We start from the raw sequence: 72,089 nt of genomic DNA on the forward strand, positions 1-72,089 counted from the left end.
CTCCTCTAGGAAGCTTTTCACAGTCCCCGCCTCCCAGCCACTTCCTCCCACCTTTGTACCACTACTGGTCCCAGCAGTGTTTTCCAACACAGACCAGGTGGCATCTCCTTGTCAGAAGTCTATCTCTCCTGCCAGAACATGAGCAACCTGAGAGCAGGGTCTGGTACATGATAGCTACTCAACGAATAACCGCTCAGTGAATCTCTGAATTAATAGTACAGATCCAAGCACCTGAAGAGCTCCAAGCCCCCATCCCAAGGGGTTGGAGCAAGCTCCCCAAGCTGGACCCCAGGACAAGGAGTGGTGACTATGACCCTCTTTCTCCCCACTCTCATGCCATCACAGCATTTTTGTTTCTTTCCTCTCCCTTCCCTGCTTTGTTTTCATGATGGGAATTTCAGTCAACAGCAGTATGTGAGAAGGCAGAGAAGAGAAAAAGAAAATTGCAGTCTTAAGGGTGACAGCCCTGAAATGTTGAGCTTGAAAACTGCCTGGGGATTCAATTTCATATTCTTGGAAAAGTAGATGCAAATACATATTCAAATTCAATGCAAATGCACTGGTGAGTCTCCTGGCTAATTACTGGTGCCTGGTGAGACTGGCAGTCCTTGGTGACAGGATCTGCCTCCTCTTCTCAGCTCCCTCCACAGTGCCTGTCCCAGAGCTGAGTTCCAGACAGGAAGAGATCCATAAAGATAGCTCCCAGAGGAGAGGTGTCCTCAGGGAAATCCTCTGGAGACACTGCCTAGTGTGAAGTCTTCTGGGGATGATCCCCACAAGAGGAGGGCTTCCTGCAGGAAGGAGATGGGCCCAGAGTGAGCTCCATGAGGGGAGCGAAGGAGCTGAGAAAGCAGAGAGAAGGACCCTGCCACACTGAGGGCGCAGTGGTCACTTCAGGGAGGGGACACTGCAGGCACGTTTCAGAGGCAAAAATTACAAAGGATGAGAAAGCCAGACTGGCTGTGGGTGATAGGGAAAGTCCGGATGAACTTAGGGCTCCTCCTTTCTAAGGGGCCTAGATACCTGTGAGGCTGGGAGAACTTTGCCTCAGCCCCAAGCACAGGGATAGAGGACATTACTCCAGGATTTCCTTCCTGGAGGCTGTGTCCCAGAGTCCCAGAACTTGTGTTTGGACAGAGAGCCCAAACTGACTACCAACAGCTTGGCAGACATATTGTTCTCTCCTGATGACTTGGCACAGCAGGGTCACTCATCTGGGCTCAAAAAAGAGTCTAGTTACTAGCAAAATGGATCAGTCAGAAGGCAAGTGCATGGTTCGCTTCAGTGGCCTGGCTTGTGTCAGTACCTGGGACAATTCCTTCCTTGACTTGTAAACGGTGAGGAAGTGACCCTGGGACAGCAGAGCCAGAGTGTGCCAGCTGGACCAGGGGCAGTTCCCTGATTAAGAGTACAGATAACAGGGAAAGGAGCACCACTCAGCTGGAATATCCCTCCACCCAACATCCTACCAATGCAGGGCAAACATGGCTATCACCTACTGAACACCAGCTATACACCAGGAGTTGTACACACATTACATTAACCATTGCCACAGCCCTACAAGTTAGGCATCATGATTATTCTTATTTCACAAACAAGGAAACCAAAGCTCAGAGCGGTAAAGAGACCTGCCTAAGGTCACACAACAAGGAAGAGGTCCTGCAGACCTGCCCAAATATCATAGTCTAGAGAATGTGGGGATCCTCCCTGTCCTCTCTCAGGGTGGTAAACAGCCCTGCCCCAAGTGAAGTCTTAGTGCCCTCTTTACAAATCCACGGGAAAGGAAGGCTTCCCATGTCAGTGGTGGGAGGAAGTTTTTACTGCAGCTGGGCACAGTGGCTGTGGTTTTAGGAGGCCATTGTGAAGACTTGTTAAGGCACAATATTCCTGACAGGATGCAGTGAAAGACCTGGCCATTTTCATGTTCATAGAGAGAATAAAAGGGAAGAATGACACCTAGTGAATTTAGTGCCTTATCAGAATACCTTACTGACAACTCCAGCTACCCGCAGAGCCCACCCCTCTCTACCGTGAGTGCGTCTTCCCTTCATACCCCCTTCCTTGAGGCTACAAGGAACTGTTCATCGTCTGCTGTGGCCCAACAAATCCAGCCCTTCTTCTGACATCAGATTCTCTGATGAAGAATCACCCTCCCCATGCTCATCCCACATGGCTTGAGGAGTCTGACCCCACTGTGGACCCCACAGTAGGCATGTGGTCAGGCTGGTCAATTCAGTCACCATGTTCCCCTGCCAAGATCACTGGTTCAAGATGGACTGACGGCCTGAGTGGGCCAAAGGAGCCAATGGACTTTGGCCCTCAGATTCTGGAACCATTAGAAAAGAAATCACATTTCCCCTGAGTGGTACTGAGGAATGCCACAGGGGTACACCAATCCAGAAGCGAAGAAGGCCTGAAGGAAAGCATAACAGGAGGGGGTCCTGGTGACACTCTTTGGGTACCTGGATCCAGCTGCTCCAAAGCCACATACTCTGGGCTTCTGGTTAATGTGAACCAATAAAATCTCCTTGCTCACCAGCTCAGGCTCTCAAGCCCAGGTCCTGGCAAGTACAGGCAAAGCATTTTGACAAATTCCCTCTCCAGGCATTTGGTCCTTCTGTCCACTCTAAAGTCAACTTTCGGGATATTTCCCTGTCATAAGAGAAAGAAGAGGAAGCCCCGAAGTACTCCGGGTAGCTACAGGAGACATTATAACAGAATAAAGAAGAAAAAGGTAAAGCCATTTTTTGAATGCCTACAATGGAATGGCATTCATTCCACCTTCTACACCTCTGATAACCAGATGTAGAAGATATGCTTGCTCTTCAGGGCACAGTTCAGATACACCAGAAATACATCTACACGTGGAACAACTCCTACAGAACACCTACTGAAGGCTGGCAGAAGACCTCAGACCTCCCAAAAGGCAAGAAACTCCCCACGTACCTGGGTAGGGCAAAAGAAAAAAAAAAGAAAAGAAAAAACAGAGACAAAAGAATACGGACGGCACCTGCACCAGTGGGAGGGAGCTGTGAGGGAGGAAAAGTTTCCACACACTAGGAAGCCCCTTCGCGGGCGGAGACTGCGGGAGGCGGAGGGGGGAGCTTCGAAGCCGCGGAGGAGTGCACAGCAACGGGTGCGGAGGGCAAGGCGGGGAGATTCCCGCACAGAGGATCGGTGCCGACCGGCACTCACCAGCCCGAGAGGCTTGTCTGCTCACCCGCCGGGGCGGGCGGGGCTGCGAGCCTCGCTCTGAGGCTCGGATTTCGGTATGGAGCGCAGGGAGAGGACTGGGGTTGGCGGCTTGAACATAGCCTGAAGGGGTTAGTGCACCACGGCTAGCCGGGAGGGAGTCCGGGGAAAAGTCTGCACCTGCCGATGAGGCAAGAGACTTTTTCTTCCCTCTTTGTTTCCTGGTGCGTGAGGAGAGGGGTTTAAGAACGCTGCTTAAAGGAACTCCAGAGACGGGCGCGAGCCGCGGCTAAAAGCGCGGACCCCAGAGACGGGCGGGAGACGCTAAGGCTGCTGCTGCCGGCCACCAAGGGGCCTGTGTGCGAGCACAGGTCACTCTCCACACCCCTCTTCCGCGAAGCCTGTGCAGCCCGCCACTGCCAGGTTCTCGGGAGCCAGGGACAACTTCCCCGGGAGAACGCAGGGCGGGCCTCAGGCTGGTGCAAAGTCACGTCGGACTTTGCCGCCGCAGGCCCGCCCCGCACTCCGTGCCCCTCCCTCCCCGCCGGCCTGAGTGAGCCAGAGCCCCCGAATCAGCGGCTCCTTTAACCCCGTCCTGTCTGAGCAAATAACAGACGCCCTCCAGCGACCTACACGCAGAGGCGGGGCCAAATCCAAAGCCGAGCCCCTGTGAGCTGTGAGAACAAAGAAGAGAAAGGGAAATCTCTCCCAGCAGCCCCAGAAGCAGCGGATTAAAGCTCCACAATCAACTTGATATACCCTGCATCTGTGGAATACCTGAATAGACAACCAATCATCCCAAATTAAGGAAGTGGACTTTAGGAGCAAGATCTATGATTTTTTCCCCTTTTCCTCTTTTTGTGAATGTGTATGTGTACGCTTCTGTGTGAGATCTTGTCTGTATAGTCTTGCTTCCACCATTTCTCCTAGGGTTCTATCCGTCCATGGTTTTTTTTTAAATTTTTTTTCTTAATAATCAATTTTAATTTTAATAATGTTATTATACTTTACCTTCGTTCTTTCTTTCTTTCTTTCCTTCCTTCCTTCCCTCCTTTAGACAACGAATCATCCGAAATTGAGGAGGTGGTCTCTGACAGCAAGATTTATGATTTTTCCCCCTTTACCTCTTTTAGTGAGGGTGTATGTGTATGCTTCTGTGTAAAATTTTGTATGTATAGCTTTGCTTCCAACATTTGTCCTAAGGTTCTAGCCGTCCTTTTTTTTTTCATAAATAAGAATTTTTTAATTCAATAACTTTATTATACTTTATTTTATTTTTACTGTATCTTCTTTCTTTCTGTCTTTTTTCCTTCTTTCCCTCCTTCCTTCCTCCCTCCCTCCCTCCCTCCTTTCTTTCCTTCTTTCCTCCTTTCCTTCTTTGCTTCTTTCTTTCTTTCTTCCTTCCTTCCTTCCTTCCTTCCCTCCTTTCCTTCTTTCTTTCCTCATACTTCTACTAATTCCCTCTACTTTTTCTCCCTTTTATTCTGAGCCGTGTGGATGAAAGGCTCTTGGTGCTCCAGCCAGGAGTCAGGGCTCTGCCTCTGAGGTAGGAGAGCCAACTTCAGGACACTGGTCAACAAGAGACCTCCCAGCTCCACATAATATCAAATGGCGAAAATCTCCCAGAGATCTCCATCTCAACACCAGCACCCAGCTTCACTCAACGACCAGCAAGATACAGTGCTGGACAACCTATGCCAAACAACTAGCAAAACAGGAACACAACCCCACCCATTAGCAGAGAGGCTGCCTAAAATCATAATAAGGCCACAGATACCCCAAAACACACCACCAGACGTGAACCTGCCCACTAGAGAGACAAGCTCCAGCCTCATCCACCACAACACAGGCACTAGTCCCCTCCACCAGGAAGCCTACACAACCCACTGAACCAACCTTAGCCACTGGAGACAGACATCAAAAACAGCGGGAACTACGAACCTGCAGTCTGCAAAAAGGAGACCCCAAACACAGTAAGATAAGCAAAATGAGAAGACAGAAAAACACACAGCAGATAAAGAGCAAGATAAAAATGCACCAGACCTAACAAATGAAGAGGAAATAGCCAGTCTACCTGAAAAAGAATTCAGAATAATGATAGTAAGGATGATCCAAAATCTTGGAAATAGAATGGACAAAATGCAAGGATCAGTTAACAAGGACCTAGAAGAACTAAAGATGAAACAAGCAACGATGAACAACACAATAAATGAAATTAAAAGTACTCTAGATGGGATCAATAGCAGAATAACTGAGGCAGAAGAATGGATAAGTGACCTGGAAGATAAAATAGTGGAAATAACTACTGCAGAGCAGAATAAAGAAAAAAGAATGAAAAGAACTGAGGACAGTCTCAGAGACCTCTGGGACAACATTAAACGCACCAACATTCGAATATAGGGGTGCCAGAAGAAGAAGAGAAAAAGAAAGGGACTAAGAAAATATTTGAAGAGATTATAGTTGAAAACTTCCCTAATATGGGAAAGGAAATAGTTAATCAAGTCCAGGAAGCACAGAGAGTCCCATACAGGATAAATACAAGGAGAAATACGCCAAGACACATATTAATCAAACTGTCAAAAATTAAATACAAAGAAAGCATATTAAAAGCAGCAAGGGAAAAACAACAAATAACACATAAAGGAATCCCCATAAGATTAACAGCTGATCTCTCAGCAGAAACCCTACAAGCCAGAAGGGAGTGGCAGGACATACTGAAAGTGATGAAGGAGAAAAACCTGCAGCCAAGACTACTCTACCCAGCAAGGATCTCATTCAGATTTGATGGAGAAATTAAAACCTTTACAGACAAGCAAAAGCTGAGAGAGTTCAGCACCACCAAACCAGCTTTACAACAAATGCTAAAGGATCTTCTCTAGGCAAGAAACACAAGAGAAGGAAAAGACCTATAATAACGAACCCAAAACAATTTAGAAAATGGGAATAGGAACATACATATCGATAATTACCTTAAATGTAAATGGACTAAATGCTCCCACCAAAAGACACAGATTAGCTGAATGGATACAAAAACAAGACCGTTATATATGCTGTCTACAAGAGACCCACTTCAGACCTAGAGACACATACAGACTGAAAGTAAGGAGATGGAAAAAGATATTCCATGCAAATGGAAACCAAAAGAAAGCTGAAGTAGCAATTCTCATATCAGAAAAATAGACTTTAAAATAAGGACTATTAGAAGAGACAAAGAAGGACACTACATAATGATCAAGGGATCGATCCAAGAAGAAGATATAACAATTGTAAATATTTATGCACCCACATAGGAGCACCTCAACACATAAGGCAAATACTAACAGCAATAAAAGGGGAAATCGACAGTAACACATTCGTAGTAGGGGACTTAAACACCCCACTTTCACCCATGGACAGATCATCCAAAATGAAAATAAATAAGGAAACACAAGCTTTAAATGATACATTAAACAAGATGGACTTAATTGATATTTATAGGACATTCCATCCAAAAACAAAAGAATACACATTTTTCTCAAGTGCTCATGGAACATTCTCCAGGATAGATCATATCTTGGGTCACAAATCAAGCCTGGGTAAATTTAAGAAAATTGAAATTGTATCAAGTATCTTTTCTGACCACAACGACATGAGACTAGATATCAATTACAAGAAAAGATCTGTAAAAAATACAAACACATGGAGGCTAAACAATACACTACTTAATAATGAAGTGATCACTGAAGAAATCAAAGAGGAAATCAAAAAACACCTAGAATCAAATGACAATGGAGACACAACGACCCAAAACCTATGGGATGCAGCAAAAGCAGTTCTAAGGGGGAAGTTTATAGCAATACAAGCCCACCTTAAGAAGCAGGAAACATCTCGAATAAACAACCTAACCTTGCACCTCAAGAAATTAGAGAAAGAAGAACAAAAAAACCCCAAAGCTAGCAAAAGGAAAGAAATCATAAAAATCAGATCAGAAATAAATGAAAAAGAAATGAAGGAAACAATAACAAAGATCAATAAAACTAAAAGCTGGTTCTTTGAGAAGATAAACAAAATAGATAAACCACTAGCCAGACTCATCAGGAAAAAAAGGGAGAAGATTCAAATCAATAGAATTAGAAATGAAAAAGGAGAGGTAACAACTGACACTGCAGAAATAAAAGAGATCATGAGAGATTACTACAAGAAACTCTATGCCAATAAAATGGACAATCTGGAAGAAATGGACAAATTCTTAGAAATGCACAACCTGCCAAGACTAAATCAGAAAGAAATAGAAAATATGAACAGACCAATCACAAGCACTGAAATTGAAACTGTGATTAAAAATCTTCCAAAAAAGAAAAGCCCAGGACCAGATGGCTTCACAGGCGAATTCTATCAAACATTTAGAGAAGAGCTCACACCTATCCTTCTCAAACTCTTCCAAAATATAGCAGAGGGAGGAACACTCCCAAACTCCTTCTACGAGGCCACCATCACCTTGATACCAAAACCAGACAAGGATGTCACAAAGAAAGAAAACTACAGGCCAATATTACTGATGACATAGATGCAAAAATCCTCAACAAAATACTAGCAAACAGAATCCCACAGCACCTTAAAAGGATCATACACCATGATCAAGTGCGGTTTATTCCAGGAATGCAAGGATTCTTCAATATATGCAAATCTATCAATGTGATAAACCATATTAAAAAATTGAGGGAGAAAAGCCACATGATCATCTCAATAGATGCAGAGAAAGCTTTTGACAAAATTCAACACCAATTTATGATAAAAACCCTGCAGAAAGTAGGCATAGAGGGAACTTTCCTCAACATAATAAAGGCCATATATGACAAGCCCACAGCAAACATCATCCTCAATGGTGAAAAACTGAAAGCATTTCCACTAAGATCAGGAACAAGACAAGGTTGCCCACTCTCACCACTCTTAGTCAACATAGTTTTGGAAGTTTTAGCCACAGCAATCAGAGGAGAAAAGGAAATAAAAAGAATCCAAACTGGTAAAGAAGAAGTAAAGCTGTCATTGTTTGCAGATGACATGATCCTATACATAGAGAATCCTAAAGATGCTACCAGAAAACTACTAGAGCTAATCAATGAATTTGGTAGAGTGGCAGGATACAAGATTAATGCACAGAAATCTCTGGCATTCCTATATACTAAGGATGAAAAATCTGAAAGTGAAATCAAGAAAACACTACCATTTACCATTGCAACAAAAAGAATAAAATATCTAGGAATAAACCTACCTAAGGAGACAAAAGACCTGTATGCAGAAAATTATAAGACACTGATGAAAGAAATTAAAGATGATACAAATAGATGGAGAGATATACCATGTTCTTGGATTGGAAAAATCAACATTGTGAAAATGACTCTACTATCCAAAACAATCTATAGATTCAATGCAATCCCTATCAAACTACCACTGGCATTTTTCACAGAACTAGTACAAAAATTTTGCAATTTGTATGGAAACACAAAAGACCCTGAATAGCCAAAGCAATATTGAGAACGAAAAAAGGAACTGGAGGAATCAGGCTCCCTGACTTCAGACTATACTACAAAGCTACAGTTATCAAGATGGTATGGTACTGGCACAAAACAGAAAGATAGATCAATGGAACAAGATAGAAAGCCCAGAGATAAACCCACGCACATATGGACACCTTATCTTTGATAAAGGTGGCAGGAATGTACAGTGGAGAAAGGACAACCTCTTCAATAAGTGGTGCTGGGAAAACTGGACAGGTACATGTAAAAGTATGAGATTAGATCACTCCCTAACACCATACGCAAAAATAAGCTCAACATGCATTAAAGACCTAAATGTAAGGCCAGAAACTATCAAACTCTTAGAGGAAAACATAGGCAGAACTCTCTATGACATAAATCACAGCAAGATCCTTTCTGACCCACCTCCTAGAGTAATGGAAATAAAAACAAAAATAAACAAATGGAACCTAATGAAACTTCAAAGCTTTTGCACAGCAAAGGAAACCATAAACAAGACCAAAAGACAACCCTCAGAATGGGAGAAAATATTTGCAAATGAAGCAACTGACAAAGGATTAATCTCCAAAATTTACAAGCAGCTCATGAAGCTCAATAACAAAAAAACAAACAACCGAATCCAAAAATGGGCAGAAGACCTAAATAGACATTTCTCCAAAGAAGATATACAGATTGCCAACAAACACATGAAAGAATGCTCAACATCATTTATCATTAGAGAAATGCAAATCAAAACTACAATGAGATATCATCTCACACCAGTCAGAATGGCCATCATCAAAAAATCTAGAAACAATAAATGCTGGAGAGGGTGTGGAGAAAAGGGAACACTCTTGCACTGTTGGTGGGAATGTGAATTGGTTCAGCCACTATGGAGAACAGTATGGAGGTTCCTTAAAAAACTGCAAATAGAACTACCATATGACCCAGCAATCCCACTACTGGGCATATACCCTGAGAAAACCATAATTCAAAAAGAGTCATGTACCAAAATATTCACTGCAGCTCTATTTACAATAGCCAGGAGATGGAAAGAACCTAAGTGTCCATCATTGGATGAATGGATAAAGAAGATGTGGCACATATATACAATGGAATATTACTCAGCCATAAAAAGAAACGAAATTGAGCTATTTGTAATGAGGTGGATAGACCTAGAGTCTGTCATACAAAGTGAAGTAAGTCAGAAAGAAAAAGACAAATACCGTATGCTAACACATATATATGGAATTTAAGGAAAAAAAATGTCATGAAGAACATAGGGGTAAGGCAGGAATAAAGACGCAGACCTCCTAGAGAACGGACTTGAGGTTATGGGGAGGGGGAAGGGTGAGCTGTGACAGGGCGAGAGAGAGTCATGGACATATACACACTAACAAACGTAGTAAGGTAGATAGCTAGTGGGAAGCAGCCGCATGGCACAGGGATATTGGCTCGGTGCTTTGTCACAGCCTGGAGGGGTGGGATAGGGAGGGTGGGAGGGAGGGAGACGCAAGAGGGAAGACATATGGGAACATATGTTTATGTATATGACTGATTCACTTTGTTATAAAGCAGAAACTAAAACACCATTGTAAAGCAATTTTACCCCAATAAAGATGTTAAAAACAAAATAAAATAAAATATAAGAAGAAATTATTGTAGCTATAAAAAAAAAATAAAGTAAAAAATAAAAAAAATAAAGTCAACTTTCTAGGCTACAGAGGCCCTGTTACTTCCACAGCACATCTCCTAACGTCTCTCCTCTTTGACTTGCTACAGCTCTGGGTGCCAGCAAGTCTGAGTCTCCGTCTGTGAATCCTGCTCCCCAGGCTGAGACCCAGCACCTGCCCACTCCACACTGACCACAGCACCCAGTCCAGTGGCAGTCACAGCAGGGGCCCAAAAGTGGCTTCAATGTGTGCTCCCAGCCTCTAGAAGTCCTCTCTCTCTCAGTTAAACTACCAGCATATGAATCTGAAGGTCAAGTAATATGGACTCAGTTTTCAGGACATGAGACTTCCTCCAGACCGACCTGATCTTACCTTCACACCACACGTGTCTTCAGAAGAGATGCTGGTGGTCAGACATATTTCATAAGAGCAACTGTTTTACCCTCTTTGCCAACAGAATGAGAGGGCATCTCTGAAGACCCATAGAGGAAGCCTTCATTCAAAGACCCCAAACATATGTATTAAAAATAACCTATCTTCATCTGTAATGAACAACGATTCCCCTGGGGCTTTGCCAGCTACTGGCCTTGCCATTCTTTCTGTAGGCAAAAGATAGTTGGGGTGGGGGTAGAGGAGGAAAGGGAGAATGAGACAAAATTAGAGAATGTATACACCTGAAGATCCATCCACATTACATTCAGAGTTGCCAATCCTTGGCAAATTATACCAGTTTCCACTACAATAGAATATAATTATATTCCATTATAATACAAATGTATTCCTTTTTGCATACATTTGATTTAATGAAAAATACTATTTAAATAACAGCACAGGGTGAAGTAAGTCAGAAAGAGAAAAAAAATACCATATGCTAATGCATATATATGGAATCTAAAAAAAAAAAAAAGTACTGATGAACCTAGTTGCAGGGCAGGAATAAATAGGTAGACATAGAGAATGGACTTGAGGACTTGGGGTGGGAGGAGGAAGCTGGGGTGAAGTGAGAATAGCATCGACATATATACGCTACCGAATATAAAATAGTTGGCTGGTGGGAAACAGCAGCATAGCACAGGGAGATAAGCTCGGTGCTTTGCTATGACCTAGAGGGGTGGGATGGGGAGGATGGGAGGGAGGCTCAAGAGGGAGGGGATATGGGGACATGTGTATGCATATGGCTGATTCACTTTGTTGTGCAACAGAAACTAACACAGTATTGTGAAGCAATTATACTCCAATAAAGGTCTATTAAAATAAATAAATAAATAAAAAGCAGCACAGGTCATAGAGCGATCATGATGAAGAGAGAAACCTGGACACTGAGATCCACAGATGATTGTTATTACCTTGCTGGGTGACCTTGGGTAAGTAATTTAACCTCTTTAAGCTTCAGTTTCTTCATCTGTAAAACAAGGATAAAGCATCTGCCCCACTTACCTCTGAACTAACGAAATAGCCTAGGCTCTGAGCAGCTAGAGGTGCTGTGAGATGATTTCTGAGCCTTGGCCATAGGCCACTACTATCAATCCTCTCATTGTAGTGCAACTTTTTTTTTTTTTAAGTTTACAGTATTGTTCTTTTCCCAATCTTATCCGCTTTTTTTTCTTCATTTTTTACATATTTAATGGAGTATAATTGCTTTACAAGGGTGTGTTAGTTTCTGCTTTATAACAAAGTAAATCAGTTATACATCTACATATGTTCCCATATCTCCTCCCTCTTCGGTCTCCCTCCCTCCCACCCTCCTTATCCCACCCCTCCAGGTGGTCACAAAGCACCGAGCTCATCTCCCTGTGCTTTGTGGCTGCTTCCCACTAGCTATCTACCTTACATTTGGTAGTGTATATATGTCCATGCCACTCTCTCACTTTGTCACAGCTTACCCTTCCCCCTCCCCATATCCTCAAGTCCATTCTCTAGTAGGTCTGTGTCTTTATTCCTATCTTACCCCTAGGTTCTTCATGACATTTTTTTTCTTAGATTCCATATATATGTGTTAGCATATGGTATTTGTCTTTCTCTTTCTGACTTACTTCACTCTGTATGACAGACTCTAGGTCCATCCACCTCACTACAAATAACTGAATTTCGTTTCTTTTTATGGCTGAGTAATATTCCATTGTATATATGTGTCACATTTTCTTTATCCATTCATCTGATGATGGACACTTAGGTTGTTTTCATATCCTGGCTATTGTAAATAGAGCTGCAATGAGCATTTTGGTACATGACTCTTTTTGAATTATGGTTTTCTCAGGGTATATGCCCAGTAGTGGGATTGCTGGGTCATATGGTAGTTCTATTTGTAGCTTTTTATGGAACCTCCATAATGTTCTCCATAGTGGCTGTACACTAATTCACATTCCCACCAGCAGTGCAAGAGTGTTCCCTTTTCTCTACACCCTCTCCAAAATTTATTGTTTCTAGATTTTTTGATGATGGCCATTCTGACTGGTGTGAGATGATATCTCATTGTAGTTTTGATTTGCATTTCTCTAATGATTAATGATGTTGAGCATTCTTTCATGTGTTTGTTGGCAATCTGTATGTGTTCTTTGGAGAAATGTCTATTTAGGTCTTCTGCCCATTTTTGGATTGGGTTGTTTGTTTTTTGGTTATTGAGCTGCATGAGCTGCTTTAATCCTCTGTCAGTTGCTTCATTTGCAAATATTTTCTCCCATTCTGAGGGTTGTCTTTTGGTCTTGTTTATGGTTTCCTTTGCTGTGCAAAAGCTTTGAAGTTTCATTAAGTCTCATTTGTTTATTTTTGGGTTTTTTTTCCATTTCTCTAGGAGGTGGGTCAAAAAGGATCTTGCTGTGATTTATGTCATAGAGAGTTCTGCCTATGTTTTCCTCTAAGAGTTTGATAGTTTCTGGCCTTACATTTAGGTCTTTAATAGGGAGTGATCTAATCTCATACTTTTACATGTACCTGTCCAGTTTTCCCAGCACCACTTATTGAAGAGGCTGTCCTTTCTCCACTGTACATTCCTGCCTCCTTTATCAAAGGTAAGGTGACCATATGTGCATGGGTTTATCTCTGGGCTTTCTATCCTGTTCCATTGATCACTATTTCTGTTTTCGTGCCAGTACCATACTGTCTTGATTACTGTAGATTTTTAGTATAGTCTGAAGTCAGGGAGCCTGATTCCTCCAGCTCTGTTTTTCGTTCTCAATATTGCTTTGGTTATTCGGGGTCTTTTGTGTTTCCATACAAATTGTGAAATTTTTTGTACTAGTTCTGTGAAAAATGCCAGTGGTAGTTTGATAGGGATTGCATTGAATCTGTACATTGCTTTGGGAAGTAGAGTCATTTTCACAAGTTGATTCTTCCAATCCAAGAACATGGTATATCTCTCCATCTATTTGTATCATCTTTAATTTCTTTCATCAGTGTCTTATAATTTTCTGCATACAGGTCTTTTATCTCCTTAGGTAGGTTTATTCCTAGATATTTTATTCTTTTTGTTGCAATGGTAAATGGTAGTGTTTTCTTAATTTCACCTTCAGATTTTTCATCATTAGTGTATAGGAATGCCAGAGATTTCTGTGCATTAATCTTGTATCCTGCCACTCTACCAAATTCATTGATTAGCTCTAGTAGTTTTCTGGTAGCATCTTTAGGATTCTCTATGTATAGGATCATGTCATCTGCAAACAATGACAGCTTTACTTCTTCTTTACCAGTTTGGATTCTTTTTATTTCCTTTTCTCCTCTGATTGCTGTGGCTAAAACTTCCAAAACTATGTTGACTAAGAGTGGTGAGAGTGGGCAACCTTGTCTTGTTCCTGATCTTAGTGGAAATGCTTTCAGTTTTTCACCATTGAGGATGATGTTTGCTGTGGGCTTGTCATATATGGCCTTTATTATGTTGAGGAAAGTTCCCTCTATGCCTACTTTCTGCAGAGTTTTTATCATAAATTGGTGTTGAATTTTGTCAAAAGCTTTCTCTGCATCTATTGAGATGATCATATGGTTTTTCTCCTTCAATTTGTTAATATGATGTATCACGTTGATGGATTTGCATATATTGAAGAATCCTTGCATTCCTGGAATAAACCGCACTTGATCATGGTGTATGATCCTTTTAAGGTGCTGTGGGATTCTGTTTGCTAGTATTTTGTTGAGGATTTTTGCATCTATGTTCATCAGTGATATTGGCCTGTAGTTTTCTTTCTTTGTGACATCCTTGTCTGGTTTTGGTATCAAGGTGATGGTGGCCTCGTAGAAGGAGTTTGGGAGTGTTCCTCCCTCTGCTATATTTTGGAAGAGTTTGAGAAGGATAGGTGTTAGCTCTTCTCTAAATGTTTGATAGAATTCGCCTGTGAAGCTATCTGGTCCTGGGCTTTTGTTTGTTGGAAGATTTTTAATCACAGTTTCAATTTCAATGCTTGTGATTGGTCTGTTCATATTTTCTATTTCTTCCTGATTCAGTCTTGGCAGGTTGTGTATTTCTAAGAATTTGTCCATTTCTTCCAGGTTGTCCATTTTATTGGCATAGAGTTGCTTGTAGTAATATCTCATGATCTTTTGTATTTCTGCAGTGTCAGTTGTTACTTCTCTTTTTTCATTTGTAATTCTATTGATTTGAGTCTTCTCTCTTTTTTTCTTGATGAGTCGCTAATGGTTTATCAATTTTGTTTATCTCCTCAAAAAACCAACTTTTAGTTTTATTGATCTTTGCTATTGTTTCCTTCATTTCTTTTTCATTTATTTCTGATCTGATCTTTATGATTTATTTCCTTCTGCTAACTTTGGGCGTTTTTTTGTTCTTCTTTCTCTAATTGCTTTAGGTGCAATGTTAGGTTGTTTATTTGAGATGTTTCCTGTTTCTTAAGGTAGGATTGTATTGCTATAAACTTCGCTCTTAGAACTGCTTTTGTTGCATCCCATAGGTTTTGGGTCGTCATGTCTCCATTGTCATTTGTTTCTAGGTATTTTTTGATTTCCTCTTTGATTTCTTCAGTGATCACTTCGTTATTAAGTAGTGTATTGTTTAGCCTCCATGTGTTTGTATTTTTTACAGATCTTTTCCTGTAATTGATATCTACTCTCATAGCATTGTGGTTGGAAAAGATACTTGATACAATTTCAATTTTCTTAAATTTACCAAGGCTTGATTTATGACCCAATATATGATCTATCCTGGAGAATGTTCCATGAGCACTCGAGAAAAATGTGTATTCTGTTGGTTTTGGATGGAATGTCCTATAAATATCAATTAAGTCCATCTTGTTTAGTGTATCATTTAAAGCTTGTGTTTCCTTATTTATTTTCATTTTGGATGAACTGTCCATTGGTGAAAGTGGGGTTTTAATGTCCCCTACTATTAATGTGTTACTGTCGATTTCCCCTTTTATGGCTGTTAGAATTTGCCTTATGTATTGAGGTGCTCCTATGTTGGGTGCATAAATATTTACAATTGTTATATCTTCTTCTTGGATCAATCCCTTGATCATTATGTAGCATCCTTCTTTGTCTCTTCTAATAGTCTTTATTTTAAAGTTTATTTTGTCTGATATGAGAATTGCTACTCCAGCTTTCCTTTGGTTTCCATTTGCATGGAATATCTTTTTCCATCCCCTTACTTTCAGTCTGTATGTGTCTCTATGTCTGAAGTGGCTCTCTTGTATACAGCATATATATGGGTCTTGTTTTTGTATCCATTCTGCCAGTCTGTGTCTTTTGGTGGGAGCATTTAATCCATTTACATCTAAGGTAATTATGGATATGTATGTTCCTATTCCCATTTTCTTAATAGTTTTGGGTTTGTTATTGTAGGTCTTTTCCTTCTCTTGTGTTTCTTGTGTAGAGAAGTTCCTTTAACATTTGTTGTAAAGCTGGTTTGGTGGTGCTGAACTCTCTCAGCTTTTGCTTGTCTGTAAAGGTTTTAATTTCTCCATCAAATCTGAATGAAAGCCTTGCTGGGTAGAGTAGTCTTGGCTGCAGGTTTTTCTCCTTCATCACTTTAAATATGTCCTGCCAGTCCCTTCTGTTTGCAGAGTTTCTGCTGAAAGATCAGCTGTTCACCTTATGGGGATTCCCTTGTGTGTTAATTTTCCCTTGCTGCTTTTAATATGTTTTCTTTGTATTTAATTTTTGATAGTTTGATTAATATGTGTCTTGATGTGTTTCTCCTTGGATTTATCCTATATGGGACTCTCTGTGCTTCCTGGACTTGATTAACTATTTCCTTTCCCATATTAGGGAGTTTTCAACTATAATCTCTTCAAATATTTTCTCAGTCCCTTTCTTTTTCTCTTCTTCTTCTGGCACCCCTATAATTCGAATGTTGGTGCGTTTAATGTTGTCCCAGGGGTCTCTGAGACTGTCCTCAGTTCTTTTCATTCTTTTTTCTTTATTCTGTTCTGCAGTAGTTATTTCCACTATTTTATCTTCCAGGTCACTTATTCGTTCTTCTGCCTCAGTTATTCTGCTATTGATCCCTTCTACAGTATTTTTAATTTCATTTATTGTGTTGTTCATCATTGCTTGTTTTATCTTTAGTTCTTGTAGGTCCTTGTTAAATGTTTCTTGCATTTTCTCTATTCTGTTTCCAAGATTTTGGATCATCTTTACTATCATTATTCTGAATTCTTTTTCAGGTAGACTGGCTATTTCCTCTTCATTTGTTAGGTTTGGTGGGTTTTTACCTTGCTCCTTCATCTGCTCTGTGTTTTTCTGTATTTTCATTTTGATTATCTACTGTGTTTAGGGTCTCCTTTTTGCTGGTTGCAGGTTCGTAGTTCCCATTGTTTTTGGTGTCTGTCCCCAGTGGCTAAGGTTGTTTCAGTGGGTTATGTAGGTTTCCTGGTGGAGGGGACTAGTGCCTGTGTTCTAGTGGATGATGCTGGATCTTGTCTTTCTGGTGGGCAGGTCCACGTCTGGTGGTGTGTTTTTGGGTGTCTGTGGACTTATTATGATTTTAGGCAGCCTCTCTGCTAATGGGTGGGGTCGTGTTCCTCTCTTGCTCGTTGTTTGGCATAGGTTGTCCAGCACTGTATCTTGCTGGTCGTTGAGTGAAGCTGGGTGCTGGTGTTGAGATGGGGATCTCTGGGAGATTTTCGCTGTTTGATATTACGTGGAGCTGGGAGGTCTCTTGTGGACCAGTGTCCTGAACTTGGCTCTCCCAACTCAGAGGCACAGCACTGACTCCTGGCTGGAGCACCAAGAGCCTTTCATCCACACAGCTCAGAATAAAAGGGAGAAAAAGTAGAAAGAAAGAAAAAAAGAAAGAGGGTAAAATAAAATAAAATAAAATAAAATAAAGTTATTAAAATAAAAAAAATTATTAAGAAGAAAAATTTTTTTAAGTAAAACAAAACAAACAAACAAAAATAACGTACGGATAGAACCCTAGGACAAATGGTGATGCAAAGCTATACAGACAAAATCTCACACAGAAGCCTACCCATACATACTCACAAAAAGAGGAAAAGGGGAAAAAATAATAAATCTTGCTCGCAAAGTCCACGTCCTCAATTTGGGATGATTCGTTGTCTATTCATGTATTCCACAGATGCAGGGTACATCAAGTTGATTGTGGAGATTTAATCCGCTGCTCCTGAGGCTGCTGGGAGAGATTCCCCTTTCTCTTCTTTGTTCTCACAGCTCCGGGGTTTTAGCTTTGGATTTGGCTCTGCCTCTGTGTGTAGGTTACCGGAGGGTTGTCTGTTCTTCAATCAGACGGGACGGGGTTAAAGGAGCAGCTGATTCGGGGGCTCTGGCTCACTCAGGCCAGGGGGAGGGAGGGGTGCGGATGCGGGGCGAGCCTGCGGCGGCAGAGGCCAGCGTGACGTTGCACCAGCCTGCGGCACGCCATGCATTCTCCCGGGGGAGTTGTCCCTGGATTCCGGGACCCTGGCAGTGGCGGGCTGCACAGGCTCCCGGAAGGGGGGTGTGGAGAGTGACCTGTGCTCGCACACAGGCTTCTTAGTGGCGGCAGCAGCAGCCTTAGCGTCTCATGCCCGTCTCTGGGGTCTGCGCTGTTAGGCGCGGCTTGCACCCGTCTCTGGAGCTCCTTTAAGCAGCGCTCTTAATACCCTCTCCTGTCGCAGCAGGAAACAAAGCGGCAAGAAAAAGTCTCTTGCCTCTTCGGCTGTTCCAGACTTTTTTCCGGACTCCCTCCCGGCTAGCCGTGGTGCACTAACCCGCTGCAAGCTGTGTTCACGCTGCAACCCCAATCCTCTCCCAGCGCTCCGACCGAAGCCCGAGCCTCAGCTCCCAGCCCCCACCCGCCCCGGCGGGTGAGCAGACAGGCCTCTCGGGCTGGTGAGTGCTGGTCTGCACCGATCCTCTGTGCGGGAATCTCTCTGCTTTGCCCTCCGCACCCCTGTTGCTGTGCTCTCCTCCGCAGCTCCGAAGCTTCCCCCATCCGCCACCCGCAGTCTCCACCCGCGAAGGGGCTTCCTAGTGTGTGGAAACCTTTCCTCCTTCACAGCTCCCTCCCACTGGTGCGGATCCCGTCCCTACTCTTTTGTCTCTGTTTATTCTTTTTTCTTTTGCCCTACCCAGGTACGTGGGGAGTTTCTTGCCTTTTGGGAGGTCTGAGGTCTTCTGCCAGCATTCAGTAGGTGTTCTGTAGTTGTTGTTCCACGTGTAGATGTATTTCTGGTGTATCTGTGGGGAGGAAGGTGATCTCCGCGTCTTACTCTTCTGCCATCTTCTCAGGAGACCCCTCTTTTTTTTTAATGAGTATCTTAGCTTGGGTTCCCTGCTAGTGTTGGAGGTCTCTTGCAGAGGCGGGGGGTGGCTCTGTTTCACCATGGGGACAAGAACACTGGCAGCAGAAGTACTGGGAAGTACTCCTTGGTGTGAGCCCTCCCAGAGTCTGTCTGTAGTGGAACTTTTATTAATACGGCCTGGTGGCCTACTTGGGGTCTGTCCCAAAGGGCTGAAATTAATTAGCAATCAGCTCCTGTTGCTTCTAAAACACCTTTAATCTGTATCACTGCTTACCACAGAGAACGAAATCTCAGATGCCCACAGGGCTAGATGGTACAATAAATGAGTGAAGATGGCAGGGTGTAAACAATAGGGAGGGGTTAAGGCTGTGGCAAATTTCGGAGTGTGTGTCCATGTCCTGTCTGAGGGGCAAGCAACCACTGAGCCCCAGTAACAGGCTGCCATGTGGGACTAACTCAACATTGACAGAAATCCCAATTTGTTTAGTAGAAGCCAGGAATGTTGATTTTTAAAAATTGAAGTATAGCCGATTTACAATATTATATTAGTTTCAGGTGTACAACATAATGATTCAGTATTTTTATAGATTTCCCCATTAAAAGTTATTACAAGATGATGATTATAATCCCTGTGCTGTACAATATATCCTTGTTGTTTATCTATTTTATACATAGTAGTGTATCTATGTATAAAATTAAGAGTATTTGTATCTCTTAATCCCATACCCCTAATTTTCTCTTCCCCTTCACTCTCCCCTTTGGTAACCACTAGTTTGTTTTCTACATCTGTGCATCTGTTTCTATTTCTGGGGTTTGTTTTTAACATCTTTATTGGAGTATAATTGCTTTACAATGGGTTTCTGCTTTATAACAAAGTGAATCAGCTATACATATAATATATCCCCATATACCCTCCCTCTTGTATCTCCCTCCCACCCTCCCTATCCCACCCCTCTAGGTGGACACAAAGTACTGAGCTGATCTCCCTGTGCTATGCGGCTGCTTCCCACTAGCTATCTACCTTACGTTTGGTAGTGTATATATGTCCATGCCACTCTCTCACTTTGTCACAGCTTACCCTTCCCCCTCCCTGTATCCTCAAGTCCATTCTCTACACCTGCGTCTTTATTCCTGTCCTGCTCCTAGGTTCTTCAGAACCTTTTTTTTTTTTAGATTCCATATATATGTGTTAACCATATGGTATTTGCTTTTCTCTTTCTGACTTGCTTCACTCTGTATGACAGACTCTAGGTCTATCCACCTCACGACAAATAACTCAATTTTGTTTCTTTTTATGGCTGAGTAATATTCCATTGTATATATGTGCCACATCTTCTTTATCCATTCATCTGTGGATGAACATTTAGGTGGCTTCCATGTCCTGGCTATTGTAAATAGTGCTGCAGTGAACATTGTGGTACATGACTCTTTTTGAATTATGGTTTTCTCAGGGTATATGCTCAGTAGTGGGATTGCTGGGTCATATGGTAGTACTATTTGTAGTTTTTTAAGGAACCTCCATACTGTTCTCCATAGTGGCTGTACCAATTCTCATTCCCACCAGCAGTGCAGGAGTGTTCCCTTTTCTCCCCACACTCCAGCATTTATTGTTTCTAGAGTTTTTGATGATGGCTGTTTCTGTTTTGCATTATACATTCATTTGTATTATTTTTTAGATTCCACATATAAGTGATATAATACGGCATTTGTCTTTGTCTGACTTATTTCACTTAGCATAATGCTCTCCTAATCCATCCATGTTGCTGCAAATGGCAGAATTTCATTTGTTTTTATAGCTCAGTAGTATTCCATTTTATATATATATATATATATATATATATATATATATATATATATATATACACACCACATGTTCTTTATCCATTCATCTGTTGATGGCACTTGGGTTACTTCCATATCTTGGCAATTGTAAATAATGATGCTATGAACATTGGGGTGTATGTATCTTTTCAAATTAGAGTTTTCATTTTTTTCTGAATATATACCAACGAGTGGAATTCCTGAATCATATCGTAGTACTATCTTTTAGTTTTTTGAGGAGCCTCCAAACCATTTTCCATAGTAGCTGCACCAATTTACATTCCCACCAGTGTACAACGGTTTCCTTTTCTTCACATCCTCTCCAACATTTATTTATAGACTTTTTGATGATAGCCATCCTGGCAGATGTGAGGTGATATCTCATTGTGGTTTTGATTTGCATTTCTCTGATGATTAGCAATACTGAGTATCTTTTCATGTGCCTGTTTGCCATCTGCACGTCTTTTTGGGAAAATGTCTAACCAGGTCTTCTGCCCATTTTTGATTGGGTTGTTTAGGGGTTTTTTGATATTGAGTTGTATGAGCTGTTTATATAGTTTGGATATTAACCCCTTGTTGGTCATATTATTTGCAAATATTTTCTCCCAAGGAATGTTGATTTTTATGCACAATCTCCGTAACTTTTTAAGTTGGCAACTAATTTAAAAACTTGTGAAACACTTTGTGAGATCCAATAGTGTATCTCCAAACTGGATTTGACCACAGCCAGCCAAACTCTGTCTAGTAATATTTCATTGTTCCCACTTTTATTTCTTTTTTGAAAGTTTATAGGTCATGCTAATTTTAAGCCCCCCCCAAAATGCAAGAAGTACCCCTGATTTGAGCAGGACAGGATGCCTGCACCATGGAAAGGCAGCAGCATTCACTAATTTCCAGCCCAGTAACCACAGCCGGCTGGGAGGCTCCCACCGCCTCTCCTCCTCTCCAGCTCTGCTGCATCACCTATAGCCCTTTTAGCAAAGGTCTTTGGAGATGAAAAGCAACACTGGAGTATAATTTACGTGTTGTCCTGAGAAAAATTGGACATTTCTGTCAATTCTTGTTTCCTGAATCTTACAAGCTCTGCAAATTAAATGCAGCTTACACTGTTACTGCTTGTCTTGTTCTGTGCCAAGGAAGCCAGAACTGATGGACTCAATATGCCACTGGGAAAAAAAATTTTCATTGAAGCCACAAGCATTATTGTCTCCAAGCCCCCCACTTCCACACACGCAAACCAGTGCACCCCGCCCTCACTTGCATCATCATCATCAAAAATCCCTTCACATATGTATTGTATACTTAAAATTTTGCTAAGACCACGCACCTCGAGCCCGTGCTCCACAACAAGAGAAGCCACCGCAATGAGAAGCCCACACACCACAATGAATAGTAGCCCCTGCTCGCTGCAACTAGAGAAAGCCTGCACTCAGCAACGAAGACCCAATGCAGCCAAAAATAAATAAATAAATGCATTTATTTAAAAAAAATTTTGCTAAGAGGATAGATCTTATCACAAAATAATAATAAATAAGAAGGTGGGAGGAAGCTTTTCGAGGTGATGGATATGTTTATAGCATAGATTATAGTGACGGTTTCACAGATGTATACTGATCTTCAAATCCATCAAGTTGTATGTATTAAATATGTACAGCTTTTTGTATGTCGATCCTACTTCAAAGTGGTTTTTTTAAAAAAATATTCCTTCATGTGGATGGGTCTCTTTAGTTTCAAAGGTGCTGGTCCTTTCCCTCATGTTCCAGGACCCATGGTTGGCCTGTGGCCACAAGACTGCTCTTTCAGCATCTCTGGATGGGAGGAAGGCCCTTTAGAACCTGCCTGCTTGAGTATTAACATCCAGAGACGTGTTTGTCCACCAGGTGATAACAAGAGGATTACAGGTCAGAATTCTGGATTTTTACTCCTTCACTAAGTGTCAGCAAGAACAACAAAAATCATCTTGTGGAACAAAAGAGGAAACAAACCCTTGACAGAAATGCACACACCTGGATGCAAAGCTGATGCAGCTGATGACTCTTGGCCCAGTAAATAGCCCTGGATGGCAGCCTCCGCAGCACCTGCGCCCTTGGTACCCAACACAGCCTGGTGCCCCTCGTAGCAAGGACTCAACCAACATTGGAAAAATGATTGATTCGTGGAGTAATAGGATTTCTGAGAGCACCATGCCCAGCTTACATACCTCTTTAGAGATTAATGATTTTAGGGCTGTGTTTGAACAAAAGAATATATTAAATAACTTCTATGAAATCAAATTTCACAAGGTAAGATTTTCTACCTGTTAGGACAAAATTAGGACATTTTGCTGAGACACTGTGTTGGTAAGGGTGTGTCCTCACTCATTGTCTGGACTGAGTAACTTGAGGCGGTCTCTGAGGGGCAGTGCTTGCTAGGGCTGCTCACTCTGCTTCCGGGCACCTGGTGAGATTGCACTGATCTGCCCCCATGTGACTTGCTTTGACCAATAAAATATGAAGGTGTCACTTCTGAACAGAAACTTTAAGAACAGTGTGTGATTCAGCACATTCCCTTTTACGATCCCACTGCTGTTGTGGGGATTGCCCCATTTTGACTGTGCTGTCAAACCCGGGTCTCAGCAAGATGTTAATACAGAACAGAATCCTCCGAATCCATGATGGACAAGAAACATTAACAAGAAATTAACTTCTGTTATTTTAAACGGGGGAGATCTGGGGTTGTTTATGACCACGGCATGATCTAGCTTATCCTGAGTGATAAGAAGACCTATCTGGCAATATCTATCAGAATTTAAAATATTAATTAATACCTTTGACCCTTCAATTTCAGTTTAATTAAATTTTATTAAATTTTTTTTCTACAACTTCACTTTCATACATGTGCAAAGTGATGTATGTATAAGGATATTCACGGCTGTAATGTCTATACAGCAAATATTGGAAACAACCTAAGAATATATCAACAGAATTCTTAATATGCTTTAATGTTTAATAAATCATGGAATATCCAGATTGAGGAAGAGTATACAGCCCAAAAAAGGAATAAGTCAGATTTTTATAAACTGATAGGAAACACTTCCCAAGATGTATTGTGAAGTTAAAAAAAAAAAGGCAAGATACAGAACAGTGTGTGTAGGATGCTACTATTCTTGTAAAGAATATGCAAATGTTTCATAAGCATATCTATATCTATATGCTTTTTTATACATAGCATATCTCTGGACATAGACACAGGAGAAAGGGTCTGGTGATGGGGTCCCTCTGGGAAGGGGTAGTGAATCGGTGGTGGGAGGGAAACCTCTGCCCACGGCACACCATTATCTTGTGCCTGAATTTTTTTGCTATGCACAGGTATTATTTCTTCTTTAAATAAATAGGACACTGGACACATTCCCAAGAAATGGATAAAGGAATTACCTGTAGGGGCAGAGGCTTCATAGGAGGTGGCTAGAGACAGGAATAAGATCACAGCTTCTTTATGTATACCTTCTACAGAGTTTTCATTTTCAAACCATAAGAATATATCATCTTTAATTTTTTAAGTAAAAAGAATTTTTTTTTAAGAAATCCACTCTTCTATGTGAAAGCAAATTCATGTAGAAACCCTTGAGGGCCAGGGGCCTCTCATGGGGGCAGCAGGCAGCCATCCAGGAAATTCCCTGAAGCATTTCTCCATCTGTTAGACAGTGTCAAGCTGTGCTTCTTATATGAAGACTGTCTCATTTTATCCAAATCATTAAGGGCTTCAGTGTGCAAGGCCTTCTGGGTTCTGGCCCTGTGCTCTGTGCTCTTTTCGTATAAACTCTAATTCTCACACTTAGCCTGCCAGGGTGGGTGAGCTTGTGTAAAGAGTATTTTAGCAGAGAAAGCAGACAGCGGCCAGTGGACTACTGAGAGGAAACTGGCCAGAGGAAAAAAATCTTCACTCCCCAGTGAGAGTGGTGCCTGCAGAAAGGACCCTGGGCATGTTGGGCACGTGAAGGAATCTTCCACAAGGCCAGAGGGAACAGTGGGCAAGGGAAGATGAGAGGGCCATGAGACAGGAGGGAGAGGGCTACTCGTGTAATAAAGAGTATCCACAGTCCCAGGGGAAGAGGGGGGGGGGAGACGGGAATTTTTATTAAGAGCTGGATGGAAATGTAATTGGAGCCCTTGAAATCTTTGGAAAGATGGGAGCAAAGGTTTCAGTTTCTGTTTGAGCTGTGATTCTTCAAAATGAGACCTTGCTTCAGTTCTGGGCAATGCAGGTCCTTACATTACCCGGGGATTTTGAGTTCCTTTTACCGACCAGGAATCAGAGACTTGGAATGGTTAAGAAACTTGCTCAAGGTCTCGAGCTTCTTTGTAAAAGAAACATAACTGTATCCCAGCTCTATCTGATTGTAAGCACATACACTTCTACTTCTTACACTATCTACTTCTAAGTCTCTAGGTGAAATCCCTCAGCCAACCCTTACAGCCAACCAACACAGAATGGGGTTTACTTCTTTCTTGTTGATCTATCCAACTTTTATCTTACCATGTTTGATGGATGAATGGAGAGATGGAGATATGGCTAAATGGAGGGTGGGATGGATGGATGAATGAATGGTTGGATTCATGAGTAGATCAAGTGATTTAACTTTCATTGTGATTTGAAAACAGTCAATGAGCAAGAAAGTTTCAGGTTACATTCTTTATCAGAGGAAAGCACAAAATATTTATTTAACACTGACTGTAAATAGAGAGGTGAACAAAATGTAATCCGTCTCAGAGAGCCTGGTTTAGCAGGGTGGGAAAATCAAGAATTTGAGTAACCATTATCCAAGGTGGAAAGTGAGAGGTTGTTTAATAAATTTCCTGACCCTTCCATTCCATATGGAGGTTCAGTTTAACTAGACCTTCTACCTTGGGGCAGAGAAGGAAGGAAAGTGGGGACTGGGGAGGAGGTCAGGAAAGATTCTGGAAGGAGGCAGCAATTTTGATTTGAATCTTAAAGGGTACATAGGATTTTGATCTAGGAGGAGGGCAGAGGATTGGAGGAAGGGGTGAGAATTGATTCCAGACAGAGAGACCAGCATAAACAAACACATGGAGGTAGGAATATTTGAGATAGACTTAGCCTTGCTGAGGTGAAGAATGCTTTGTGGGTAAAAATACTAGAAGGTAAGATTGGAAAGGGGCCAGATAATGAGGGGCCTGGAAACTCAGACTCAAGATTTGAGACCTTGGTTAATGAGAATGCATTGAAGATTTCAGAATAGGGTAATTGAGCTGGTGTACACATACAAACAATCTGAAAGTGAGGCAGTGTGGTGCAGTTGTGAACACTTGGGCTCTTGAGTCAGACACCTGGGCTAGAATACCAGGTCCTTCTCATCTAAGATGTGTGACCATTAGCAAGTCCGTTGGCCTTTCTGAGCTTCCATATCCCTATCTCTAACATGGGAATAATAATAATAATAATCCTCATAGAGTCATGGGGATTAATTATGATGAAGTATATAAAATGTTTAGCTCAGTCCCTGACATATGCTAAGTGTTCAGTATATGCTAGCTACTTGTTGTCATCATCACCACCATCAGCTGCAGCAGCAGCTTCACTACCACCGTTGTCATCATCAACGTCACCATCACCATGGTCTTTGCCTTTGTCATCATCTTCAGCATCATCACCTCTCTCTAAGCATAAAGACTTGTATAGCCCAGTGACCTGCCCAGAAACATAGTCATTTATTCCAAACACATTTGCTGAGCACTACTGTGATGGAGGGTCTCTGTTTGCCCATCAGATTCACTTTCTACCCTTTTCATCTTGCTCTGTGCCTGGCAAGGCCAACCTGTTTCATCCAATGGGCAGCCCCTGTGGGAGACTAAAGGGAGGAAGAAAATCCAGGTATTGTTCTTTGGCTCTCTCCCTGCTTGTCATCATGGCTGGCTGCATCCTTGGATGGGTTCCAGCTCTTTCCAGGTTTCCTCTCCACACCTTCCTCCCTGTCCCAGTTCCAGATGTGGTCGCCATGGAGCCCTGCTCTTCCCAGATGAAGGCTCCTGCACTATTTCTTGTGACTCCTCTACACCATACCTTTGTAAATGGTTCCTGTCCTAATATCTACAAATTGCCCTGACTTGAGTTTTCCATCTGTTTTTGCTAAGCTCTGATTGATAGACTTTTGTGTGTCAGCCCCAGTCATGGGAACTCAGGCTACAAAAATAGGAAAGAGATCACCACCTCATTCTCTTCAAGGCTTCCCTATTTCTTGGGGGAACAGAAACGCCTTAGGAAACTACAACACCATCTTCTATGTGCCACAATAGCATATGTACTCAGAGTTGCGATAACATCGAAGGACAGGTACCCTTGTGGGGGTGAGTTTGCATGAAAGCCAGCAGAGAAGGCTTCTTAGAGGAAGTGACACTCTGAGTCTTGAAGAATGAATACATACCCCCTGCACAGGCATGGTAAATTGCTCGGTTGCCTGGCAGCCACGTTGGACACACGTGAGGCAGGCGAGAGGACTGGAGTAGTTTAGGGACTGGTATCAAGTTGCTTACTTCTTTTATTTTGCTAATCAAAGACATTTTTTGCTTTGCCATCTATTATCACTCACCAACAGAATATAATATTGGAATAAAGGGAAGTCCTTTGTAGCAAATAAATTTAGCTTATATACACAAGTACTGCCTGTCCTTGTTTTTCTCACTTCGTAGCAGTCAAGGAACCAGTGCATGGGCTGATTTGGAAACCACTAATCTTATCTGATCTTTTTATTTTACCCTTGAGGAAGCTGTGTATTTAAGAAATAAATAGAATTTTAAAACAGTATCAACTCTTTTAAGTGTTTATTGACAATCATGTGACTGTTCCCCACAAAAGGACCCTTGACTAGCCCTAGGTCCCATCAGGCATTTGGGGTCAGTCAACACTTGGTCCTAACACCATGGAGAAAAGCATTAAAGTTCCCAGATTATTTTCTCTGTAAGTCATTTGATAATATTTTCTGCTCCTAAAGACTGTTATGACAAGCAGCAAATTGGTAATAGCAGCCATCTAAGAATAGACATATTTGCAGGATTAATGACCCAAAAAAGTTAGATTTAAGTAATACTATCAGTCAGCAGCCATGCATGCATTCATATCTGGGTGTATTTGTCTTGAGGGAGGGAAGAGGAGGCAAAGGACTACAGAGGTGGAGAGGATTGAGTAAATCAGCCTCTCTCCCCTGTCGTCTTAGAAGTGGTATGAATTATTTCCTGGACAACGTGGATAACACAAGGTGGGCACAGGGACGAAGCTGAGTCAAGCAACTGCCATGGAGTTAGATCTTACATGACAGTTAAGTGCTAAAGTCATCACAGAAGGAGAAAATTGCTGTCAAAATGACCTTTGGAAACTTTTAAAAGATGTTGCAATAGATTCTGCCTCTTCAGTGAAGCCCCAGGATGTTGATTTGTGTTTAGAAGTTGTTTTGTATAGAAAATACAAAGATTCAAATGCAAGAATCACTCTCGGCTCAGCAAGGGGCTCACACTGTGAGCGGCTGCTGTGGAATGAGACTGATGGAAGGGATGGAGAGTTTCCCTTCACCCTGTGCTCTGGGCCTACCCACCTTGCCCCTGCCCCCGCCCCCGGCGCCCAAGTGGAGTCTCAGGCAGAATTACCTACCCTGTTTATGGTGCTCTCCTTCTCCTTATCTTTCCACCCATACGGTGCCTGAGAGGAAAAGTCTAACCCACTCTGACCTTGAGAACCGAAGCCTGCATGTTTGAAAGTCATCACAGGCCTTGGGATACATAGAACTTTGGGCTTTCTTTATTTTTTCTCTAAATAAATTAATCATTGAAGATATGCCTGGTAGGGAAGGAGGATACTGCTTTAAAAGCCAGAAGACTCCGATTTAAGCCCAGATCTGCTCCCGTTCTACCATATGACCCTGACTAAGCATGCCTTGCTTGGGGCCACCGTTTCTTGCTGACCTATTGTCTTATTCAGGGAGTTTTCTCTTACCCTACCCAACTCTAACCATTGTGAACTCTTCTGGAAGATTCTTGTTAGCTAGCAGAAGCTTAATGCCAGGCCCTGTCCTTTACCCAGGTTATGGTGAGAGTCTCAAGAATGCTTGGGATGAAGGCACATGGAGGTAGGAGGATAAACATCATTTCCTTTTGGGGGTTACTTTGGAACCCCAGAGATCAGAAAAAGGGCCATAGATTACACATTATAGAGTCTCTAAAAGTATGGCTTGGAGGGGAGGTTTTGTATATTTATTCCAGAAATCAAACCATCTTGAAAACAGCACACTCATTGTCCCCTTCCAGAGGTGATCCGTGGACAAAGCCCATGACTTGGAGAATGACCCTTGGGACCAAACGGCCTCTACACTCCCAGGAACCTTGCTTCCCTCTTTCACCTCTGCCTAAATGTCCTGCACAGGTTTCTGGCAACTTTATATACCAAAAGTTATGGGACGTAGGAAAATCAGTTCTAGGAGGAAAGTTTATAGTGATAAATGCCTACATTAAGAAAAAAGAAAGCTCACAAATAAACAAGATAATTTACACCTCAAGGAACTTGAAAAAGAAAAAAAAAAACGAAGCCCAAATAAAGCAGAAGGAAATAACAATGATCAGAGAAAAATTAAATGAAAGGGAAGCGAGAAAACAATAGAAAAGAATAACAAAACTAAGAGTTAATTTTTTGAAAAGGTAAACAAAATTGACAAACCTTTAACTAGACTAAAAAGAAAGGAGAAGACTCAAATAAATTAGGTCAGAAAAAAGAGACATTACAACTGATATCACAGAAATATAAAGAATCATAAGAGAAAAAACAGGAGTAATTATACGCCAAAGATTGGATAACCTAGAATAAATGAATAAATTCCTACAAACATACAATCTACCAAGACTGAATCATGAAGAAATAGAAAATCTGAACAGACCAATAAGGAGTAAGGAGATAAAACAATAATCAAAAACCTCCCAACACAGAAAAGCCCAGGACCAGATGGTTTTGCTGATTAATTCTACCAAACACTTAAAGAATTAACAACAATCCTTCTCAAAATCCTGCAAAAAAAGAAAAGAACACTCCCACACTCATTTTACAAGTCCAGCATGACTCTGATACCAAACCCAGATAATAACTTTGTAGGAAAAGAAAACTACAGGCCACTATCCTTCATGAATATGGATATAAAAATTCTCAACAAAATATTAGCAAACTGAATCCAACAGCACATTAAAAGGATCAAGTGGGATTTATCCCTGGGAGGCAGGGATGGTTCAACATATACAGATGAATAAATCATACACCACATTAATAGAATGAAAGATAAAAATCACATGATCATCTCAATAGATGAAGAAAAAGCATTTAACAAATGTCAACAACGTTTCATGATGAAAACTCTTAACAAATTAGGAATAGAAGAAACATACCTCAACATACATGAAAAACCCACAGCTGACATTCTACTCAAAACAGTGAAAGAATGAAAGCTTTCCCCCCTAAGATCAGGAATAAGGAAAGGGTGCTCACTATCAGCACTCCTACTCAACATAGTACTGGAAATCCCAGCCAAAACAACCAGGCAAAAAAAATAAAATTAAAAAAAAAAAAATATATGTATACACACACACACACACACACACACACACACACACACACACACACACGTATATATATATATTCCAAATTGGAAAGAAAGAACTAATTAACAAAATCAGCAAAGTTGCAGGATACAAAATCAACATGCAAAAATCAGTTCTGTTTCTATACATTAACAATGAACTATCTGAAAAAGAAATAAAGAAAACAGCTTGTTTACAATTCCATCAAAAATAATAATATACTTAGGAATAAATTTAGCCAAGGAGCTAAAAGATCTGTACACTGAAAATTATAAGACACTGATGAAAGAAACTGAAAAGACAAATAAATGGAGAGTGTTCATGGAGCAAAAGAACATTGTTAAAATGTCCATACTATCCAAAACACTCTATAGATTCTATGCAATCCCTATCAAAATTCCAATGTCATTTTTCACAGGAATAGAAAAAACAATCCTAAAATTCATATGGAACCACAAAAGAACTTGAACAGTCAAAGCAATCTTGAGAAAGAGCAAATCTGGAGGGATCACAATTCTTGATTTCAAAATATATTTCAAAGCTATGGTAGTCAAAACAGTATGATACTGGCATAAAAACAGACACATAGATCAGTGGATCAGAATCAAGAGCCCAGAAATAAACCCTTGTGTATACAGTCAATTAATATTTCACAAAGGAGCCATGACTTCTCATTGGGGAAAGGATAGTATCTTCAATAAATGATGTTGGGAAAACTGTGTATTCACATATGAAAGAATGAATTTGCACCCTATCTTACACCACTCACAAAAATTACCTCAAAATGGATTAAAGATTGTAATGTAAGACCTGAAACCATAATACTCCTAGAAGAAAACATAGGGGAAAATCTCCTTGACATTGTCCTTAACAAAAATATTTTGGATATGACCAAAGGCACAAGCAAAAAAAAAGTCAAAAATAAGTGGGACTACATCAAACTAAAAAGCTTCCATGTACAAAAGAAACAATCAACTAAATGAAAAGGCAACCTACCAAATGGGAGAAAATATTTGCAAATCACATATCTGACAAGGAGTTAATATCCAAAATAAACAAAGAACTCATACAGCTCAACATCAAAAACAAACAAACAACCTGATTTTAAAATAGGCAGAGGACCTGAATGGACATTTTTCCCAAAAAGAGAGACAGATAACTAACAGACACATGAAAAGATGATCATCATCACTAATCATCAGGGAAATACAAATCAAAATCATGAGATATCACCTCACACTTGTTAAAACAGCTATCATCAAAAAGACAACAAATAACAAGTGTTGGTGAGGATGCGGAGAAAAGGGAACTCTAGTACACTCCTCTTGGTGGGAATGTAAATTGGTGCCGCCACTATGGAAAACAGCATGGATGTTCCTGAAAAAATTTAAAATAGAACTGCTATAGTATCCGGTAATTCCATTTCTGGGTATTTTTCCAAAGAAAACAAAAAATACTAATTCAAAAAGATGTATGCACCCCTATGTTCACTGTAGCATTATTTACAGTAGCCAAGATATGGAAGCGACCTAAGTGTCCATTGATAGATGAGTGGATAAAAAAGATGTGATGCATATCTATGTATATTAAAATAGAATATTACTCAGCCATAAAAGGGAATGAAATATTTCCATTTCTGACAGCACAGATGGACCTAGAGGGCATTATGTTAACTGAAATAAGTCAGACAGAGAAAGACAAATGCCATGTGATTTCAATTATATGTGGAATCTAAAAAAAACAAAACAAAATGAAAAAACATAGCAAAATAGAAGCAGATTCATAGATACAGAGAACAAACAGGTAATTGTCAGAGGACGGGGGGGGGGGGTAAGCGGGTGAAAAGAAGAAAAAAAGTAACTATGCAAAAGGTAATGAATGCTAATTAGCTTGATTGTGGTGATCATTTCACAATGTGCATTTATATGAAACCATAGCATTGTATACTGTATATATATATATGAGAGAGACAGACTGTTTTAATCCTCAATAAAGCTGAAAAAAACGCTGAATTGAACATTTTTAAATGGCAAGCTTTATGGTATGTGAACTGTATCTCAAAAATATAACAAAAACTCTCATCCTCATCTGACATACTATATGCTATGCTATTTATCTTATTTACTGTGGTTTCCCCCACTAGGATTTGTTTGACAAAGGCAGGGATTTTTACCTGTTTTGTTCACTATTATTTCCCTAGCAACTTTCACAGTGCCTGGCACAGAGTCAGCACTAATTAGATACTGAAGGAGTACGTATATGAATGTAGGGGAACGGGGGAGAAAGGAGGGAGGAAGGGAAAGAAGGAAGAAAGGAAGGGAGGGAGGGAGGGAGGGAGGGAGGCCCAAGCTCAGCTCTGCTCTGGGTTCCCACTTACCTGGACTGTTGTAACAGCCTCCTGGCTGATGTCCCTGGCTCCTGTTCAATCCCACTGCCCGCCTCTGACAGGAGGCATGAATGGGACCTGCCAGACGGTTCCAGTTGGGAACTTTGAGACAATTTTTCTAAAACAAGGCTCTGAGCGTGTACGTTGTCCCTCCATCTTAACCAGGGCGGAAACTGCCCTCCTCCTTTGGCTTCGGGATGGAGTTCAAGCTCCTTAGCCCAGCACATGGACTCCCTCAAGACTTGGCCCAACCTCCCCTGGTCACAAACACTGTGCTTCCACCCCTCACTCCCTCCCCTCCTCTTGAGCTTCTGAGCATCCCGTCCCTGCGTGCCTCTGCTCACGCTGTGCCATGTGGTGTGGCAACTCCTCACACTGTGGGTCATTCGCATCCACCCGACCATGAGCTCCTTCTGGCCAAGAGCTGTTCTGTCTTCATTAGAGTCTCTGTCCTCAGGGCTTGGGACCCAGTAGGCATGTGATAGATGTCTGATCATGGAACAGGCTCAGGCTCTTCTTCCATCTAAAACTCCCTTTCCTGCGTGTGTAGGGACTAATTTTGGAACCCCCCTCTATTTTCTGCTTCAAAATGAAGCCTTTTTTTAAAAGTACGAATCTTTCTGAACTACGCATCTAAATGTCAGATTTCAAAAGATGTTGTGAGTTAAGGAGTCCAAGGAGCAAACTTCAAAGCTAGGACTTTAATGGGAATTCTGACTGACGGCTCCCTAATTACAGCCTTTAAATATACACAGTCACTTACGGGAGTCCAGCTTTTAGAGAAGGACTCCTGCTTAACTGGTTGAAAATGTGAACAATGGAGTATAATTCCCTAAGCTGCAAGGGGCCACAGATCAGAGAGAATGTGAGACAAACTCTAAAGACCCCTCTGGTATGAATTTTGTCCTTTGCAGATACTCTCAAAACTGAAAGAGGTGGGACAGCTTGGACAAGGAGAAACAAATGTTGTTTGTGCTCCAAACTGACACACACAGTTTATTTGCTGGTGTTTGGAGAGGTTTGAAAGGAAGTTAATAGAGAAATAAAAGGTTCATCAGCTCCGACAGAACACATGGGCTAGTGAGTGGGAGGTGACTCAAAGCAGGGTGGCTAGAAACAGGGCAGCCCCACAGGTCCCAGGCTCCAGTTACCCCGACACTGACAGACCATAGAGGACACTGCTGCCCTGTGTGCCTGTGTCAAAGCCGCACCTCCAGCAGCAGGATACGCTATGCTAGTTGAATAAGTGGGGGTCACTTGGCCTCCACCTACCCCTCAGATGGCAGTACCGCATTCGGTTTGGCAGCTGGTTGCCATGCTGAGGTCTGAGACCTTGTCTGTATCCCCACAATGTACTCAGCCCACAAGCTTTTCAAGTTGGTGCGTTTGATACCATAGCCTCAGTGTAGATGGAAAGAGGAGTAGTTTGGTGACATATCAGCCAGGAAATTTAGGACAAAACCACCAAAACAACCATATCAAGTGGATTTAATTCCTGACCCTTCTAATTAATAGCTATGTGGCTTTGACACTGATCTAGAATTACCAGGTAAAACGTAGGAATTTCAGACAAACAACAAATAAGTTTTACATTTAGGACATAATTATACTGCCGTTTAGATATCTGTCATTTAACTAAAATTCAAATTTAGCTGGGTGTCCTGTATTTTACTTGCTCTTTCTGGCAAATGTCCCCCTCACTTTGTTCCCGTGTGGGCAGCAATGCCTGCTTCAAAGGGTGATTGAGGGTCAGCTGAGGTGATGTCAGACCAGTACAGGGTTCTTATTCTGTTGACTGTTAGGGATTATTATTATGACAAATTGATCTCTTAATTACTCTCCTCTTTCCTCACTAATGTGTCTTCCTTTTAGATATTTCTAAATGTTAAACTTTTGATAAGGGCCAATGTATGTTTTCCTCATGGTGAAACATTTCTTTTCTCACTACAGAAAGCACAGGACGCTCAGGTCAGATGTAGAAAAGGAAGGAGGGCTGTGAGGTGGCCACTGGGCCTCCTCCGCATGAAGGTTCGTCTGGAGATGCTGGTCTCCACACCACCATCCCCTCTGTGGCTGTCAAACAGCGTCCTTTATTTCTTTTTCCAAGCCAAGGGTGGCTATGGCATGCCTGGTTATCTCTAATACAACCTCCTTGCTTATGCAAGGGCTGGGGATGGAGATACTGCCATTTAAGAGATCCACTCAGAAGTAGAAATAAGCACTGTGTCCCTTCCATCCACTCACCCACACACTTTCATCAGAGACTACCATTAACCGCGTTGGCAAATATACACTTCAAAACAGCTCCGGCCACATTTGTATGCCATTCTGCTGCATCCAGCATAACACCGAACTGCATATGTGCAGCAATAATCTTTTATTATGTCATAACGCATTTTAGTGTGTAGATGGCTATTATCTTTTAGAGGCCCCCATTTAGATTTATGGAGCGAAAGAGAGGAGGTTTTTTTTAATGTAATCTAATTAATCTGAGTACATTTGTGTGCCTATTAAAAATCACCTGTCCGGGATTTTCCATTTATCATGATTACAAGGGGACAGCCATACTGAGAAAGGGGCTGTCTCTTCATTTAATACAAAATGATGATTTATTATCCAGAGTGCTTTTAGTAATCTAGGGGAAAGTTCTGTGTGACAAATCCTCCACACATACTATAGAATTAGACATGCTGTCCTTCCATGTACACCTCGTCCTGGCAATGCCTGGGGGCCATGGTTGGTGGACTGTGGACACGACAGTCCTGTGGGGGTCCCAGCAGGGGAAGGGAGCCCATTCCTGAGATACCTGGCAGGTGGCCTGTTCCCTCTGGACGTGGGGGAGGTGCTCCGTTGGAGCCATCAGTGCCCCTGGTGGATGCCCCTTTATGGACGGCCCCTGCTCTGGGGCACAAGCAGCAGGAACTTGCCCTGGGCCACCCCCCATACAAAGGCTAGGGAGAACATTTCTTATTCAACCAGACCTAAGGACAGCAGTGCCCATCTGTGAGTCTATATCCCCCAGCCTGCAGACTCTACAACTGGGAAACAGGGCCCTGACACTAGATTGAGCAAACCTACAGAGACAACCCCAGAATGGGAGTCACTGAGGACCCTGGGAAACCCCAGAGATGAGGAAGCTGACTACAGAGTTGCACCATTCTCTATCCAGACCACCTGTAAAGCAACATGGAATGCTGAACCCCTCTCCTCCTGCCTGAAAGCAGAGCAGGGTCACAGAGTCCCACGGAACTGGCCTGGAGCTTGTCACCCACCCAGTAACTCTGAGGAAGCAGAGACCCTTCTTGGGTGCAGTGACCCCTCCCACCCTCCTCTGCCCATTCTGCTCTGGGTGGCTGCAGGGGCTCCATCCTCCACAGCCACAACCCTGAAGGATCTGAGCATTGTTCCACACTCCACCCTACTGAGCTCTTTATGGCCGGGTTTCCATGAAAGTCGGGGCCTCCTCCCAACCCCAGACTAGATCACTAGGAGATCAGAAAATGAGGAACATTCTAGCTTCAATTGTGACCCCCAAGTCCATCTCCCAAAGCAAGTTGAGTTCATTTTAACTCCCACCCCTGATCCTGACCACTTTGGTAACAGGCAGTTTTCCTAAGAGGGTAGGGGTGGGGGTGGGGGGGTGAAAATCCCTACTGGTGCCTGAGATAAATTGAGGTTTGAATGGAGTTGATTTTAGGCAATAAAAGGACTTTAAATAACATGGACCATCAGAAGGAGACAGAGAAAGTTGCTCAGTCCCTGTATTTGCATCAAGAAGAAAGTCTCAGGTTCTAATGTGTCTTTAGCAGCTCTCTAGCACTTGGGGGGAAGGAGGGAGAGAGAGAGGAGAAAGAGAGTGAGAAGACTAAGTCTACTTAAAGAAAAATATTAAGTAAATAATTGCGCCAATAGTACACAAAGACATGATAAATCCTGAAAGTGGAACATAGTGACTGAAGTTTAGGAAACCTTGGTCTGGAGGAAAATCATTTGTTCTGACCCTAGACTCCTCCTTGGGAAGTCTGACCAGGCCAGAAACACTGGTGAGGTTGGGAAGAGGAAAAGAGGGGAGAGGGGCGTAGAAAGGATCTGTCGAGCTGTTTGAGCTATTTCGAGAGAGGGTGAATTTGGGGGGAACATCTTTTTTTGGACCCATTTTCAAATAATCCCAGCTACCAATACAGACATTACCTCTGGCCACATGGCTGGATTCTGCACCGTGATGGCTTGGCAGTTCTTAGGACAGACAGGATTTCTCATTTCTGGGAAGATGATGAGAGAGCCTGAATAGTCATCCACGTGTCCCAGGGATAGCCTTCACGTGCTCCCACAGGCTGGAGTCAGGTCATCCAGAAATAGGTTGTGGGTCGGGGTGGGGGGGGGGGGTGATCCAGAAATTCCCCAGGTACCAGCAACCCAAGTGCAAAGGGGACAGAAAACCCAAGTGGCTGGAGCTCTTTGTTCTGTGTGCTGGCTGGGGAAGACTCAAGAGAAAGAAGAAGGAGACCAGAGTGTAGGTGGAAACATGTCCTCTCTGGGTGGCCTGGGCCTGTGGCAGGCTTTCTCCCCATTCCCGAGCTCCCTCCCTGCCCCACGCCTTCACTCTGTCCATGTCATAAACAAGCTTGCACAGCATACTGTCTCTGTGCAGTGACTGGGCTGCCTCTTGGGGCCACTGGGCTGTGATGAGAAAGACAGAACCTCTGCCTTCCACAGGTATGAAATGTGGCTTCGTTTGGTTAAGCATCCAGCCCACAGATGCTCTGGGTTTAGCAGGCAGTTTTTCCTTTCTTTCCAATGGAAACCCAAGTGGGCTTGCCCTCAGGCTCATCCTAGGCCCTGCCCTTCCCTACGCTGAACTCCTGGCCCCCTGGACTCAGGATTGGTATCTGGTGGGACCCTCCAGGCTTCTGGAGTGGGTGGTCTCTGGGTCTAAGTGGTAGACAGGTCACAGGCCTGGGGGTTGGGGGGTTGCTGAGTCACAGATAACTGAATCCAACACGAAGCAGAACAGATAGCCTCTACCTTGGGAACACACGCTGCCAGGAGAGGGCAGAGAGAGAGGCTGCCAGGACCAGGTCTGAGGAATGCCCTCGCCCCTGCACACTGGCAGCAACGACACTGCATTCCTAGCACAGAGTGTCCTTGGCTGAATGAGGATCCTTGGCATAAATCCGTGTGCAATGAGTTCACAAGACAAGAGGCTTAGGCTGGGTTCCCCTGAGCTGGAGCCCGAAACAGATTCCTGAGCAAGACCTTCTTTAGGTGGTGGTCCCAGGAAACTGCGAGAGCAGAGCAGGAGTGAGAGAAGAGAAGGGAGTCGGCGGAGGGTACAGTGATGGGCAGGTGGCTGCTGTGGGCACCTTCCTGGGGGACCTCTGGGAGACTGTGCAGAGCACACCTCAGAGCGGTTCCACGTGGGGGCAAAGAAGCTGGCCACCGGCTGAAGTCAGCTCCTGGAGGAGTTGAGGCCCAGGCATCTCCAGCCTGGCCTGCATGCAGGCAGGAAAGCAGGTTCCTACAGCCAGAGAAAGGCCACAGGCAGAGTCTTGGTGCTTGCAAAGGGAACCATGGTGTGTGTGCATGCAAATGGTGCATGTCGAAGGGGACAGAGCAGGGGTGGGGACAGCATGTGCTCCCACGAGGGGAGAATGGATAGGCTGGGACACTAAAGGAAGCTCTTCTGGATGAGAAAATGCAATGCAGGAAGAACGGCCCTGGTAAGAAGGCCCCCTGTGTAGACCCACAGGAGGTGCTAGGCATCCCCCAAGAGCCTCGATAGGCAAAGGGATGGCAACATAATGGTGAAATGTCAAGCCCTGTGATTTGGGGGTTTGTCCTGGGTGCGAAGTGTGTATAGAGAGGGAGTGTGTCTTGTCATCTAACGGCATCAGTTGACTCATGTCTATTTTTGTCTGGTCTTTCAAAATTCTAGGATCCTGGACCTGAAAGGGAAGGTGGCTGGAGAAGCAGAGCATGAATATAGAAGATATTTCAGAGTTACATGTAAACATGAGCAGATAAGAAGCATTACAGGCAAAAGGAAGAAGCAAAGTGTGGGAGGTATCCGTGGCAATGATCCCCCACCTGTCCCACCAGGGTGAATTTGGTTAAGGTATGATTTACCTTAGAATTTGCTGAGTCACTAAAACACTTAGCATGGTACCTAGCATATAGTAGGCACTTAATAGACACAGACATAGAGAATGGACTTGAGGACACGGGGAGAGGGAAGGGTAAACTGGGACAAAGTGGGAGAGCAGCATTGACATATATACACTACCAAATATAAAATAGCTAGTGGGAAGCAGCTGCATAACACAGGGAGATCAGCTCAGTGTTTTGTGACCACCTAGAGGGGTGGGACGGGGAGGGTGAGAGGGAGACGCAAGAGGGAGGGGATATGGGGATATATGTATATGTATAGCTGATTCACCTTGTTATACAGCAGAAACTAACACACCATTGTAAAGCAGTTATACTCCAATAAAGATGTTAAAAAAAAAGCTTAACATTGAGTTAAATTGTCTCTTTGACCTTTGAAGAGCAAATAAAATGATGATTTGACTAAATTCAACCCTGTAATTCTTTTGAGCTCTATTTTCCAAAGTCAGTGTTTTAGCAAAGGACAAACATGAAGTTGAGAGGAAAGAGTTTATGAACTTAGGAACTGGGTTCTTTATACATGTGACAAAGGAAGCTCATCACTAACCAACTAGAGTTAGACTCTGCATCTGTATCTTTAAGAGATGACTGATCCTGGCTCCCTGACATTAAGTCCAAACATACTTGTGGGAATTCAGCCCATTTGCTGTTGCTTATAGTCACAGAAAGCCTCAGTCAAGGCAGTGCAAATGTAATATTCAAAGAATTACATCTGATAAATGAACTTTAAGGAATTATTCTTCCTACTCTTTAGCATAGAACCTTGGACCCAACAGTAAATATCTGTGGCCCTAAATTGAGCAGAGACACAGATATAGTGCAACCCTCCAAATGCTTTGCTAACCCTCGCCAAGGAGTTAAGAACTCGTCAATCCTTTTGTACAACCCTCTGCCTGGGCTCCCACTGAGCCACCTCCTCACAGACTGTGGACCTGAGTTGGCAAGAGAGACTTTGCCTTCCCCATCCTACCTTCAACCTCAGAGAGATACCAATAGGATGGATGTAAACTTTGCCAAGGAAAGGTCTTGGGAAAGTCAAATGTTATCATTATTAACTCCCTGCTGTTCACCTGGGATGGAAGCCACTGGTGCACTGATGGAGGAGGCTTGACTCCAAATAAATAAACACGCGTCCTTTGGGCAGATGTCAGGCCAGCTCTGGCTGTTAACTCTTGTCCCCTTGCTGTGGCAGCGGGCACAGCACAGGGAGGTGAGGTGATCCTGGCAGCCTGGAGTCTTCCACCTCATCGCAACAAGCAGTCTGGAACCTTGGCCAAGTTTTGAAATCTATCCCTTTGAACCAACGCAGACATCTTAATGAATCAGTATTTATGGAACTGATACCCCTAGGGAGATGGCTGCTCCTTTTCTCCATCTTCTATTTTTAATATTTGATCTGACAAACGTATTATTAAAGGAATATTTCAAATCTGATTACTCTTCTGTTTGACTGAGTGTTATTCATGCATGCTAGGTGCCAGGGGAAATTATACCGACCAGTTTGGAAGTTTTATTATGTCATTCTTTCAAACAGCCCCTTGCCCCAAGTCTAATTACCATTCATGTGCAAGGCTGCAGGCTCTCCAGTTAATCTCTGCCACTCGCCTTGATTACAGCAGCCTCCTCTCCCCCCAGTCTCACACTAAGCCCATCTAGACGTTTTTGCTGGAGATCCGAAACTTTCTGAGAAGTGGTCTCTCTGAATATCTGCAAAGTTGTTTTGTTGTTGTTGTTCTGTTTAATCGACTAGTTGTTTACTAAGCTTCAGTCTTCCTTATACGGCACAGATAAGAAAGTGAACAGGAGCTCAGAATGCGCCCTGCTGGGGCCTCCCCTTGGGCATAAGCCCATGCTCCAACCATGGGCATGGTGTCCACTTGCCCTGAGCTCGCAGTCTCCTGCCTCCCTACTTTTCCTTTTGCAAGGGCCTAACTCTACTTTGAATGTGTTGAACCACCTGATAAATCCATCCCTCCTTGGGTAGAGCAACTGGCCCTATTTCCAGCTCCTTTAATGGGGAGCCAGAGGGAGCCTCTGGGCCCTAAGCAGGGGGAGAGCATCCACAGGGTAGGGCAGAGGGTGGCCCCACCAGGACACCAGGATCAAAGGCAGGAGGCTTAGTTTCCAAAGGCAAAGGCTCGCTGATCCCCTGAAGGATATGGCCTGGCTCTTCCCCACTCTGGGTCCTACAAATCTCAGTGATTTTTGAAAATTATTTACTTTTCCTATAATGGTCAAATAGTAAATATTTTAGTCTTTGCAGGTCATATGGTTGCTGTCACAACTACTTAACTCTGCCATTGAAGTACCAAAGCAGCTATAGACAGTATGTAAACTAATGAGCACAACTGTGTTCCAATAAAACTTCATGTACAAAGTCAGGTAGAGGGGCTGGATTTGGTCAGAGGGTCACAGTGTCCGGACTCCTGCCTTAGAATTTTCCTTGAATCAGGCTAAAAAAAAACTCAAATTGCTTAAGCTTCATCTTAAGCAATTCACATAAAATTAGAAGCTTAATTCCTGAGTTATATATATTTCCTCTAATACATTAAAAAAATACTTAACTGTCAAAAAAGTTTAAGTTCTTTCATGTTCTGCCTGAAATCTTCCTGGAATATGCCAGGTCAGGACAACTGCCTATTGAACGTGGAAACCCTGAGTGGTTCTGAGCACACTGCCCCTGCCAGGCTTTGTCAGGCCCAAGGAAGCAAACTCCACAACCCCTCAGCCCTGGGTCTCTCCAGCTCCAGACCTGGCCTCTGCTCTCTCTGACCCTGTGGGTTTCTTTCTTTTGACTACAGGGTCCTAACCCTGTCTTCCAGGCAATGACTGCCTCATCTCCTCACCCTTATTGGATGGAGGCCACGTAGAGGCAGTCCCTGGCTGCCCTCATGGTGCCCACATTCTAACAATGTAGGATACGATAAACAAGTCAGCATAAATAAACAGGTTATTTTAGATCATGCTAAATGCAATAGAGAAAAAGTAAGCAGGGAAAAGGAATAGAGAAGCACGGGGTTCATTTAGACGAAGGGATCTGAGAGGGCCTCTCTGAGGAGGTGACACTGAGTTAAGATGGAGAGATGGAGAAAGCGTGAGCCTTGCAGAGAACAGGGCCAGTGCCATCAGGACAGGAAACAGCAGGTGCAGAAGGAAGCAGGTGGGAACGGAAGCCATGCTCAGGACACGAGAAGGAGCCAGGAGAGCAGGAGGACAGTGAGTGAGGAGGAAAATGGCTGGAGGAGAAACTGGGGATCCCTCAAGGCCTTACAGGTCTCTTAGGTGGGGTTGGGAGGTCTGGCCCTCATGCCAGCATCCTCAGCAAAACTTGCTCCCTCACCCTCCTCAGCTGCTGGCACAGCAGTCACCTGGGCCCCACAGATTCCATCCCTCTCCTTCTTACACATTTGATCAGACGGCACTTTCTAATCCTTGGAATAAAAGTAAAATTGAGTGAAATTTCAGAACATCAAACATAAGGGCGCGTATGGCTGGCTGGATAAATTCCCCAGCTGATAGCGGCAGACAGGATCCCACCTGATGGGATTCAATAAGGATTAGGTCAATGTCTCTTTTTGCAGAAAGTCTGACTTAACGCCAACTTGCCACGTGAGTGCAATTTCCACAGACTTGCAGCACCACAGATATTTTTGATTTCCCAGCCGCTGCCATCATACAAAAATTAAATGCAAAATGGACAATACACCAAAACAGATGTTCTTGGAAATATGATTAATCCCAAAGAGTCTGGGAAGGCTGGGAGGCTGGCTCCTTCAGCACGTTTGCAAGCTGAGCTGTTTTTGGTTCCCTTGGTATGTTTGGATGCAGTTTATTCCATTTCATATCATCCACTGAGCTCAAACTACAGACCAAATGCTGCAGAAATGTGCACCAACACATTCCATCCTTAAAAGCACCACGAGAGACTTCAATCGGGCAAAGGTCTCCTACAAAGAGTCCCAGTTATTTTGTCTAGAGTGGCACTGGACAATTACAAAAAAAGCAGTTCACCCAGACCCAAACTCCTTGGTGAGAGCCTGCGAAAGGCCCATTGTGGAAAGGCAAAATGTGATGGAGAGACGGGAGGGCTTGCCTCTTTCTGAGCAAGTGGAATCGATCCTCCCAAAGATTCCTTCTGTCCCATTTGTTTCCCAGCTCTAAACTGGAGTGTTAGCAGAGCTGTTTGTTGCTCAAGTGTGATGATGCAGGTTGCATTGACTGTGGAGGGCATCCAGGCAAAGATGTATGTCATCATCATGGTTTTTGCAGGGGTGCCCATTCCATTCCCATCAGCTTCTCACCTCGCCCTTACCCTCCCCAAGGTCCCAGAAGCTCAGCCCCTGAGGGCTCATTTGTTAAGCCTTGTCCACAGTGAAAGGCAAGAAAGAGATCCAAGTAATGATGCTGTTTCCCCAAAGGGGAGGTAAGGGCTCCAGGAGGAGGCTGCAGTGTTCAGAGGGAGAAGAAAGTGGACCCCAGCCTAAAGGCTGGCCTATTTGCAGGTGGGATTCCTGAGCCTGCCAACAGCACAGGGCCATTCCCCGGGTGGGATGGTCTGTCCCTTGGCCTTTCCACTCTGGCCCAAATCCTTAGATCCTGCTACTGCTCCTAAACCTACTAGTCTCCAGTTATCCGTGGTCCTGAGGGCCCCTAACCCTCTGCCTTTCCTGTCCTCTCGCCTGCTGCCTCCTTCCTTCTCAGCACATCTTGTTTCTAGGCTGGCAGCAGCAGGCTCTGTCTGTCACTCTGAATGTGGTGCCCAAGGAGGACAGCATCTCCTAGCCCCTATCTCCACCCCCAGTGTCTCCTGGCTCTGCCCCTTCTGCAAGGGAGAATGGCACTCACATGGAGACATGCTGAGCATCTGTCTCCTCCTGAAAGAAACAAATAGATCAGAAGAGGTGACCTCAGGCCACCCACCCAGACCCTCTGCCCAGGTAGGAAGAGCCGGGAGAATGACTCGGTCCTTTAAGATTTCTAGACAAAGAAGAAACCCCCATGTATTTATTTACACATTTCTACATGTTTATCAACATGGCTAATGGTGTTTATTGTGGAGAATTAAGGAGATTTTCACCTCAAAATGACCCATGTGTCATACTGACTTGTCCAATGCTTGTGAGGACAGCTACGCCAGAAGGCCGTCCCCAGCTGGGGGGTTGCAGCAGGCTGTGTGGACATATGGTTCAGGACAATGAGAGGAGCAGCCAGGCAGAGTGAGGTATAGCCACTGGGGCCTCAGGACCCTCAGTCCTTTTCTGTGCTTTCACGTGCCCTCCCTTCCCCCCTCCCCAGGGAAGAAAGGCCTGATTCTTAAGAGCACCAACATTCCTTACCCAGGCAGTGGGGCTCTAGGGGCACGCCTGACCTACCTTCTGCAGAAATGCCATGTGGGGCTTCCCTAGCCCACCTCCCCTGGCTTACACTCCCCACAGGTGCTGTCTGCCCTGGGGACCTTCCTCCCCGTGGCCTCAGCATGGCTCACAGCTCACAACGTGCCACTCCTTCCAGCACTCAGAGCTCCGTGTCTGCACTAGTGGGGAAGGCAGGCTGGCCTAGTGGGAAGGCAGGCTGGCCTAGTGGGAAGGCCACACTGCGTGTGTGTTGTTACTTAACGCCTCTGGCCCTCAGTCCCCTCTGCTAGGTGATGGAAATAACGATGGTGCCGCTCTCCAGGGCTGCCCCAAGGAGTTACTAGATTAGGCATGTCAACCGGGATCATGACATGTGGTGTGAAGTCCTTGAGGGCCACGGCCCTGTCCTCTGTTCGCGGCAATGAACGATGTCTCCCTAGCACCCAGTACAAGGCCTGGCACACAGTGGGTGCTCACCTAACATCTATTATAGTGTATTGATGCAAAACAGTTTTCAGGCCAATGTTTACCCCAACCCTCTGCCTAGCATGCTGTTCCCCTTGGCTGGATTCTTGTCATCCTGCAAGTCCCACCTCCTCAGAGAGGCCTTCCGCAGCCTTCCCTGGTCTTCCCCACCCTCTTTCTCTATCCCACTGTCTAGTTTTATTGTCTTAATAACAGGGAGGCGGTTGGCCCCGACACCTGGAGTGGCAGGAAGTCACTGCTTTGACTCCTACACAAGTCCACGGGCTATTCACGGGCTATACAGTTAGCACGCAAACCTCACTGAGGAGGCTACGCTCACAGCCGGGGCCCTGAGCTCTTCCACACTGGCCACTGCAGCATCTGTGAGGATACTTGGTAGCCCCTCAAGGAAACGGGAGCTTCTCAGGACTGAGGAGAGTGGAGGATGCCCATCTCGGCCATAACAAGTCTCACCTCAGCCCAGGTCCACGCGGAATCTCCTCAGCCCTGACTTTACTTATTTCCTCCGTCAGGGACAAGTGGAAGCAAAAACATTCCCCGATACCTTCAGGGTTATTCCTCTGTTATTGCATGTCGCACTTGGGTCAGCCAGGAGAACTCTGGTCCTTGTCACCCCCGGGGGCTCAGGCTGAGGGAAGCCCCGGCCCGCGATTGCACAGTGGCAGAGGCAGAATGTGGCACAGCTGCACAGCTTGTGAAGCTCCCCCAGAGGTGACACACATCACTGCCCCCACCCTGCTGGCCGGAACCACTCACACAGCCCCTCCCCCCCACCCCACAGGGACCCCGGTGCCCAGGGACCGGAAGCTGGGCACATGTGGTTATAACCAGTGACCATCAACCTTCCTCTGTCACTGGTCACACTGGGGAACCTAGGGAGGAAGGCAGCAGTGAGAGCTGATCTGATGCAGAGCTGTGCTGCCCAAGCCTCCAAGTGCTCTGCACATGACACTGACTCTGTCACCGTTGTCCCATCTGACAGAGGAAGACACCAACCCAGGGAGGAAGGCCCTCGGCCAGGGTCATGAGATGGGGAGGGAGAGGCAGAGCCTCAACACCAGTGGTTCGACCCGAGGGTCTTAGCTCCCGACCACAGCACCGTCCCCAGGCTCTCATCCTGCCTTGGTCCCCAGCCATCAGGGGACTCTGGGCATGCGGCTTACTTTCTCAGGGTTCCTTCCCTCATCTGTGAGACTGGGACTTGATTTCTGCCTGATTCACTGCTTCAGAATCACCACTGGGTGTGCTGAGCTTGCACAAGGACAAAAAGGCCCACTCTGCTGAGAGGTCTCAGGAAAGCTTCTTTCCCCACCAAACACCTGCCCTTGGGGGCTGGGAGGACAGCTGGGCATGAAGTCACCAGGGGGCCCAGGCAGAGCTGTGTCCACCAGCAGTGCTGTGCAAGTATCAGGACTTCAGAGGTGGGGGAGACATACAGTTGAAAGCTTTCTGTTTTGCCAAGTCAACAACCCTTTATAATCACCATCATTTCACCACAGAAAGGGCAATGTAGAGCCCAAAGAGTGGAAACCGTGCAAGCTCAGAATAAAAGGAAATCCTTTGAACTGGATAAGTACAGCCATGAAAAATCACTCTAGTCTCTTTTCCTCATTTCACTGCAGGTTAGAGCAAACATTGGCGCAGATGAGCACATGCCAATGAGAATGCAAGAGCAGACTTAACCTTGTGGACTTTTAGAGACTATGGACCAGGGAGCTCCTCTCTGGCAAGGAGGCAGCAGGTGCCCAGCCATGAGTGACTGTCGGAGTGAGATGGCTGGGGTTCCGGACTCCAGCTCCACGCGTGGGCATTGCTGTCACATCTGCCCTGAGCTGGATTGGCTGCAGAATGAAGACACTCGGATCTCTTGCTCCCCTTGCCTCCCACACTCTCCCTCTGCCCCCCTGAGAACCCAGCCATTGCCCCCTGTGATCTGGGACTCCCAGCCTCCTTCAGTCTTTGAACTATTCATCCTCGGCTTCCTGGATGAACAGTGCTTGGAGTTTTCTTTGAAGAGTTTCCATGAGCTCCTTTCCTTATTTATCTGCTCTTTATTAAAAGGCCATGAAGAAATGACTCATCAAAGACTTAATAACAAGGTGCAGTGGACACTTGTGTAATTTAATGACAATTCCAGACCCATCTTTCATGGCAACAGCGGTCCCAGGGCTGCTGTGTCGATGACAGAGTGGAGACGAGTGAGCCCTTTAGCACTATGCTGATTGCTTCCAAGTCCAGCCTCGTGCTGTCCCCTCTGGCCAGGCTTGGGCTAGTCCTGCAGGGGAGATAGCCACGACTCTGTAGCCAGAGAGAGGAAGCAGGAGAGTTCAGAGCTGGTAGCCAGGAGCTGGAATGGGAGGCAGGATTTGGCGGAGTGTGCCTTTAATTAAGCACTTACTGAAGACCCCTGAATTAGGATATTTTGATGGCAAATGTCAGAAACCCAAGTCAGCTGCCTCAAAATGTAGATATGTTGCCTTAGGAAAATAAAAAGAGGCTCAGCTTCAGGCGGCCAGTCCCAGGTGCCTGATAATGTCGTTGGGAATCCACCTTTCTCCACCCTTAGTTGACTTCATTTTCAGGAAGGCCTGAGCTGCATGATTGCAAGATGGTCACCCAGTCCCAGGCTTCCGCCTCCAGATGAGCAGCTCTGGCTGCCAAGAAAGCTTCTCCTTTGTACTACTGGCTCCTTGGGGTATTTAACACTTACTAGGTTCTGAGGACATGAATATGAATAAGACATGCTACCTTCTCTCAAGGACCTCCCAGCATTGCAGGAAATACTTGGTAGTTAACAGACATTGTGCGTAACCTGTGTGCAATGCCATCCTCTGTGAGAAGCTGGAGGATTAAGTATGGGGCAAAGCCTCTACAATAAAATTAAAATTTTCCTTCAAGTACATCCTCCAAGGTTCTATCCCAAATCTCTTAATCTAGCAGAGTGGTTAAGAGCTCAGTGTCCTGCAGTTTGACAGATCTGCCTTTGAATCCTGGATCTGCCATTTAGGAGATCTGAGAATCTGGAAAGTAAATTCACATCTCTGTGCCTCTGTCCCATGGAGATAATAACATCTACCTAATAAGGTGATTCTGAGGATTCAATGAAATGACGCATCATATGAGGCAGTAAATTCAGTGCCAACATATAATAAGAGCTGAATAAATGGCATTTGTTACTGTTGGGCTGGAGTTATGGGGGTTTGAATCTCCCCTCCATGGAGGGAGGGTTCTGGAGTGGACCTATCCAGTACAGACAAAGGGCCAACATGGAGGCAGGATTCCACCCAACTGGCATCAGGGAAGAAGTTGTCACCCAAAACAAAAGGGGATCTGATGCTTCTTAGTGATCTAATTTAGGGGTCCCAGTGCTGGGGAGGGGGTCTAGGTGAACACAGAAACTGGAAGGGCCTAAAATGGACCTCACAACAGGTTCCAGCACCAAAACCCAGAGTTCTGAACCAAGGAAGTGAGGTAGAGTGGCAACGGGGGTGGGGTGTGGTGGTGGGGTTACTTGGAGGAAGGAGTGTGCACAGATGGGTTACAACTGCTTAAGGGGTGCACAGACCACTACCACAGCACTAAGAGAAGCTTTCTCATGACGCCTTCCTCGACTGTAACCCCGCAGGAGAGGTAAAGGGGCCGTGGAGACCAGCAAGTACCTGGAGGAACCCTCCAGAGGCCCCCTGGGGACCCCCACACAGTGTCTTGAAAATTAAATCAGAGCCTTGAGAAAACATGTTGAAACTCTACCTCTGTGTGGGTTACTCACTCTCCTAAAGTACTGTCTTCAGCGTAACCCCTGCCAACTGGATATAAAATCCACCTTTCTCAGTTTGACATCTGAGGGAGTCTGCTGCCGATGGGCACAGACCATGAGCCCGAGGCCTGTTGCTGCACCTTCCTCAGCCACTCTGCCACTCGCACACTCTTCAGTGACAGGGAGGAGGAGGTGGGCCCCAGAAGAAATTTCCTCTAAGACCAGCAGAGGCACTTATGTGAATGCCTAGGCCAATCTTTGGGAATTTTTCCTTTAAGGTTTTGACTGACAAATAATTACAGCTGTTTAGTCCTTTGCTATAAATTAGAGCTTTCACGTACACTGTCCCATGTGACTTATAAAAGCCCTGTGAGGTGGAGAGGGCAGTCATCCTGCCTGGGCTCATGATGCAGAAATATCCTGCATCACAGGCGTATAGGGTGAAGCAGCCTAGGGGTCTGCCTAACAAGCAGAGGAGGGAGGACCGGGGCCGTGGGCTCAGCTCTGCCTGGGTTCTCTCACCCAGGGATCTGCTCGCCTGTGCAGCTCTGTGCCATCTCATAGCCCAGCCCAATCTTCTCTTTTCTGAGCCCATTTCATGGCAGACTCTCAGTAAATGTCCTTTAAATAGCCTTGAATTGAGGGAAAAGCAAACCCAGGGAAAGACAGGGGCATAAAGTCCTGCTCTTAGCTGGCATGTTTCAGAGTTCAAAGCCCATCGTCTGCCCATGGGCTTCTGGAGTGTCTCCCGCCCCTCTGGTCTCCCCCAGCAGCCCACCTCTGAGTGGGCCCATTCAGTGCTCAAGGAATAAAGAACCCAGAGGGGGAAACTGCCTTGGTTCCACCAGGGAAAGAGTACATTTGATAGTTTTATCAGCCTCACATCCCTGTAACAGATCCCTTCTAGGGTGTCTGCTCCACATTCACCCCATTGTTTAGGGAGAGTGCCCATGCAGCGATGAGACAGGGGAAAGCCCAGGTGGCACAGATGCATCCACCAGCCATAGTGACTGGTCCACTCGAGCTCACAAGGCCTGGTGAGGGCAGTTTGTCATCTGTGCTGGCCTGATCCTCCCACGTGAGTTTGGAGCAGGGACTGAACTCACCGGCCAGCCTCTTGCTTATTCATGGCCTGGGGGTATGAAAGGTCAACACAGCCACGTGCCACCTTGGAGAGGTGCAGCAGAGAAGGCCTGCTGGGAGGAATAGAAATGTGAAAGAGCTGCAGAGGCAAGAGAGGAAAGATGGAAGGAGCAGCTCTTCGCTGAGTCCCACCTCGTGAGGCTGGCTGCACGCCAGACCAGCAGGGGCCTGAGCTACCCGCACTCTTCCCGTCAGCATCCTTTTCCTATTAAACCAGCCTGGGTGGGTTCTGTCCTCTGCCCACCGCCCCCCCCCACCCCCGCCAACAACGTCATCCTGAAGACGAATCCCAGCCACTTGTGCCGCCCTCAGCAGATTTTCTGGGAACACCCAGACAAGGCAGGAACTGTCGTTTAAGTAATTCTGCAATCCTTTCCACCTGGGTCGTCTGCTGCCTCCCCAGAGCTCCCAAGTTTGGCACCTCTTGGGCTGGGCATAATGTAAAGTCTGGGCACAAGACCCAGCCCCCAGCCGCACAGAACAGGAGAGCTCACGGGGCCACAGCGCAGTACATAGGGCTGGCTCCTTGGCTAATGCTGGACTCTGCCACGAGCACATTTCACCACCTTTTGTATAGCACATTCCTGTGTATTTTAGTCCAATAAACAGGCATGGTTTTTTCTAGAGCAAGTATTTCTTTTGTATTTACTGCTTTTGGGGGTTTTCTGTTTTGTTTAAAAGATCAGTTCATGAGTTTCTGTCGACTGACTTATTTCTATTGATTTCCACTGCGCCATCCCTGCCTCTTCTCCTTCATGAGTGCTTGTTTTGCATCCTCTCAGAGGAAGAAGAAAGCCTTTCTGATGATCCAGACACACTGTGACTCCCCTTCCCTGTCTCAGCCTGGAGCCCCACTCGCCCCACTGAGAACAGCTGTTCCTTTTTCCTTATCTTTGCCAGGAGTGGCTCCTGGCAGGCACCTCGTTGGAAAGGCAGCATGGTGGGTAGAAGCACTCTGGGCATTCCATCCCCTATAACACACTATGTGACCTTGGATACATCCCTTCTATCGCTGGGCCCAGTCTCCTAGTTTGCTGAATGAAGGACCAGCCCACAACACCTTCAGTTTCCCAAAGGCCAGGCCATGTGGCTGCTCTACCTCTCATGGCTCCACGAGGGTGGGCTCAGCCAGGGCAGGTGCTTTACCTGACAAACCACAGCCAGCTCACCCGCAGACACACCCTCACCCAGCACCTCAGCCCAGGCATGGCCTTTCTACATGCACAGCCTTTCTGCATCCTTCAGCGCCACACCGCTCCCACACGTGTGTCTTTGTCACTCTCCTGCCTTAGCTGGTCCACGTAGGCGGGCTGTTCTTCGCTGCCCCAGGCTCCCGCTGGGCCTCAGGGCCCCTTTGTTATGGATTGGAGGCAGAAAAGGAGAGGTTTAATAGGTTGGGATGGATATGCATGGACACTAAAGGCTATTTTTTCTTTTTCCATCTTTATGGTGGTTTTAAAATATATCCACTAATATTATACTTTGACTTCCTCCCTTCAAAAACAGAAGTCTAACCCCAAATGTGGGCCATACTTAATGACTCACTTCTAATGAATGGAATGTGGTTGGAAGTACTGCTATATGATTTCCAAAGCCTGGTCATAAAAAGGATAACTTTGGCCTAGATGTCTCTCTTGGATCCCTTGCTCTGAGGGAAGCCAGCCACCAGGTCAGTAGGACACTCAAGCTGACTGTGGAGCTGGAACCATGTAAGGGAACCAAGGCCCCCCAACAACTCCCAACAGCAACCGTCCCTGAGGGTGAGCCACCTTAGAAGCCTCCAGCTGACGGCAACCTCATAAGGGACCCTGAGCCAGGACCACCTGGCCAAGCCATGCTGAATTCTTGACCCACAGAAACTCTGAGGATAATAAATGTTTATTGTTGTTTTAAGCCATTAACTTTGGAGTAATTTGTTTGCAGTGAAAGATAACGAATAATTAATACACCCTTGAATCCCCCATTGCAGTAAGTGTGTGTCGCTCATCTCTTTCTTTGCACAGAGAAAACAGGAGAGCCCTTCTGTTGTTATCGAGATGACTTCAGCAGAATTCTGAGCAGAGGTAAACTTGCATTGCTGCCCTGTGACCTCGTGTTTTGCCAGTACAGTTGACCCAGGTTCGGTCCACATAACTCAGGTACATCCATGAATCTACAGCCTTCAGCTTAGCAAGGTTTGTGGGACCTGGGTGGCTACCACAGTATACAGGCCTGTCCAAGACTCAGGGTCACCATCCACTTTGGGAGGAGCACCACTGAGTCCGGAGATGCCCCTGTACCAGAACGACATATGCTGACACTGAAGCGTCTCCAAGCATCTGAATGGAAACAGATTTCCCTGCAGTGCAGGGCCAGGACTTGAGCTGCAGCCTCTGCTCCGATAACTACAGGTGGATTGCTGTGGCAGCTGGGGGCCATTGCTAATGCATCCTGCTGGCTTCCCCAAGGCAGGTCTGGGCCAAAGCGTGTGATGCTGCATCATTCCCTCCTGACACAGGCTCTGGATGCCAAGATCTTGAGGAGAGTGAGAGGGATCACATTTGTGCTGAGCCCAGGCCCCTGGCCAAGAGCACTGGAGGCATCCTAGCCTCTCATCCTCATGGACAATGACAGATTCATCATTAAGCACTGAGCACGGGGCCAGGCACTACCAGGGATGCCTGCCAGCACTCAGTGTGCCCTGTGGGCCTCCCATTATAAGGACAGACACTCAAGTCAATCCAGTGAGCAAACATTATCTGACCATCTACTGTGTGTGGGGAACAGGAGTGGTGATGAGAGGAAAGAGGAGTTAACACAGTTCCCGCCTCCATAAGCCCCACTCTCCAGTGAGTGGAGAAATACAGGATGACTTTGTGAACAAGAATCGAACTGAGGTACTAGCAGCCTCTGCATCTTCTGAGTACCCGACAAGTGGGAACACTAAGGGAAGTTCCATGAAAGGGTCTGCCCTTGGCCCAGGCTCTAAGAGATCATGAAGAAAGGCTTTCAACAAAAGCCAACAGCAGACAGCATCACAAAGGTGTGAGAGAGCCAGGTGTGCCCAGGTGTGTGAGCATCACTCTATCACGGCAGTAGGTTATGCAGGCCAACTAGTGCCACCATATGTTGTGAAACAAACAACTCCAAACAACAAGTGCTTGTTTCTTGCTTACAGGTTTGCAAGTTGGCTGAGGCCATCTCTGCTCTAGACTGGGGGTCAAGTTCAGGTCTGCTCACATACCTCTTATTCCAGGGCCCAGGCTAAAGGAGCAACAGCTACCTGGGCCTACACTTCTCAAGGTGCACGGAAGGAGGGCAAAAGGCCAAGCCAAACCACACAACTTTTAAAGCCTTCAGTTGGATATGACACACCTTATGTCTACACACATTCCACTCGTTACAGCAGAGCACATGGCTGAAACCAAAATCTGTGGAACAAAGAAATACACTCTGTCCAGGATGCACCTTGACAAGGATGGGGAGGGAAGGGAAAATTGTGAAAAATTAGTATGATCTGCTTAACAGATGGTGGCCAGGAAGTCATAGGAGATGAGACTGGAAACACAGACTGGACCTTGTATGAGAGAGGCTAGCTGGTTGTTCACCAAATTATTTCTCTTTCCCTCCTGGGCACAAAACTAGACTACATTTTCCAGCTTCCTTTGTAGCTAGTATCCTGAATCTGGCCAATGCAGGGTGGTAGAAATGATGGACTCTACTCCCAGGCCCAGCTAAACCTACCACATAACCCTCCACTCTTTCCTCATCTGCTGGGTACATATACAGAATCCAGCTGAGGACACTGAAGCCTGAGGTGATAGCAGAGCCACAGGGTGGAAGGAGCATGGCCCCTGAGTCACTGCTTGGAGGACAGTCACCAGGAGATACCCAAGTTAGTCTGCTTTGGGAATTGTGAGTACACTTGTATTGTATCAAGCCACAGAGATTTGGGGATTGTTTGTTATAGCAATTGATCTACCCTACTCTTACCCCATGTCACAGAGGCCCTTGGTGTGTGGCTAAGTGGAATTGAAGTCAGGAAGGCCTGGATTAAAATATCCGCCCCAGCACCTTTCTGCGGGATGACCTTGAGCAAATTGCTTTACCTCTCTAGGCCTTAATTTTTTATCATTAAATGGTGATTCATAGTTCCCACTTCAAAAGGTATGTCAATGACAAACCCTGTTACTAAACCAGGCGAGGTGTCTTACTGAGTCCTGGCAGGGTGGCCCTGTCAGCCCAGAAGTTTACAAGAGGCTTTCAGGAGGTGGGAAGTCAACCACATGGCATGTTGAGGGTTAAGTCTTCTTGGGGGCTCATTCTGCTTGGAGCAGGGGAGGCAGGGGCTGGGGAGCAGGCTGCCCTCTATAGGTCAGGGCTGGGAAGAGCCACACCGCAGGAGGGGCAGGTCCTCTACTTTGCTGGAGGTTTCTGCACATACGTTTACTAGAAGGCTGGCAGGAATGGGGTGGTAAATCTTTCCCCTCAGCCTGCCACCTGCCCCTGACCCCCCAGTTCCCCCAAACCTACAAAGGCTGCTTTGAACCCCAGATGATCGCAGTACTCTCCTCACTGGGCTTTTTGTGAGGATGACATGAGCTTCCATTTATAAAGTTCATGGAGCTATGGTGTACAAGGGGTTGTTAAATAAATAAAACAAATAGAAAATCATGAGGCAGGAGATGGCAGAATAGGAGGACGTGGAATTTGTCACTCCTCACAAGTACATCAATACATCTACAAATGGAACAATTCTCATAGAGCACCTGTTGGAACATTAGTGGAAGACTTCAAACATCCAAAAGGGCAAGAAAAATCCCCTCACAACCAGGTAGGATGAAAGAAAGAATTAAAAAAGAAAAGAGGAATCAAGAAAGGACCAGCAACCCTGGAGGGAAGCTGAAGGTGAGGGGTGGTTCCTGCACTCAGAAAAACTCCCTCACGGTGGGGAAATCAGCTGGGACAGAAAAGAACCTTCAGGGGATCAAAGGAGAATTCAGCAGACAGTCTATGAAAGGCAGGACAAATTAAGAACTGCACGCATGGTCTACACCACACAGCTCTGTGCATTCCAGTCTGAGTCGTGAATTGCCTGTTGCAAAGGGGGGCTGGGTTCTGGAAAGTGGGGTGTGGAGCACGGACCCAGGGAGGGGACAGCTGTTGGCTGTGAAAAGACAGCCTGAAGGGACAGGAGTAAGGAGCTCCACAACTGGGAAAGTCTGCGGAAAAAACCCGGGACACCATAGAAGCAAGGCATCATTGTTGAGTGGCATGCAAGGGGCGGAGCTGATATTACAACCCCTGTCCCCACCCTCCGGCTTCTTCGGCCTTGGAGGGCACTGGTAGGGGCTCCTATCTGAGCAGCTGGGGTCTCCTCCGCCCACATGGGGCTCCAGGGACCTAAGTACCACCCATCCCAAAGCCTCCTTGGGAATCAGCCCTGGGTACCCCTGCCTGGGACAAGAGTCCACTGATGCTGGAGGGGGCTGAGTACTAAAGCGTGGGGTTGGGGGAAGAGATCTGGGGAAAGGAGCACTGTTGGCTGTGTGGATACAGCAGAGAGGAAAGGAGTGAGGGGAAGTGCAGCCAGGAATGCCCCTAGAGGAAGCGTGGTCTGCCTGGAAAGTAAGGCACCATTGTTGAGAAGCACGTGGGGGATGGGGCCGCCACCACTCTCGCACACCAGCTCCTGTCTCCGTGGGCACTGGTAGGGATTCCCACCAGAGCGAGCACACCACAGTCTGTTCCACTTGCCTGCTGGTCCCTGCCACCACAGGCAACTTGCTCACACGTCAATTGTGGCCGCCGTACCTCCTCCCTGGCCTGAGTGAGTAAGTGTGCCCCAGGCAGCTGCTGCTTTCACTCCCTCTCACCTGGGCAAGGAGTAGACGCCTGAGGGTGGTGCACACACAGAGGTGGGGTCAAAACCAAAGTGCGCACATGTAGGGTTGGTGCAACTAAGGAAGAGGAATGGAAATCTTTCTGTGAAGCTGCACAAGCTGTGGATTAAATCCCTGAGATCAGCTGGGTAAATCCTGCGTCTGTGGAATACCTGAATAGAAAACAAATGTTCCCACAATTGAGGCCAGTCTAGCCTTCCCAGGACTGAACAAGTACACAAGGGAATCGGGCCAGGTCAGAGTCTGAGCTGGCTCCACACTGCCCACAGCAGGTCCAGAGACCTACCTAGAGGTATTGGGAGGCCTCCTGGGGAGGCAGGTATTGGCTCTGGCTCACTGTGGGAGCAAGGACACTGATGCAGGAGGCCCCAGGAAAATAATCTTATTACTATTATTCTTTTTTTGTTTGTTTCATTTTGCTCAGTTGTTGGTGTAGTTGCTTTTATTATCTTTTATCTTTATTTTTTAATATATATACTTTTTATTTTTCTATTTTTACTTTACTTTTTTGTTGTTTTGTGGTTTCTTCTTGCTTTTGTTCTTTGTTTTTTCTTTCTTTTTCTGATTGTTTTTATGTGTACATTTTATGTTTGCTTTGCTTTTTAGTTGTTTGTTTGCTTTTCTTTTATTTCTCATTTTCTGTTTTTGTTAGTTTAGTGTGTATTGCACTGTTGTTGCTGTTGTTTGTTTGCTGTTGTTTTTGTGATTTGTCTTGGGTTTTGTTTGTTTGTTTTCTTTTCTTTCTTTTTTCTCTGGCTGCACTGTGCGGCTTGCAGGCTCTTGGTTCCCCGGCCAGGGGTCAGGCTTGGGCCTCTGTGGTAGGAGTGCCAAGTCCAGGTCACTGGACCACCAGAGGATTCCTGGATCCAGGAAATATTAATCAGTGTCCATGCTCCCAGAAATATCTGTATCAACACCAAGATCCAGCCTCACACAACTGCCTGCAGGTTCCAGTGCTGGACACCTCACACCAAACAACCAGCAAGACAGGAACACAGCCCCACCGATTAGCAGACAGGCTGCTTAAAGTCATACTAAGCTCACAGACACCCTAAAACACACCACCTGACACAGCCATGCCCTTCAGAGGGAAAAGACTCAGCTCTACCCTCCAGAGCACAGGCACCAGTCCTTCCCTCCAGGAAGCGTACACAAGCCCCTGGACCAAACTCACTCACCAGAGGGCAGACAACAGAAGGAAAGGAACTATGACCCTGTAGCTTGCAGAAAGGAGACCATAAACACAGTAGGTTGGACAAAATGAGATGACAGAAAATATATTGTAGATGAAGGAGGAAGGTAAAATCCCAGAAGACCAAATAAATGAAGAGGAAATAGGCAATCTATCTGAAAAAGAATTCAGAGTAATGATAGTAAAGATGATCCAAGATCTTGGAAATAGAATGGAGGCATGGATCGAAAAGATGCAAGAAGTGTTTGATAAGGATCTAGAAGAACTAAAGAGCAAACAATCAGTGATGAACAACACAATAACTGAATTGAAAAACTAGAAGGAATCAATAGCAGAATAATTGAGGTAGAAGAACGGATAAGTGACCTGGAAGACAGAATGGTGGAAATAACTGCTGAGAAGCAGAATAAAGAAAAAATAATGAAAAGAAATGAGGACAGTCTCAGAGACCTCTGGGACAACATCAAATGCACCAACATTGGAATTATAGGGGTCCCAGAAGAAGAGAAAGGGAAAGGGCCTGAGAAAATATTTGAAGAGGTTATAGTCAAAAACTTCCCTAACATGGGAAAGGAAATAGTCAAGCAAGTCCAGGAAGCTCAGAGAGTTCCATACAGGATAAAGCCAAGGAGAAACACACCAAGACACATATTAATCAAACTAACAAAAATTAAATACAAAGAAAAATAATTAAAAGCAGCAGGGAGGAACAATGAATAACCTGCAAGGGAATCCCCATAAGGTTATCAGCTGATTTTTCAGCAGAAACTCTGCAGGCCAGAAGGGAGTGGCAGGACATATTTAAAGCGATGAAAGACGAAAACCTACAACCAAGATTACTCTACCCAGCAAGGATCTCATTCAGATTCGACGGAGAAATCAAAAGCTTTACAGACAAGCAAAATCTAAGAGAATTCAGCACCCCAAAGCAACTCTACAACAAATGCTAAAAGATCTTCTCTAGGCGGGAAACACAGAGAAGGAAAAGCCCTACAAGAACAAACACAGGATAATTAAGAAAATGGTAATAGGAACATACATATCGATAACTACCTTAAATGAAAACGGATTAAATGCTCCAACCAAAAGACATAGACTGGCTGAATGGATACCAAAACAAGACCCATGTATATGCTGTCTACAAGAGACCAACTTCAGGCCTAGGGACCCATACAGACTGAAAGTGAGAGGATGGAAAAAGATATTCCATGCAAATGGAAATCAAAAGAAAGCTGGAGGAGCAATTCTCATACCAGACAAAATAGATTTTAAAATAAGAATTACTATAAGAGACAAAGAAAAATACTACATAATGATCAAGGGATCAATCCAAGAAGAAGATAGAACAATTGTAAATATTTATGTACCCAAAATAGGACCACCTCAATATATAAGGCAAATGCTAACAGCCGTAAAGGGGGAAATCAACAGTAACACAATAATAGTGGGGACTTTAACACCCCACTTGCTCCAATGGACAGATAATTCAGACAGAAAATAAATAAGGAGGGCTTCCCTGGTGGCGCAGTGGTTGAGAGTCTGCCTGCCAATGCAGGGGACATGGGTTCGTGCCCCGGTCCGGGAAGATCCCACATGCCGTGGAGCGGCTGGGCCCGTGAACCATGGCTGCTGAGCCTGTGCGTCCAGAGCCTGTGCTCCGCAATGGGAGAGGCCACAACAGTGAGAGGCTTGCATACCAAAAAAAAAAAAGAAAAAAAAAAGAAAAGAAATAAGGAAACACAAGTTTTAAATGACATGACATAATTGATATTTATAGGACATTCCACCCAAAAGAGGCAGAATACACTTTCTTCTCAAGTGCTCACAGAACATTCTCCAGGATAGATTGTACCTTGAGTCACACATCAAGCCTTGGTAAATTTAAGAAAATTGAAATCATACCAAGTAACTTTTCTGACCACAACGCTATGAGATTACTCAATTACAGAAAAAAAAAACTGTAAAAAATACAAACACATGGAGGCTAAACAATACATTACTAAATAACCAAGAAATCACTGAAGAAATCAAATAGGAAATCAAGAAATACCTAGAAACAAATGACAACAAAAACATGATGACCCAAAACCTATGGGATGCAGCAAAAGCAGTTCTAAGAGGAAAGTTTATAGTGATAAAAACTCACCTCAGGAAACAAGAAAAATCTCAAATAAACAACCTAACCTTACACATAAAGCAACTAGAGAAAGAAGAACAACCAAAACTCAAAGTCAGTAGAAGGAAAGAAATCATAAAGATCAGAGCAGAAATAAATGAAATAGAAATGAAGAAAACAACAGCAAAGATCAATAAAACTAAAATACTGTTCTTTGAAAAGATAAACAAAACTGATAAACCTTCAGCCAGATTCATCAAGAAAAAAAGGGAGAGGACTCAAATAAGTAAAATTTGAAATGACAAAGGAGAAGTTACAACTGACACCACAGAAATACAAAGGATCATAAGAGACTACTACAAGCAACTATATACCAATAAAATGGACAACCTGGAAGAAATGGACAAATTCTTAGAAAAGTGCAACCTTCCAAGACTGAACTGGGAAGAAATAGAAAACATGAACAGACCAATCACAAGTAATGAAATTGAAACTGTGCTTAAAAATCTTCCAGCAAACAAAAGTCCAGGACCAGATGCCTTCACAGGTGAATTCTAGCAAACATTTAGAGAAGACCTAACACCTATCCTTCTCAAACTTTTCCAAGAAATTGCAGAGGGAGGAACACTCCCAAACTCATTCTACAAGGCCACCATCACCCTGATAACAAAACCAAAGATATCACACAAAAAAGAAAATTACAGGCCAATATCACTGATGTAGTAAAAATCCTCAACAAAATACTAGCAAACTGAATCAAACAACACATTAAAAGAATCATGCATAGTGGGAGGGAGACACAAGAGGGAGGAGATATGGGGATATATGTATAGCTGATTCACTTCGTTATAAAGCAGAAACTAACATACCATTGTAAAGCAATTATACTCCAATAAAGATGTTAAAAAAAAAGAATCATGCATGATCAAGTGGGATTCATCCCAGGGATGCAAGGATTCTTCAATATACACAAATCAATCAATGTGATACACCCTATTAACAAATTGAAGAATCAAAACCATATGACCATCTCAATAGATGCAGAAAAAGCTTTTGAAAAAATTCAAAAAGGGAGAAAAGGGAGCCCTCATGCACTGTTGGTGGGAATGTGAATTGGTACAGCCACTATGGAGAACAGTATGGAGGTTCCTTAGAAAACTAAAACTAGAGCTACCATATGACCCAGCAATCCCACTACTGGGCATATACCCTGAGAAAACCATAATTCAAAAAGAACACCCCAATGTTCATAGCAGACACATACACCCCAATGTTCATAGCAGCACTATTTACAATAGCCAGGACTTGGAAACAACCTAAATGTCCATCAACAGACGAATAGATAAAGAAGATGTGGTACATATATACAATGGAATATTACTCAGCCACAGAAAAGAAAAAAATTGGGTCATTTGTAGAGACGTGGATGGACCTAGAGAGTGTCATACAGAGTGAAGTAAGTCAGAAAGAGAAAAATGAATATTGTATATTAATGCATATATGTGGAATCTAGAAATATAGATAGATGATCTTATTTGCAAAGCAGAAATAGAGACACAGACATAGAGAACAAATGTATAGATACCAAGGGGGAAAAGGGGGTGAGAGGAATTGGGAGATTAGGATTGACATATATACACTATTGATACTATGTATAAAACAGATAACTAATTAGAACATACTGTGTAGCACAGGAAACTCTACTCAGTGCACCGCGGTGACCTAAATGGGAAGGAAATCCAAAAAAGAGGGGCTATATGTATATGTATAGCTGATTCACTTTCCTGTACAGTAGAAAATAACACAGCATTGTAAAGCAGCTATACTCCAATAAAAATTAATTTTAAAAAAAGGAAAAGCATGAGGCAGAAGGAGAAGATATGAAATAAGGGAGATGTGGGGAAAGATTCAGGACAGTGGGAGAGAGAAAGTGGTCAGATGGACACAGACAGGTAGGCCTCCAGGTGGACAGACAGACAAGAAGACAGGAACAGACAAGCAGGGGAAAAAATCAAGCTCCTGAAGGAAAATTAGAGAAAGTGACCCAGTGAGAGACCAAAACCACAAAAATCAAAGTAGAACGGAGCACAGACATGGCATCTGTGGTCTAAATACAAAGCACGTGGCCTTCTAAATGGCTTCTCAGGTCAAAAATAAGTGCCCTCCCCGGGGGAGACACCATGTGCCCACCTACCCTGCTCAGAGCAGGCAGTGGCCTACTTCAGCAAACGGCTCCAGCTGTGAAAGCGCAGGTGCCCAGGGTGGCCTGGGTGGCCTATGCGCACAGAAAAATAAGCAGGCCCCAACAGGTTCCCCTCTACCCACAGGGTACCCTGGTTCCCACCCATAGCTTGGCCCCTGATCCCATCAAAATCCCCAGGAAGGCTTGGAACAAATCAGAAATGTTATTCAAATCTCGATTTCCAAATGTAGATGAGCTGACAACCTCACTCTCAAGTTTCAGCCTAATGTGATTTCAAATGGCAGCATCACACACCCTCTGAAAAGTGTTTATAATCAAGGCACCCGCAGTTCCTTAACCCTAGGGGCACTGCTGGGCTCAGTGGTGAAGGCATTAGTGCACGTAGAGCTGTCACAGGTAATGTCACTAATCTGTGACTAGGAGGGAAAAGGTGAGCTTCCCAGGTTCAGGAGTCTACCCGTGTGGCAAGCAGGTGACAGATGAGTGGGGCCCCTCCCTGGGGTCTGGATCTGCCCAGAGGGCTGGGAGATCACAGCACCTGGGTTGAGAAGGAGCTTGTGCAGAGGCACCGTGGTGACGTAGCAAACACCTCCATTAAATACAACAGTGCTCAGTGAGAATCCAAGAACACAACTTGCCTGCATCCCTGGGATGCGATGGTGACACAATTAAGCATAACCCCCCCAGTTTCTGACTACCAGTCCTGTGCTTTCTCACCACATCACACTCGCTCTTGATTTTATCTAAATGGTGTCATCAATGAGAAACACAGAGAGAGCTCAGTTTGCTCTTTTTTTTTTTTTTTGCTGCACCATGCAGCTTGCAGGATATTAGTTCCCCGGGCCCTGGCAGTGAAAGCACTGAGTCCTAACCACTGGACCACCAGGGAATTCCCCATTTGCTCATTTATAAAATGCGGTTGTTGCAAAGATGATAGGAAATAGTGGATCACGGTGACACACAGCTCAGTGACTAACACAGTACAAGCACTCGGCAAACGCTAGCCATAGCCGTAGTTGTTAGTATTACTAATTGCTATTGTTATGTACTGTTAGTAACAGTAATAATACTAAGGAGCCATGTGATGTGCTCCTCCATGTGGACTGAGTTCCTCAGAACCTGGATCTGTTCCTGTTTGTCTCTGACTCCAGATGCAACTAGAAAATGCCCTCAGGATTTATTCCTCCCCAGTACTCCTAACAGAACAAACTCGAGACATTCAGTGTGCTGTCACTGAAGAGACCAAACAGAGATTTCCAGAGAATCTGCTATAGGCTTGCCATGGTGCTGGGGCTTGACATTTGTCATTTGGAATCAATTATGTAGTCATCAGAATACCCATTCCACAGATGAGAAAACAAAGGGTCAGAAGGGCTATGCATGGGGAGAGGCTGACCTGGGTCTGGAAACCCAGGAAGCAGAATCTCACCTCTACTCCCATCCACTCCCGCCTTTCAGACGCTTCCCACAATCAACAGGACCTGCCCCAGCTGGCGATGTCAGGCCTCCCATGGGGACAGAAGAGCCCCCACAGGACACACACTCCCATATAGGTTAGGGCTAGAGTTGGTTAGTGGGGAAAAGATAAATTAGCAAGGGTAAAAGGAGAAAGACAACTTCCTGGGGGGAGGCCAGAGTGGCTATACAGGCTTTTGTGAGCACACACATGGCCTCATGCAGAAACGATGAGTTCACACAAGGACACACAGAGGCGTGAACCCAGACACATGGACACACAAGCATGAGCACACACAGACATGGGCATGCACAGGGATACATACAAAAACACACACAGGTGTAAGCACACACCACTCACACAAAAACAGAGACACACAAAGACATACAGGCACACACACTGGAGTAATCCTGAACCCCAGGATAAAAGCTTCAGGCCCTCAGAGATGCCCTCCCTGGAGGGGCAGCCATGGAACTTGCCCAAGCTGACTGGCACGTCTCCTGTCTCCCTCCCGCCACTGTGCCCCGGCCTCAGACCTGGGCAGGGTGCTCCCTGAACGCACCCAAGCCTCCTTGGTCCCTGCAGCTGCAGCGCTGGGTGCTCCCATGAATCTACCTGAAGGCTAGCACAGCTCCTGGACCAGGCGACAGAGACTGAGAAACAGCTGCCAGGCAGGTGCTCCTTTCAACCGGCAGGATTCTGTCTCCTTGGCCTTTTTCCCTGCCTCTCTCTTGGAATTTCTGCAAGATCTCACAGAAAAACTCACTTATCTCCAGCCACTTAGATGCAAGAAACAGGTGAGTACCAATGGAGAGCCATGCTCCAGAGCTTGCACATGGTGCACACCAACATGTATCCACCTGAAGCAGATGAGGGACGGAAGGATCCCTTTGCCCACACCTGGGGGAGGGGAGGTCTCTCCGCTGAGAAGCCCAGGGAGTCTCTGCAGGGCAGGGACAGGCCAGGACAGCCAGGGGCACTCAGTCCCTGAGCCTGGACTTCCTCCTCTGTCCTCCCCAGGGACTGGGGGAGGGACAGAGGGGCGGGTCTGGGGTGGCCCATTGGTTGGCAGATGGGGAAGTGAGGCCATAGAACGTGCCCCTTTCACCATCTGACCCCTGTCTTCCTGCACCCCAAGGTTTGACCGCTGAAACAGCAATCGCGAATTTCACACAGCTTCCTGTAAAGCCGTCCCTCCACTCCTGACTATGGGCACATCAGCACATTACCCTAAGCTCACTGCCCCGGCCCCTCACCCACCTGTCAGCACTAGAGTGTGTCCTGCCTGGGGAGACCCAGCATTCCTCTGGGCCAGAAGATTTCCTAGGAATGAAAAAGGGATGGAAATGACCACTGGAAAGTTGAAGAATACACTGTATGCAGAGGCATTTGTCTTTTCAGTACACTATTTGTCCCCTCCAGAGGGGCCTGGGCTGAAAGCTGGGCTATTTCAGCCCCAGGGAGATTTGTGAAGGCAGGGAGCTCGCTATCAGCTCCCTCCTCCCTCCTCAAGCCCCATGAACCCAGAGCCTCACCTGCCCTAAATGTGCCAATCACATTCATTCAGCAAACATCCTGGAGCAGCCAGGCCCTGGGCACGCAAGTGCTGAGATGAAGCATCCGGCTTGGGAGGTGCACACTGTGGAGGGACAGATAAGACATCACTGCACTCCACAGCCACCCTGGGAGAAACCTGAACAAGAATGCAATTGACCCCAAGGACTGAATCTCAAATGGTGGATTTGGAAGCATCATGAGGGAGATAGTCATGAGTTTAAATATGAGTTTAAGCACATCTCCCCACCCAAGAGGAGAAGGGAGTTCCCCTCATTCCAGTTCCCAGCTGCCTGACGCTGGCCCTGCACTGTAGCCTGGGGGCAGGCTCTCCCTCAGGACAGCAGGGCACCCTGTCTGTACACTCTGGAGTGGCCTGGCCAGCCTCGTGCTTCCTGCAAAACTGGAGGCTGGTGGGCTCCAGACCCAGCACATCTGCAATGGCCACAGCCATTCTCCCTACCCATCCCCGTCTGGAGGCCATGGGCAGTCCTGAAAGGCTGTGGGCTTGGCAGTCAGCTGGGCCTCAGTTCAGAGCCTGCCTCAGCCACCCTTCCGCTGTGAGCAGAAACCCCACCAGCAATGAGGAAGCTAATAACCAGCCCTGCAGGGCCCCAGGGGTGTTGGAGGATGAAGCACATGTGCGGGCACCAGCCTCCATCAGCGCCTGTCTGGTGCCCTCTCCGTCTGCAGAGTGTCCAGGGGAGGGCGTGTAGCCCAGGGGGCCAGGCCGGGAGCACCAGAGAGGGCTGGGCTAGGGGAGGCCTCTGGCAGCCCCTTCCACACAGGAGCCTTGCCCCTGGGACTGCCAACTCCTGCCAAGCCCCAGCAGTTTCTCAAGTTCAGCAGACTCCAGTGCTGATGAAGTTGGACACATCTGAGTCCATTTATGATATTTAACTCTGCAGCCCTTTCTCTGCCCAGCTCAGGAGATCTACACCTGGCTGCTGACCCCTGATAGGGTCCCATGCAGACCCTAGGGCTGTTTGTTGGAGACTGCACTGTTTTCCCAGGGAAAAATGACTCTCCTAGAAAAGAGGGAGATGGACGTCCTACAGTAACAGTGTGCAGGCATCATCCAGAGAAACCTAGGAAGGGTCCACTGGTCCGGTCTCCTCATGAACAATATTTGCTGGAGGCCAGACATTGTGCCAGGCTCTGGAAATAAAGCCACAAACAAGAGAGTTGTACTCTAAAACCTCCATCCATGAGGTTTCCAAGTGCTGTCCAGGGAGAAGGGAGGGCTGTTTCGGTGGAGGAGAAGCAGGGGCAGGCTCCAGAGGCCTGTGCGCTTTGACAAAACCTCTGTTGCAGGGCCCGGGGGCGGTGCCTGCCATACTAGGCTCCTTCTCCAAGTTGGCTTCTCAAGGTTTGCATCCAGGAACTAGTAGAGGTATAAGCTCCCTGAATGTTGGGACTGCCACAGCACAGGGATCCATGCACAATCAGGCAAGTTGTTGGTGAAATAAAGTGCCAAAGAGCTCACAGGACTCCGAGCCCAATGCCCAGGCAGAACCCCAGCGTGCAACGCCAGAGTTCACACCTTCTCGAGACATGCTGCAGTGGTCCTTGTTTTTCCTTGTTCTTTAAGAGAAAGGGAAGAAGGAAGGTGGGAAGGAAAAAGGACAGGGAGGGAAAAGAGAAGGAAGGAAAGAGGTCGGGGGATGAGGGGCGGAGGAACAGATGGAGGGAACCACTGAGGGGTACATAGACCAGCCTGTGCACCTATTGCTGTTCTTTGAGGATGACAGTGATTCTGCCTGTATTTAGGAAACTATAAGGTTTGCCCTCCTCTGGTTCCCCAGGGCTTGTGTCTGTTTTCCAAGCCCATTGGAAAGGAGTGTGAAGGCCAGGGTGTGTATTCCATGGAAGGGCTCTTGCTGGAAGACACCGGGACACACAACTCCTGGTCCCACAGGCAGAGGTATTGACATCTGCTCAGACAATCTAATTGAAAATGCAGCGCCAATTACTGTTTTGTTTTAAGAATGGCTTTTCCTCATCTGTTGATCTCCAGGCCTGAGGTACTGCTTCTTTAATTATATCAGAACCCATCAGCTCACGCAATGAAATGCCTGGCATGTTGTCTGCCAAGAGTGATATGACTTACCCCTTGGAATTTTCTCTGGTCCAGGCAATACAAGACCTACTGTAATGGACGATTCCTTGGGAAGGACATATTTTAGAAACAAGGTGCTTCCATTCTCCCAAAAAGACACCAGATTTCTAGAACCCTCAAAAACTGTGAACAGAACAGAGGGGCTGGTTGAAGCCAAATGCTGTGGTTGCTGGGAATGGCCGAGAGACTCCTGTGGTTTGTGCTGGACCCTCAGCGAGTGCCCAGCCAGGGGAGGCCTCCCAGGGCCTGGAGAGCCATGCTGCCGGGAGAGGGTGCTCATTTGTCTGCCCCGGGGAGCAGGGGCATCCATCCCCAGCATTCAGTGAGTCTCCCCAGATGCTGGGGTTAAGGATTTGGCCACAAGCAGGTTATGTAGAAGGTGATCCCGGAAGCACTGACGCGGGAATAGGGAAGCAGAGAGGGAGGAGGTGACAGAGCGTGACGACGGACGAGCTGCCGCCTTTGAGGGCTATCAGAGATGGTTGGAAGAGGCCCTAGGGTTGGCCCCGTGGGTGAGCATAAGAGGCCCCACAGCCTTGCTATAGCAGCAGCATTACCTGCACAAGCTGCCCTCAGAAGTCGGCCCGGCCTCTGACACGGGCGAGCAGAGATCCCTGCCTGCTGGCTGCACTCCTGTCACCAGCAGGAGCGATACCAGCAACACCACACCACGCACGGAGCCCACGGGCTTGTTCCTCCCACACAGCGAACTCCGTCTCGAGATGACGGAGAGCAGGGGGAGGAGAAACGCGTTTCTCACATCTGGAGACGGAGACAGGAGGCAAGGTACTGCTCTTTCCCAGCCTCCCAGGTGATTCACGTTCCTCATGCACGGAGCGCTGGAGGGGAGGAGGGAGCAGCTTCACCTTTCCTGGAGCTGGAATCTCTCCTTGGCCTTGCACAGGTCTCCCAGCCTCTCTGGGTTCCAGATTCCCCACGCCCTTCGGGCTCCAGGACAGCCCAGAGTGGGAGGCGGTGGAGCGGAGCCGCGAGCTTGGTGTGCCGCCCGCGCTCTGCCCGGCTCGCTGGGCCCGGGCCGGCCCTGCCTCTGCCTGTGCTCATCCTGAGAGCCTTCCAGGCACGTCACTGAGTGTGCAAAGCAAGGAACTCAGAGGAGGAGGCTTCCCAGCCCACTGCCAGGCCCAGTGTTAACAGACTGTCCTTCCATTATCCCTCCCATTCTGCAAGATAAAATAAATTAAATCAAAATGCTAAAGTGGAGAGTCTAAGGGCTGTGTGCCCTGAATACAGATCCTGCTGGCTGAGGTCTGTTCCCACAGGGTGACTCAGCTCCGGATTTCTGAAGATACTTTTCTCTAGGCCAGCCAGCTTGTCAGCACTGCTTTCCTCCTCCTCCCTTGGCTGAGAAAGACCTCTGAAGGCCTCACCTCCACCCAGGAGCGCAGGTCGGGAGACACAGCCTGGGCCAAATAGGAGCCTGTCTGGCTCCAGCGTCCTCCTAACCCCCTGAGCAAGAGGAGACTCCAGGAGCTGCCCAGCTCGGAGTACAAGCCTGTCTCCCACCTGATCAGGGACGACCTAGAGTCGGGGCGCCTAGAGTTGCGGCGGCACTTTGGTCCACTCACCCTTCCTTCCACTATGGTCACTCCTGCCTTCAGAGTGCTCCAGAGGGTACCCAGTCACACCCCTTTAGGAAGTCTCTTACACATCTAACCTATGCCCACCAAGCTGTGAGATAGCCTTCTTCCTCTCCTTCTGCTAGCCGTGGGGATGGACCAAAGCCGGTCATCAGCCTTCAGATGAGAACTGCTGTTGACCCATCACAGCTCTGTCAGTTCCCAGTAGGACCCCTCCTCCGTGGGAATATTAATAACAGAAACAGTGGCCGGAGAGTGAGGATTCCCATGTGCTACGGAAGGATTTCACTTATGATATGACTACCATCACTGCCAGGTCATAGGTCAAAGGGAGGCTGGGGCTGTTAAGCAGCTTGGTCAGGTCCGGGCCGTGGGTGAGCACAGAGCCAGGACACAGAGTGGATCCCTAACTGCATGCCAGCATCCCTAAACCGCCATGCTGCTCGCCCTGCTCTACCCCGGCTGGACACCAGCCCCCTCCATGGGGCCGTCAGCATTGGGCATCAGGAAGGACCAATTGGCCCCCACAGCCCATCATGCCCTTCTCCCCTGTTCCTCCCATCCACACACTGGCCCCTCCAGCAGAGCCTGTGGAAGTACAGTGACAGCCAAGGGAGAACTGATTTGCAGTGAAAGATTGGGTAGCCACAGCCCATACTCCCTGCCATCCCATGGCTGATTCCAGGAAAAGAGCACGCACTCCAGTGTCGTGCCCTCTCTGCATGGTTCCCAGACCCCCAGCCATCCCATCCAGCTCTCCCAGTTTGCCGGCTTGCCCACTCTGGGCCTCAGCCCCTGTCGCCTGCAGGAGACCAGCAGCCTCATTCAGGGCCAGTGGGTAAATGGCAACATCGCCTTCCTGTCCAGTCCCACAGTCCCCAGGAGCAGGTGGGCAGCTAAACATCCCCATTAACACCACAGGCCCCGTGGGGCACCAGGCAGTGGCAGGCACCTGTGACCCCTGAAGGACTTGAGTTGCCCTGTGAGGGAAAGCTCGGGCCAGGGAGCACTTGGGCTGACCCTCCGCCCCATGCCCCAGGCAGTGATGAGGGCAGAGGAGAGAGACAGAGAAGAGAGACAGGGGCAGGCAGAGAAGGCAATGGGGTGTGGGTCAGACCCAGGACCCACGGGAATCAACCAGAGCCCACGCCATGGCTCCTGCCCTCCCCTGAGCTCAGGACCATGGTGCTCAGCTGCGAGCCTTACCTGTCTGAGGATAGCAAGCCGGACACTCCTTCTCCTGGTTCTGCAAAGTAGGTGGGGCCATAGGCCTGGGTGGGGCTTCTGCCTATGGAGGGGGTGGGTGGGGATGCTGCCTCATGTGGAGCAGAAGTCACTGAGCAGCTCTCTGCTGCATGACCTTGGGCCCCAGATGCCCCATCCTACAATGGCACAGGCCCTTCCAGCTGACCTTCTGAGAGGTCCCAAGTCTCCCAGCCATGGGTTCAGGGTGGCTGCGAGGGACCCAGCACTCTGCACGGTGAGGCACCCGTGTGAGCCCCTCCAGGGTCCAATCTTGCCATGCTTAGCCACAAGATGAGAGGGAAAGGTCAGATTTCACAATGGGACCATCTGCTTTATCACTTTCCAACTATCTGGATATTCCTCTGCAGATGATCTTCAATAACATTCCTGGGTTGAATGCCAAAAAGAGAGAAAACATTGGACTCACAACCATAGGCATAAACATCTAATTAAGCTCATTCTTTGAACAAAACCATATCTGAGAGCATCTGTTAGCCTTCCTTCACCTCAGCCGCTGCAGCCTGTTGGGACAGCATTCACAGAGGGTGGGAGAGAGACAGCCCAGCCTGGCACATGGCCCTGCCCCTTCCCTGGCATTTCCCGTCTCTGAGCTCCCATGGCTCAGCTGTTTGGTCACTTGTTCCTGAGGTCTTACAATCACAGAGTCCATCCATAGTCCTTTCTCCTGGGCTTAAAGACCCCACCCCCCCACCCCCCGAGACGTCTAGCAGGCCCCTGTCTCTTGTCTCTGCCTCCTCCACAAACGTCAGGGCCTTCCTTGTCTGGGAAGTTTCCCACAGCTTAGGCCCGTGTCCATCTCCTTTACCCAGAACCAGAGAGGGAGACCCTCCCCTTTCTCAGCACCCATCAAAGCCACCTGCAGCCGCCACATCACACCAGAGGATGCTGTTCACTGTCCAGTGCTCTGAGCAGAGGGGGCACAGTGAGCCGGGAGACCATGTGCATGGGTTCTAACCCCACCTCCATTGCCACCTCACCGGGTAATGACAACTATTCTCCATGCCTCCCATCTCCCTAAGCCTCAGTTTCCCCATCTGTACCTAGAGGGTTGGGCCCAGGGCTTTCTGTGGTACCCAAGTCTCTGTCTTCAGGGGCCAGGTCATTCCCAGGAGCACCTGCCAGCCTCTTCAACAGTCTGGCCTCTAATTATGAAACAGGAGGAATTGGGGTGGACCCTGCCTAAGATGGCCCACTGGTGACCCTCCCTGAGGCCAGCAGTGAGGTACATACCCTCAACTGACCTGACAGCTCCTCAGGGGAGGGCACACAGCCCTACACACAGAGGTGACTCCATCCCCTCCCTGCTCCGCACTTCTCACCCAGGCCACACTCACTAGATCCCACACACCAGCCTCTCCAGCCCCAGCATGCAACTCTCCCCAGAGCTCCTAGCTCCTGATACAATGGCCTGAGTCTGCTTACAGCCACTATGGGCCAGGTTGCCCCTTCCCTGGCCTTCACACAGGCCACTTCTCTTCTGGAAAGGCCGGTCCCTCTCCTCAAGGCCTGGGCCCTCCTCACCCCTCAAGCCTGTGCTCCAGTGTCATCCTTCCTGACCCTCCCACGCCCCCATCACACAGGGCTGCAATCCCCTGGTGTCTCCCTGTCTCTCCAGCCAGCCCCTGGGCTCTGCAGGGCAGGAACCGCAGCTGTCCTCCTGACCAGCAGGGCTGAGCGCTCCACTCACATCTCTAGGGTGAATGAATGAGCAAGTGAGAATGAATGAACATTGGAACCTCGGGACCCACACACCTTGACCTTTCGTGCAACTAGGCCACAGGGAAAGCATACGGTCCCCACGCTGGGCCTCCTGCTCCCCAAGATAGTACCCACGGCCCCCCCGGAGGCCCCCAGGGGCCCCACCCTGGGAGGGAATCAGCCCTGACTCCCCACAGCTTCCTTCACTTTGCTTTCCTCTTGCAAACATATTCAAATGTTTAAATTCTGTTTTGGGAACAATTAGCCTAACTTACGGTCTAATAACATTTTGTCTTCTGATGAAAAAATACACAGAAAACTTGGAAAATGATGACTGACAAGGCTTTATTGTGTTTCTTTCTTTTTTTTAATAGCGTTTTTTATGCTCATAAGCATATCACAGATGAAAAGACTCTAGCAACTGTCTAGCCCAACACCCTCATTGTACTCAGGGGGAAACTGAGGCCTAGTGAGGGGAAAACACCTACCCAAGTTCCCGAGACCTGAGACCCAGATCTCTTGGCATTTGCCTCTTTCTTCTCAATAACGTGAGAAGACTGGACCCAATTCTCCTGAGGTCCTTTAGGACCAATATCCTAGGGTTCTGATGTCTCCAGATTCTGGGGTTACAAGGCTTCACATACCAGGGGGCAAAAGGAGATGGCAGACTGAAGAGCAGGCATGGGTTCCCAGCCAGAGGCACCCTCTCCTGTATCCCCATCAGACAATGGTGTGCAAACCAGACCCCCACCTCACCACCCAGTGATGCTGGAACTCATTACCACACACCCACTAGTCCCTAAGGGATCCAGATGGCATCCACCAGGGAGATGTTGAAAACCTGTTTGAAAGCAGAAGGACCTGCCACTGTGATGTCATAAGAGAGCTCACTCCCTCTGCCCCCTTCCCAGCAGCCCTGCTTCCCTGCAGTGGGTTTCAAATGCCCAAACAGCACCACCCCACTTGGACACGGCCTGACTTGATTAAATGCATCTGGGGTTATTTGTTCAGTGCGGGTCCCCTCTCCCACTGCAATATCAAATCCCGGCAGCAGGAACGCTGCACTTTGCTCCCTTTAAGCCTCACTCAGTGCAGTGGCAGTGCGTCCTCGGTGCCCTGTGCCACGTGTGCCGGCTGACCGCTCACAGCCAGTACAGTACAGTAAGCTTGCAAGCTTCCACGTTTTGCATTATGTTATTATTTTGCTCACAATAGCCCAGATAAGCATCATTCTTCTTGTC

The sequence above is a fragment of the Tursiops truncatus genome, chromosome 19, assembly GCF_011762595.2.
Source record: "Tursiops truncatus isolate mTurTru1 chromosome 19, mTurTru1.mat.Y, whole genome shotgun sequence".
Classification (NCBI taxonomy): Eukaryota; Metazoa; Chordata; class Mammalia; order Artiodactyla; family Delphinidae; genus Tursiops; species Tursiops truncatus.